The sequence below is a fragment of the Halichoerus grypus genome, chromosome 2 (genome assembly GCF_964656455.1).
Source record: "Halichoerus grypus chromosome 2, mHalGry1.hap1.1, whole genome shotgun sequence".
NCBI lineage: Eukaryota > Metazoa > Chordata > Mammalia > Carnivora > Phocidae > Halichoerus > Halichoerus grypus.
This window is the reverse complement of record NC_135713.1, coordinates 146,091,908-146,163,996: the sequence shown is the minus strand read 5'-3', so window position 1 is coordinate 146,163,996 and position 72,089 is coordinate 146,091,908. Positions and strand designations below refer to the sequence as shown.

General features: G+C 40.4%; 2 protein-coding genes across 2 annotated transcripts; both read left to right on the top strand.

The window, feature by feature from the left end:
• The first annotated feature begins 3,793 nt into the window (after positions 1–3,793).
• LOC118522401 (olfactory receptor 2T1-like) lies at positions 3,794–4,720 on the top strand. Its single transcript, XM_036071423.2, has one exon. It carries the CDS (start codon positions 3,842–3,844, stop codon positions 4,718–4,720), a length of 879 nt encoding a protein of 292 aa, XP_035927316.1. The 5' UTR covers positions 3,794–3,841.
• Positions 4,721–22,908: 18,188 nt separating this feature from the next.
• On the top strand, positions 22,909–53,265 carry LOC144380994 (uncharacterized). The gene is made up of 4 exons (XM_078066424.1): positions 22,909–22,979; positions 23,258–23,346; positions 51,423–51,599; positions 52,931–53,265. The coding sequence occupies exons 2-4, from the start codon at positions 23,280–23,282 to the stop codon at positions 53,119–53,121; spliced, it is 435 nt and encodes a 144-aa protein (XP_077922550.1). The 5' UTR covers positions 22,909–22,979; positions 23,258–23,279; the 3' UTR covers positions 53,122–53,265.
• Positions 53,266–72,089: the final 18,824 nt, after the last annotated feature.

The following is a 72,089-nucleotide window of genomic DNA, read 5'->3' as shown; positions in this document are numbered from 1 at the left end:
TCAATAGTGTCAGGAAAATCAGTAATTTCTAGGAACAGTTGCTTATGCACAGCCCCACAAAAGGGGTATTGAATTCAGTTGGTGATACTGAAAGACAGCCACAGAGGTAATAGTGTTTACATGGGCAAGTTTGTGTTTGTTTCATCTAGTCACCACACACATCCCATAAGCATTGACCAGGATCCATGCGAACTGCTTTCTGTGGAGAAATATAAAACAAGGAATGGACAGAGTCCTTAGTCATAAGTAATACCCAGCCTAGGTGTTCAGTGGAGGAGCCCTCCCCATCACAAAAAACACAACTCCTTCCAAGGTTTTTGAGAACAAAATTTGTAGAAGGGAAATCTCCAAGTAGGAGGGACTAGGAGCTCCTTGCAGGTGGGTATAATTATTGATTGTATGATTTTGCAAAACTAATTTGCTTAATTGAGGAAAAGAAGTATTCTAATATTTACTGAATACTTATTATGCAAAAGGCACAACCTCAACATTTTTCTAATTCAATACTTACAAGAACCCTGAGAAGCAAGTATCATGACCCCATTTTATATAGAGAGATAAGCAGAGGCTGTGTTATAAAAGTGGCAAGAGCTGTGGTGTTAATGGCAGCTGAAAACCAGTATATTCCTCCTGCCTGACTGTACCCCAAGCACTCTACAGGTATTAGCCACTTAATGCTCCCAACAGATCCAACAATTCTGAGACAAGGAGACTGAAGCTGAGTAGCCTAAGTTGCAGAGGTAGTGAAGCCAGGTCTTGAACCCAAGCAACTTAACTCCAGAGACTAGGTCCTTAATTGCAGTGGTTTAAACTTGGTAAAATCTGCAAAGGACATTCAGAAAACTCTGGATCAAATTATTACAGATTCTAAACATGTGAGTTCTTTCTTTCATTTGCCTTTGTGGAAAAGAAAGGAAAGGAAAGAAACGTAACTGATAATAGAGCTCTAGGAAAGAGGTCTCCAATCAGGGGTGATTTTTCCCAGCAGGGAACATTTAGCAATTTCTGCAGACAATTTTGTTTGTTACAGAGAGGGAATGCTATTGGCATCTAATGGGAGAGTCCAAAGATGCTGCTAAATGTACGGCAGTGCACAGGATAGCCTCTTATAGCAAATACTTATCCATAGTAAAATGCCAATTGTTCTAAGAGAAAAGCCTGCTCTAGAACAGTTAGGAGGATTTTTGGATCTGGCCTGGAAATTCAAAAATTGTTGACCAACGCTCATTGTTGCTTATGGATAAAATTGGGATGATGGACTAGGTTTCCTCCAGTTGTAAAATCTAGTCTCATAAGACTTTTGAGACACCAAACAACACAAGCTCTGTCTACAAGATGACAAAACAGGGAAAACATGAAAAAATTCTCTTCAAGGGAATGTTTTCAAATGCACCTGGAGTCTCGTTTTATGTCAGGTTATGGTGAAGTGAACAGATCAGGAGATGATTGTCATTAAAAAGGTAACTTTCTACAGCTCCCAAGAGGAGGGGGCATGCCACACCATGCAAGGCCACATGGGGAAGGAAGCAACAGGGTTGGCCAGAAGGCAGAATGAATGAGAAGAAAGCATAGGCAAAAGCTTTTACTATAATTTTTGTGGGAAAGATTGGGTAAGGCACAGCTGATCAGGTTTAGGACTGGATAGTAAGAATTTTGGTGGGCTTTGAGCTATAGGGGTGGTCTCTAGTTGTCTGAAACCTGTCCCTGGGGTGATTATGGCAGAGGGATATTGTTCCAGACTGATATAGGGAGGAAGATGGGGTTATGGACTCAGGATTGGTTGTTTTTCACACCAAAGACATTATTCCCTGCAAGTTGTTCACCATCTTTATGAATTAGCAAACCTAAGAGGGACAGTCCCTTCCCGGGTCTCCATGGCCTCAAGATGTCAAAACATCATAAAATATAGAAAATAGATGCAATATATCATACCTTCACTAAAAGCTCATCTTGAATGTTTCAGTTTAACAGTGTAAACTTCTTATGCTCAGCTCCAGAGAGAAGCTTTGGGATGGGCACTGCTATACTCTGAACACATTTGATTCACCGCTAAGGAATCTGTAAAACCTGGCGTGAGCATCCTGGAAATGGTGAAGTTTAAGGCCATAGATAAGATGGGTCCCTTGGCATAGCAAGAAATGCCAGCATGAGCAATGAGGAAAATATTTTCTTGGCATAGCTCCCTGACACAGACCTGTAGGACCTAGGACAAGCCTTGAATTCTAAGCTCCTTCATACCTTTACCAAAAACTATGGGCAGTGGATCTCAACTCAGACCACATGTCAGACTAGCCTGGAAGCCTTAAGAAGCACAGGTGCTCAAGGGCCCACTCCCAGGAATTAGATTCAGGGAAACCGGAAACACAGATCACCCATAGATTGCACAACTCTGCTGGTGATTCTGAAGGACATGCAGATTAGGGCCACAGTCTGTCACATCTCTGACATGCCGCACATCCACAACACTTTGATGACCCTCTAGTCCTGTCCCAGTGACCCAACAGTGTCAACCAGCTCCAACATTCTCTCCTATTCTCAACTCATTAGAGAATATTGGGAAATTCATTTTATTTATCTTCATTCTCTCCATCTAAGTCATTTGCTATCTCAAGCACAGAAATATAAGCTGGAATTCAAAATATTCCCTAGGATTTGGGATCCTAGAACCAAGGAAGCCAGCAGGCCACAAATTCTGGAAATTTGCCTGGTGGGCAGATCTCTCTGGCTCTCTTGCAGTTGTGTGTTTGGTCTGAGCTTGTCCCTCATCCATACCTTCTAAAACTGCCTTTGGGTGACTTCTTTCTCATCATAGCTTAACTTGACATTCATTGAAATTGACTTTACCTGAACAAAAGTAATTCGAGAAAGGAGAACTTTAAGGACCCCAGATACTTCCAAGGGAAACTACTGAAACTGGTTTACCTACTCCTATTATGAAGTTCACAGGTTTATACTTATAATGAGGCCTATTCTCCATCAAAAAAGTTCATAAGGGATCTTCTTACTAAGGTAAAAATACTGCTATAGCAAATCCATTGAAATGAGGTAATATTATAAGGATAAGGACAACATACTGCCAGAAATCTGCTTAAGAGCAATTACTGCTTCTGAGCACAAAGGGCATGTTTTAGGACTCCTGGGGGTCAGGATGACCAGGTCAAGATGGTACTGCACAGCTGCACTAGCTGATAAAATGCACCCTGTCAGCCACAGTCATGGGCTCTCAGCTATTTCTAAGAAAAATTCATCACATAGATCCTCGTGTATCTACAATGAGAATTTTGAACCATATAATTCACATATTTGTGGATCTAGTTCTTATATTTGGCATGAAAGTGTTTGTTTTAAAAAATTTGTTTTGTGTGAATATTTACTTATGTGTTTATTATTGGAAACATTGCTAAGTGTGTATATTTCTCAAAACATGGGGTGTTCTAATACATTGTGGTTATTTTCTAGCTTTTTAAGATGGAAACTTTGACCATTAGTTTTCAGTCTTTCCTCTTTTTTTTTTAACACATATATTTTGTGTTATAAGTTCCCCTCTGAGCACTGCTTTGGCTGCATGCCAAGTCTTTTATAGTAGTTTTTCATCAAGAAAAATGCCAACCCTATAAAAATTTGCAAGACCTCCCACAGCCCCTGTGCCAGCTTACTTAATTGTTGACCTTTTGTTTTCATCCATCACCCTCTCCCTAAGTCAGAGTAGATGCTTCTGAGCCGTTGGTGAGTTGGTTTTCTTCCTCCCCACAGTGAGGCTTGGCAGGAGGCAGACAGAGGGCCCTAGAACCACTCCTCCACTGTCGGTTTTATCCTCACAAGCCTTTTTAATGAGAGCCCGATGGACCTGTTTCTCTTCAGCATGGTTGTGATAATCTACACACTAGCCATGGTTGGCAACACTGCCATGGTCTTCCTGATCTGGGCTGATGCCCAGCTCCACACACCCATGTATTTCCTCCTCAGCCAACTGTCCTTCCTAGACATCTTCTTCACCTCAGTCACCGTCCCCAAGATGATAGCAGGCTTCCTCTTTGGCTGGACTAGCATCTCATTTGTGGGCTGTGGGGCACAAATGTTTTTCTTCATGTTCCTTGGGGCTGCCGAGTGCCTCTTGCTGGCCCTCATGGCCTATGACCGCTATGTGGCCATCTGCAACCCTCTGCGCTACCCGTCACTCATGAGCCATCAGACCTGTCTGCTCATGGTGGCTGCCTCCTGGCTGGGAGGGTCCATCAATGCCTCCATCCAGACAGCACTGACCCTGCAGTTCCCCTATTGTGGCTCAAGGAGGATTACACACTTTTTCTGCGAGGTGCCTTCACTGCTGAGGCTAGCCTGTGCTGACACAGCTGCCTATGAGCGATTGCTCTTTGTGACAGGTGTTGTGGTCCTTCTGGTGCCCATTGTCTTCATCACCACCTCCTATGCCCTCGTTCTGGCAGCAGTGCTTGGGATGCACTCCATGGAGGGGCGTCAGAAGGCCCTAGCCACCTGCTCCTCCCACTTAACAGTTGTCAACCTCTTCTATGGGCCCCTCGTGTATACCTATATGTTACCTGCATCTTACCACTCTCCTGGCCAGGATGATGTAGTGTCCATCTTTTATACAGTCCTCACACCCATGCTGAACCCTGTCATCTACAGTCTCAGGAACAAGGAAGTGACAGGAGCAATGAAGAAGGTCATAGGGAAGTGTGGGGTGGGGAGGACTGCTTAAGACTCAGGAGAGGGGGTCCTCCTCCTCCAGGATGTCCCTGTGGCTCCAGGAGCCCATTCTAGGATTTTCTTCTGAGATGAGAAGCCAAGAGTCCCAAATCCACATGAAGGGAAGTAAAAGAGGCTGCCCCTCCTTCCCTTCCAGCTGCTGCCCTCCCCTTCAGAGAGTTGTCCAGATCGTCAGTTTCCACTTCTCACTCCCCTCCTCCACCTCAACAAACTCCAGCCTGGCTTCTGTTCCAGACATCCCTTGCTACTTTTAGCAATCAGTCATCATCTCTGTGTCACTAAGTGTCCAAGGACATCTCTTCTCTCCAAAGGGCCCCCAAAGCCCTTCACCTATGGCTATTTCCCCAAATTTCTCCTTCATCCCTCTCCTCCAGCTGCACTGGCCCTCTTGTTGTTGATCAGAATATCTAAGCACAATTCTAGCCTGTGGTCCTTCAACACAGGGTTCCTGATGCCTGGGTGCTTTCCTCCACATTTTTGCATGGCTTTCTTCTGCACTAGATTTAGGAACTTTCAAATGTGATTATATCAGAGGTGCCTGCACTAGCCACCCTGTCCAAAATGGTATCCTTACCCCAGTCCACCATCTCTTTCTAATTTAATTTGTGTATTCTATTTTTCTTTTTCCCTTTAGAATGTGCAATTCAGGGGATTTGAGGCTTTGACTTTTAGTATTGTACCCTCATCAATAAATATTTGTTGAATGAATGGACAAGCCCGAAGATTTCTTACCTAATTCCAACAGCATTGTCACTGTTGTTAGTTTCCTTGAAAATCTTTCTTCCTTTGGTGGTGACACCACATTTCTGGTTTTTCTCCTACTCTGGCTCACTCCTTCACATTAAGTGATAACCTGGTGCTAGACCCTTCTTTTCTCAGTCTACGGTCTCTCAAGTCACTCTCATTCGTGACCATGGTTTCAAGTTACTACCTAATACCAAAGTCTGTCATACATATTATAGGCCACATGTCTCCTCCAAGCTCTTCACCACCCAGCTCCACCTCAATACCCACACTGGATGTTCCAGAGTCATCTCAAATTCATCATGCCAACAAACAAAGTCATGATATCCCCTTCAGGGCTGGTAACTGAGTGAATGCTTCACCAGGTCAGCAGGTTTCTGTCACCACCCACGTCTAGTCCCTCACTAAATCCTGTCCATTTGACCTTCACTCCTTACCTTTCCATGAGATGCAATCCTTGGGGTTGCAACTACCACCATCGTAGTCCAAAGACACAGTCATTCTTTACTTGGATGATGCAGGAATTTCCAAACAGTGTTCTCTGCCCTCTTCCTCACCCTACCCCACATACACAACCACAGTTTTTTTTCCAGGATGTGTTCCAAACACAAATCTAATCACATGCCACCAACTCCACTCATTAACTTCCCCTTAAATCCCCTTAGCATTTCTTATTGCTCTTACATATATCACCATCTAACATAGAAGGCAGCAGGGAGGCAGGGGGAGAGGAAAGAACAGTCCCTGATTGCAGTCTACTACCTCCAAGTTAGACCATAATTTATCATCTCGAGTCTTTGATTATAGAAGGCAACCATCATAAGAGATGCCAAAATCACTTTCTGTTTTCTTAAGACATCCCTAAAAGTCTTCAAAGGCCAAAAGTCATCCTTAAAGTTCAATCTGCATCTTTTTACTGAAGCTGGATTAATTTTCTCTAAATTGACTTCATAAAAATCAAGAACAGCATAGGGAACTGCATTCTCAACCAAACAGTTCCACCACATTCTCTCTCCAAAGAAAGAATTTACTCAGGGAAGAGTGAATTCTATTCCAAGGGGCTATGTGGTCAAAATCTTATAAGTACATGCCCACCATCTGATTCCAAAACAGGATTCTTTCACCACTACAGTCCCCCACCTCATACTCCATAAGCATGACCCTTACACATCCTTTGACTCCTTAGCACTTACCCGAATAAAGAAGAAAGCCATCATTCACAATTAGTAATGCATCTGACCTCATGCCTATTAAACAGGTGGGCAAGCTTTGAAAAATGACAGGTAGGAGATAATCTGTCTGTTCATCCCTTCCTGTGATACAGGGAGCAAGTTGTCCCCTAATATCCAGTTTTACCTTCTTTAAAAATATACCCAATTTTAACTGAGCAGATACTGCCTAAAAAAATATATTTCCCAATCACCAATGCAGTTAGGTATGGTAACGTACCTAAAGTGTGGCTAGTGGACCATAAGCATAAATGTATGTGCCTTCCAGCAGTGTCCTTAGACGTCAAGGCAGAATCACAGTCTTCACCACTCTTTCTTATTGGCTGACACATAGTCATGACAACCAGAGCTCTTGCAGACAGCTTGTACAAGAGGTAGAAGCCAGCAAATGAGAAGGGCTAATTAACAATAGAGAAGGAGGGGAGGAATAAGATGGTGGAAGAGGAGGAGACCTAAATTTCGTCTGGTCCCAGGAATTCAGCTAGATAGGGATCAAACCATTCTGAACACCTACGAACTCAGCAGGAGATTGAAGAAAAGAATAGCAGCAACTCTCTGAACAGAAAAGTGACCACTTTCTGGAAGGTAGGGTGTGTGGAGAAGTGAATCCGAGGCAATATTCAGGAAGATAGACGGCGGGGAGGGGGCCTCTGTCAACCGCTTCCGGCAAGTGATAGAGCAGCAGAGCACAAAATCAGAACTTTTAGAAGTCAGCTCTGCTGAGGGACATCGCTCCAGTGGCTAAGCGGGGAGTGGAACCCTCGTGGGGACAGTGTGGTCTCAGGACCCTCGGGGTCACAGAAAGACCAGGGGTGACTGAGTAAGGCGGAGCTCCCAGGGATTGGAGCAGGAAAGCCGGCTGTAGAGACAAAGCCGAGGAGTGGTCTCTCAGCTCTGGGTTGCCATAAACCATGATCTGCGGCTCAGTCCAGCCACTGCTCTTCCAGCAGGAACCCAACAAGCAGCAGATCCGGGGAGACTCCCCTTCCTCCCCCAGGAGGAGCAGAGCAGGTGTGCACCACAGGAATCTGCTGGGTTTGAACACTCCAAATGGGGTCGTGTGCCAGAGATAGAAACGCTCGGTCACAGGCCGGGTGAGCATGGAGTGCGGCCAGAGACCAGGGAGACAGGAGTGATTGACTGCTTTTCTTTGAGGGCTCACTGATTAGTGGGGCCCCAAGTTCTTGGCACCTCTGGGGCAAAGATTGGGAGGCCGCCATTTTCACTCTCGTACTCCAAAGCTGTACGGAAAGCTTGCAGGGAACAAAAGCTCCCGAGAGCAAACCCGAGCAGATTACATAGCCTGGACCCAGCAAGGACAGTACAATTCTGCCTCTGGCAAAAACATTTGAGAAACGTGGCAACAGGAGCCTCCCCCAGAAGATCAGCAAGAACAGCCAGCCAAGACCAAGTTCACCGATCAATGAAAATGGCAGAACTCCAGCACTAGAGGAATACTACACATAGAATTCATGGCTATTTTCCCATAATTCTTTAGTCTTTCAAAGTTAATTTTTTTAATTTTCTTTTTCTTTTTTTTTTTTTGAATTTTTTTCTTTTTCCCTTTTTCAACCAACATCTTATCAATCCCCTTTTAAAAAATATTTTATACTTTTCATCCTTACAGTCATATTCCATCCCTTCATCATATTTACCCTTATTTTATACATATATAAGTTTTTCTTTCCTTAAAATTTTGGGAGGTACTTTCTTCTAACAGACCAAAATACACCCAAAATCTAGTGTGTGGCATTGATCTATTCACCACTCTGATCATATTTGATCATATTCTTTTCTTTTTTCTTTCTTTCCCTTTCTTTTCCCTCTGGTTTCAGGTCTCTTCTGATTTGTTTAGTGTATATTTTCTGGGGTCATTTTTACCCTGTTAGCATTTTGTTCTCTCATTCATCTATTCTCCTCTGGACAAAATGACAAGATGGAAAAAATAACCTCAAAAAAAAGAACAAGAGACAATACCAACTGAGAGGGACCTAATCAATACGGACATTAGTAAGATGTCAGAACTAGAGTTCAGAATGACGATTTTAAAGATACTAGCTGAACTTGAAAAAAGCATGGAAGATATTACAGAAACCCTTTCTGGAGAAATAAAAGAACTAAAATCGAACCAAGTCAAAATAAAAAGGCTATTAATGAGGGGCAATAAAAAATGGAGGCTCTAAATGCTAGGATAAATGATGCAGAAGAGAGAATTAGTGATATAGAAGACCAAATGATGGAAAATAAAAGAAGCTGAGAAATTGAGTGATGAACAAGTACTGGAGCACAAGGGAAGAATTCAAGAGATAAGTGACAGCATAAGACGAAACAATATTAGAATAATTGGGATCCCAGAAGAGGAAGAAAGAGAGATGGGGGCAGAAGGTATATTGGAGCAAATTATAGCAGAGAACTTCCTTAATTTGGGGAAGGAAACAGGCATCAAAATCCAGGAGGCACAGAGAACCCCTCTCAAAATCAATAAAATTAGGTCAACACTGACATCTAATAGTAAAACTTATGAGTCTCAGAGACAAAGAAAATCCTGAAAGCTGTTCGGGAGAAGAGATCTGTAACCTACAATGGAAGAAACATTAGATTGGCAACAGACCTATCCACAGAGACCTGGCAGGCCAGAAAGGACTGACATGATATATTCACAGCACTAAATGGGAAAAATATGCAGCCAAAGAATACTATATTGAGACAGGCTGTCACTGAAAATAGAAGGAGAGATAAAAAGCTTCCAGGACAAACAAAAACCAAAGGAATTTGCAAACACAAAATGAACCCTACAAGAAATCTTGAAAGGTGTCCTCTAAGCAAAGAGAGAGCCCAAAAGTAACATAGACCAGAAAGGAACACAGACAATATACAGTAACAGTCACCTTACAGAAAATACAATGGCACTAAATTCATATCTTTCAATAGTTACCTTGAATGTAAATGGGCTACATGCCCCAGTCAAAAGACACAGGCTATCAGGTTGGATTAAAAAACAAGACCCATCAATATGCTGTCTGCAAGAGACTCATTTTAGAGCCAAAGACACCCCCAGATGGAAAGTGAGGGGGTGGAAAACCATTTACCATGCTAATGTACACCAAAAGAAAGCTGGAGTGGGAATCCTTGTATCAGACAAATTAGGTTTTAAACCAAAGACTATAATAAGTGATGAGGAAGGACACTATATCCTACTTAAAGGGTCTATCCAGCAATAAGATCTAACAATTGTAAATATCTATGCCCCTAACGTGGGAGCAGCCAATTATATAAGCCAATTAATAACAAAAGCAAAGAAACACATCGACAACAATACAATAATAGTGAAAGACTTTAACACCCTCCTCACTGAAATGGACAGATCATCTAAGCAAAAGATCAACAAGGAAATAAAGACTTTAAATGACACACTGGACCAAATGGACTTCACAGACATATTCAGAACATTCCATCCCAAAGCAACAGAATACACATTCTTCTCTAGTGCCCATGGAACATTCTCCAGAATAGATGACATCCTACGTCACAAATCAGGTCTCAACTGGTACCAAAAGATTGGGATCATTCCCTGCATATTTTCAGACCACAATGCTTTGAAACTAGAACTCAATCACAAGAGGGAAGTCGGAAAGAACTCAAATACATGGAGGCTAAAGAGCATCCTACTAAAGAATGAAAGGGTCAACCAGGAAATTAAAGAAGAATTTAAAAAATTCATGGAAACCAATGAAAATGAAAACACAAGTGTTCAAAATCTTTGGGATGCAGCAAAGGCAGTCCTAAGAGGAAAGTATATAGCAATACAAGCCTTATTCAAGAAACAAGAAAGGTCTCAAGTACACAACCTAACCCTACACCTAAAGGAGCTGGAGAAAGAACAACAAGTAAAACCTAAACCCCGCAGGAGAAGAGAAATCATAAAGATCAGAGCAGAAATCAATGAAATAGAGGGCGGAGCAAGATGGCGGAGGAGTAGGAGACCTGGATTTCGTCTCCTCTCAGGAATTCAGCTGCATAGGGATCAAACCATTCTGAACACCTACAAACTCAACAGGAGATCGAAGAAAAGAATAGCAACAACTCTCTGAACAGAAAAGCGACCACTTTCTGGAAGGTAGGACGTGCGGAGAAGTGAATCCGAGGGGTTATTGGGGAGGATAGACGGCGGGGGAGGGGCCTCCGTCGGCCGCTTCTGGCAAGTGATAGAGCCGCGGAGCACAAAATCGGAACTTTTAGAAGTCTACTCCGCTGAGGGACGTCACTCTGGTGGCGAAGTGGGGGACGGAACCCACGCAGGACAGTGTGGTCTCAGGACCCTCGGGGTCACAGAAAGACCAGGGGTGCCTGAGTGCGGCAGAGCTCCCAGGTATCGGAGCAGGGAAGCCGGCTGCAGAGACGGAGCCCAGGCGCGGGCTCTCAGCTCGGGGTTGCCATAAACCAGGATCCGCGGCACAGTCGGGCCACTGCTCCTCCAGCAGGGACCCAACAAGCGGCAGATCCGGGGAGACTCACCTTCTTCCCCCCGGAGGAGAGGTGCGGGAGCGCACCGCGGGGATCTGCTGGGTTTGGAGACTCCACCCGGGGTCGGGTGCCAGATAGAAAGGCGCGGTCACAGGCCGGGTGAGCGCGGAGTGTGGCCGGAGACCAGGGAAATGGGAGTGACTGACGGCTTTTCTCTGGGGGCGCACTGAGGAGCGGGACCCCGAGTTCTTGGCTCTTCCAGGGCGGAGACTGGGAGGCCGCCATTTTCACTCTCCGCCTCCAAAGCTGTAGGGAAAGCTTGCAGGGAACAAAAGCTCCCGAGAGCAAACCCGAGCAGATTACTTAGCCCAGACCGGCAAGGGCGGGGCAATTTTGCCTCCGGCAAAGACATTTGGGAACCACGGCAACAGGCCCCTCCCCCAGAAGATCAGCAAAAACAGCCAGCCAAACCAAGTTTACCGATCAATGAGAACGGCAGAACTCCAGGGCTAGAGGAATACTGCACATAGAATTCATGGCTTTTTTACCATGATTCTTTAGTCTTTCAAAGTTAATTTTTTTTAACTGTCTTTTTTTCTTTTTTCTTTTTTTCTTTTTTTTTGAATTTTTCTTTTTCCCTTTTTCAACCAACATCTTATCAATCCCTTTTTAAAAAAAAAAATTTTTTTATTTTTCATTTTTAAAGTCATATTCTATCCCTTCATAGTAGTTACCCGTATTTTTGGCATATATATATAAGTTGTTCTCTCTTTAAAATCTTGAGATAGTTTCTTCTAACAGATCAAAATATACTCTAAATCTCTAGTGTATGGTTTTTTTCTACTGCCCTACCTGATCACATTCTCTCCCTTTTTTCTTTCTTTTTTTTTTTATCCTCTTCTTTCTTTTTTCAAACAACTTATCAAATCCTTTTTTAAAATTTTTTATAATTTCCATCTTTACAGTCATATTCCATCCCTTCATCATATCAACCCTTATTTTTGTACATATATAAGTTTTTCTTTCTTTAAAATTTTGGGAGGGACTTTCTTTTAACACACCAAAATACACCCAAAATCTAGTGTGTAGCACTGATCTATAAACCAGCCTGATCATATTTGATCACATTCTGTTTTTGTTTTGTTTTGTTTTGTTCTGCTTTTGTTTGTTTTTATCTTTATCTTTTTCTCTTTTCTTTTTTTCTTTCTTTTTCTTTTTTCTCTCTTTCCCTTTCTTTTCCCACTGCTTCAGGTCTTTTCTGATTTGTTTAGAGTATATTTTCTGGGGACGTTGTTACCCTGCTAGCATTTTGTTCTCTCATTAATCTATTCTCCTCTGCACAAAATGACAAGATGGAAAAAATCACCTCAACAAAAAGAACAAGAGGTAGTACCGACTGCCAGGGACCTACTCAATACGGACATTAGTACGATGTCAGATCTAGAGTTCAGAATCATCACTTTAAAGAAACTAGCTGGGCTTGAAAAAAGCATGGAAGTTATTAGAGAAACCCTTTCTGGAGAAGTAAAAGAACTAAAATCTAACCAAGTCGAAATCAAAAAGGCTATTAATGAGGTGCAATCAAACATGGGGGTGCTAACTGCTAGGATAAATGAGGCAGAAGAAAGAATCAGTGATATAGAAGACCAAATGATGGAAAATAAAGAAGCTGAGAAAAGAGAGATAAACAACTACTGGATCACGAGGGCAGAATTCGAGAGATAAACGATACCATAAGACAAAACAACATTAGAATAATTGGGATCCCAGAAGAAGAAGAAAGAGAGAGAGGGGCAGAAGGTATAATGGAGCAAATTATAGCAGAGAACTTCCCTAATTTGGGGAAGGAAACAGGCATCAAAATCCAGGAAGCACAGAGAACCCCTCTCAAAATCAATAAAAATAGGTCGACACCCCGACATCTAATAGTAAAACTTACGAGTCTCAGAGACAAAGAGAAAATCCTGAAAGCAGCTCGGGAGAAGAGATCTGTAACCTACAATGGTAGAAACATTAGATTGGCAACAGACTTATCCACAGAGACCTGGCAGGCCAGAAAGGACTGGCAGGACATATTCAGAGCACTAAATGAGAAAAATATGCAGCCAAGAATACTATATCCAGCTAGGCTGTCATTGAAAATTGAAGGAGAGATAAAAAGCTCCCAGGACAAACAAAAACTAAAGGAATTTGCAAACATGAAACCAGCCCTACAAGAAATCTTGAAAGGGGTCCTCTAAGCAAAGAGAGAGCCTAAAAGCAACATAGACCAGAAAGGAACACAAACAATATACAGTAACAGTCACTTTACAGGCAAAACAATGGCACTAAATTCCTATCTTTCAATATTTACCCTGAATGTAAATGGGCTAAATGCCCCAATCAAAAGACAAAGGCTATCAGATTGGATTAAAAAACAAGACCCATCAATATGCTGTCTGCAAGAGACTCATTTTAGACCCAAAGACACCCCCAGATGGAAAGTGAGGGGGTGGAAAACCATTTACCATGCTCATGGACACCAAAAGAAAGCTGGAGTGGGAATCCTTGTATCAGACAAATTAGATTTTAAACCAAAGACTGTAATAAGAGATGAGGAAGGACACTATATCCTACTTAAAGGGTCTATCCAACAAGAAGATCTAACAATTGTAAATATCTATGCCCCTAACAAGGGAGCAGCCAATTATATAAGGCAATTAATAACAAAAGCAAAGAAACACATTGACAACAATACAATAATAGTGGGGGACTTTAACACCCCCCTCACTGAAATGGACAGATCATCTAAGCAAAAGATCAACAAGGAAATAAAGACTTTAAATGATACACTGGACCAAATGGACTTCACAGACATATTCAGAACATTCCATCCCAAAGCAACAGAATACACATTCTTCTCTAGTGCCCATGGAACATTCTCCAGAATAGATCACATCCTAGGTCATAAATCAGGTCTCAACTGGTACCAAAAATTGGGATCACTCCCTGCCTATTTTCAGACCACAATGCTTTGAAACTAGATCTCAATCACAAGAGGAAAGTTGGAAAGAACTCAAATACATGGAGGCTAAAGAGCATCCTACTGAAGAATGAATGGGTCAACCAGGAAATTAAAGAAGAATTTAAAAAATTCATGGAAACCAAAGAAAATGAAAACACAACTATTCAAAATCTTTGGGATACAGCAAAGGCAGTCCTAAGAGGAAGGTATATAGCAATACAAGCCTTTCTCAAGAAACAAGAAAGGTCTCAAGTACACAACCTAACCCTACACCTAAAGGAGCTGGAGAAAGAACAGCAAAGAAAGCCTAAACCCAGCAGGAGAAGAGAAATAATAAAGATCAGAGCAGAAATCAATGAAATAGAAACCAAAAGAACAGTAGAACAGATCAACAAGACTAGGAACTGGTTCTTTGAAAGAATTAACAAGATTGATAAACCCCTGGCCTGACTTATCAAAAATAAAAGAGAAATGACCCAAATCAACAAAATCATGAATGAAAGAGGAGAACTCACAACCAACACCAAAGAAATACAAACAATTCTAAGAACATATTATGAGCAACTCTATGCCAGCAAATTAGATAACCTGGAAGAAATGGATGCATTCCTAGAGATGTATCAACTACCAAAACTGAACCAGGAAGAAATAGAAAACCTGAACAGACCTATAACCACTAAGGAAATTGAAGCAGTCATCACAAATCTCCCAAAACACAAAAGCCCAGGACCAGATGGCTTCCCAGGAGAATTCTACCAAACATTAAAAGAAGAATTAATACCTATTCTTCTGAAACTGTTCCAAAAAATAGAAATGGAAGGAAAACTTACAAACTCGTTTTATGAGGCCACCATTACCTTGATCCCAAAACCAGACAAAGACCCCATCAAAAAGGAAAATTACAGACCAATATCCTTGATGAACATGGATGCAAAAATTCTCACCAGAAATCTAGCCAATAGGATCCAACAGTACATTAAAAGGATTATTCACCACGACCAAGTGGGATTTATCCCTGGGCTGCAAGGTTGGTTCAACATCCGCAAATCAATCCATGTGATACAATACATTAATAAAAGAAAGAACAAGAACCATAAGATCCTCTGAAAGGATGCAGAAAAAGCCTTTGACGAAGTACAGCATCCTTTCTTGATCAAAACTCTTCAGAGTATATGGATAGAGGGTACATACCTCAATATCATAAAAGCCATCTATGAAAAACCCACAGCGAATATCATTCTCAATAGGGAAAAAGTGAGAGCTTTCCCCCTAAGGTCAGGAACGCAGCAGGGATGTCCACTATCACCACTGCTATTCAACATAGTATTGGAAGTCCTAGCCACAGCAGTCAGAGAACAAAAAGAAATAAAAGGCATCCGAATCATCAAAGAAGCAGTCAAACTCTCACTCTTTGCAGATGATATGATACTTTATGTGGAAAACCCTAAAGACTCCACCCCAAAACTGCTAGAACTCAGACAGGAATTCAGTCAAGTGGCAGGATATAAAATCAATGCACAGAAATCAGTGGTATTCCTATACACCAACAACAAGACAGAAGAAAGAGAAATTAAAGAGTCGATCCCATTTACAATTGCACCCAACACCATAAGATACCTAGGAATCAATCTAACCAAAGAGGCAAAGTAACTGTACTCAGAAAACTATAAAATACTCATGAAAGAAATTGAGGAAGACACAAAGAAATGGAAAAATGTTCCATGCTCATGGATTGGAAGAACAAATATTGTGAAGATGTCAATGCTACCTAGAGCAATCTACACATTCAATGCAATCCCTATCAAAAATACCATCCACTTTCTTCAAAGAAATGGAACATATAATCCTAAAATTTGTATGGAACCAGAAAAGACCCCGAATAACCAGAGGAATGTTGAAAAAGAAAAGCAAAGCTGGTGGCATCACAATTCCGGACTTCAAGCTCTATTACAAAGCTGTCATCATCATATTATGCAGCCATCAAAAGGAATAAGATCTTGCCATTTGCAACGACGTGGATGGAACTGGAGGGTATTATGCTGAGCGAAATAAGTCAAACAGAGAAAGACATGTATCATATGACCTCACTGATATGAGGAATTCTTAATCTCAGGAAACAAACTGAGGGTTGCTAGAGTGGGGGGTGGGGTGGGAGGGATGGGGTGACTGGGTGATGGACACTGGGGAGGGTATGTGTTCTGGTAAGCGCTGTGAATTGTGCAAGACTGTTGAATCTCAGATTTGTACCTCTGAAACAAATAATGCAATATATGTTAAGAAAGAAAAAAAAGAAGAAGAAGAATGTAGCAGGAGGGGAAGAATGAAGGGGGGGAATCGGAGGGGGAGAAGAACCACGAGAGACAATGGACTCTGAAAAACAAACTGAGGGTTCTAGAGGGGAGGGGGTTGGGAGGATGGGTTAGCCTGGTGATGGGTATTGAGGAGGGCACATTCTGCATGGAGCACTGGGTGTTATGCACAAACAATGAGTCATGGAACACTATATCTAAAACTAATGATGTAATGTATGGGGATTAACATAACAATAAAAAAATTAAAAAAAAAAAAAAAGCTGTCATCATCAAGACAGTATGGTACTGGCACAAAAACAGACACATAGATCAATGGAACAGAATAGAGAGCCCAGAAATGGACCCTCAACTGTATGGTCAACTCATCTTCTACAAAGCAAGAAAGAATGTTCAGTGGAAAACAGACAGTCTCTTCAACAAAATGGTGTTGGGAAAGTTGGACGCCACATGCAGAAGAATGAACCTGGACCATTTCCTTACACCACACACAAAAATAGACTCAAAATGTTTGAAAGACCTAAATGTGAGACAGGAGTCCATCAAAATCCTAAAGGAGAACACAGGCAGCATCCTCTTCGACTCAACTGCAGCAACTTCTTCCTAGAAACATCACTAAAGGCAAGGGAAGCAGGGGCAAAAAGGAACTATTAGCACCTCATCAAGATTAGAAGCTATTGCACAGCAAAAGAAACAGTCAACAAAACCAAAAGACAACCAACAGAATGGGAGAAGATATTTGCAAATGACATATCAGATAAAGGGCTAGTATCCAAAATCTATAAAGAACTTATCAAACTCAACACCCAAAGAACAAATGATCCAATCAAGAAATGGGCAGAAGACATGAACAGACATTTTTCCAAAGAAGACGTCCAAATGGCCAACAGACACATGAAAAAGTGCTCAACATCACTCGGCATCAGGGAAATCCAAATCAAAACCTCCATGAGCTATCACCTCACAGCAGTCAGAATAGCTAAATTAACAATCAGGAAACGACAGATGTTGGCGAGGATGCGGAGAAAGGGGAACCCTCCTACACTGTTGGTGGGAATGCAAGCTGGTGCAGCCACTCTGGAAAACATTATGGAGGTTCCTCAAAAAGTTGAAAATAGAGCTACCACACGATCCAGCAATTGTACTGCTGGGTATTTACCCCAAAGATATAAATGTAGGGTTCTGAAGGGGTACGTGCACCCCAATGTTTATAAGCAATGTTCACAATAGCCAATCTATGCAAAGAGCCAAGATGTCCATCAACAGATGAATGGATAAAGAAGAGGTGGTATATATATACAATGGAATATTAAGCAGCCATCAAAAGGAATGAATTCTTGCCATTTGCAACGACGTGGATAGAACTCTAGGGTGTTATGCTGAGCGAAAGAAGTCAATCAGAGAAAGATATGTATCATATGACCTCACTGATATGAGGAATCCTTAATCTCAGGAAACAAACTGAGGGTTGCTGGAGTGGTGGGGGGTGGGAGGGATGGGGTGGCTGGGTGATAGACATTGGGAAGGGTATGTGCTATGGTGAGTGCTGTGACTTGTGTAAGACTGTTGAATCACAGACCTTTACCCCTGAAACAAATAATACATTATATGTTTAAAAAAAGGAAAGAAGATAGCAGGAAGGGAAAAATGAAGGGGGGGAAAACGGAGGGGGAGATGAACCATGAGAGACTATGGACTCTGAGAAACAAACTGAGAGCTGTATAGGGCAGGGGCGTGGGGGGATGGGTTAGCCTGGTGATGGGTATTAAAAAGGGCACATACTGAATGGAGCACTGGGTGTATATGCAAACAATGAATCATGGAACACTATATCAAAAACTAATGATGTAATGTATGGTGATTAACATAACATTATAAAATTAAAAAAAGTTTCGAGATAGATGAAGAAGAAAAAAAAGAAGAAGGGTTAGGGATTTGAATTCATGATGGACTTCTATCTATGAAGGAAACAATCTCTTTTCTCTTTATGTGCCATGTTGCCTGACTTAGCAATAGAGATGTTCACTAATCTTTCTTTGTCCTCTTTTAAAAGTATAAACATCCTCGGGTATGCATGTATAATATAATACATATAATATAATAAGAGCCATTAGATGTTGTAGTTCTTGAATTGAATCTAGATAAGGATATTTAAACATCAAATGACTGTTGTGATTAGAAAGGGTCCAGCAGGGACTCCTGAGTGGCTTAGTCAGTTAAGCCTCCGACTCTTGGTTTCGGCTCAAGTCATGATCTCAGGGTCACAAGATCAAGCCCTACATCCAGCTCAGCTCAGTGCTGAGTGTGGAGCCTGCTTGGGATTCTCTCTCTCTCTCTGTCCTTCCCTGCTCTGCTCGCATGCACAGATGTGCATGTGTGCTCTCAAAGAAAGAAAGAGAGAGAGAGAAGGAGAGAAAGAGAGAAAGAAAGAGGAAAGAAGAAAGAAAGAAAGAAAGAAAGAAAGAAAGAAAGAAAGAAAGAAAGAAAGAAAGAAAGAAAGAAAAAGAAAGAAAGAAAGAAAAGAAAAGGAAAGAAAGAAGAAAAGGGTCCAGCAAAAGTGGGCTCAGACGAGCATTTCAAGGAGAACATGACAAATGTTGGAAATCTGCTTTGACGCTTATCAGACAAACATCACCGGGAACACATCTGTAGCCAATAAGGTTTATTTCTTACTTTCTGCAACAAGGAAAACAGTCACCATAAGGGACCATGGGAAGTCTCAAAAAGGATGGATTAAGGATGGAATATTAATAGAGTTATTCATAGGAGTTAGTCATAGGACAGTACTGGCCAACACTGATCAGAGTTTAGAAAACAGAGAATTGCTGCAACAATAAATAGTCATATCTTTAGAAGACCTGTGTACAGTTACTGTTAAATCTGTTTGTGTTATCTTGAAATATATGGATCTGAACTAAGTGGTGTTAAAAGACCTTGAGCTTGGATATGATCTGATAGTCATGTTTTCACACAGTGTATCTGTTTTGCAAGTCAGAGTGCAGTCCATTTTCAAAAGCTGTGTTTTTCTCCTTCAAGTGTTTTCCCCCTAATAACCTGACAGAGGGGCAATTTTCTACTTTATTACCTGTGTATTGGAGAACTGTGCCCAGAGTGCCAGCCATCACCTGGTGGATTATCTGAGTTAAAGCCAGACCTATGGTGAGGTATGGAGATCCTAGACACTAAAATCCAGTTTAGAGTTCATCTCAGATTTGTTGGGGGATTAGGAATAGATGTTAGGATGACAGAGTCAAGAGAAGACACAACCACTGGGACAAGTAGAGCCAGTCATCATACTCTTCAACCATAGTCAATGTAATGCTCAGATACCAAGCTGGAATGAGGCAGTGCCTTGTCTTTTGATATGAAGATGAATCCAGCAGGCTCCTACTGGAGTTGGAGGCTGGACTGGCACTGACCCTCCTGTGCCCCCATTACCTTGTGTGTGACCTGTCAATCTCAATAAATCATTTAATTCCAGTCTTACTAGGTAGGCTCACCTGAAATGTTTGTATTTCCTCTCTTCATTTATTACATAGAGAGTTTCTAGTCACAGAATGTTAATCTAGGGAGGCTCTTTTCAATACAGTAGCTATTAGCCATATGTAACTGTGCTTTTGAGGACCTGATTTTTTATTTTCTTTTAATTACTTTAAATTTAAAAACTAATACTTTACTCAGCAATTGGGAAAATTTTTAGTATGCTTGAAGTATCTTGGGTATCTGAATCTCCTTTCAACCACAAATTTTATGTTATTTATTTTTTTAATATTTATTATTTGAGAGAGAGAGAGCAGGCATGTAAAGGGGGGAAGGGGAGAGGGAGAGAGAGAGAGAGAGAGAGAGAGAGAGAGAATCTCCAGCAGACTCCCACTGAGCATGGAGCACAGTGTGGTACTCGGTCTCACTACCTTAAGATCATGACCTGAACCAAAATCAAGAGTTGGACACTTAACCAATTGAGCCACACAGATGCCCCTCAACTATAAATTTTATAAGATCAAAATACAGATTAAGGATTTCTCCTGAAAATTAAATGTTCCCGTGAAAATTGAAATGTTCTCTGAGTGTAAAATACTCCATTTTGAAGACTTAGCACAAAAAGAAAGAAAATGTAAACTATTTCATTAATATTTTTTATTTGATTACATGTTGAAATAATATTTTGGATATATAGGGTTAAATAAAATATATTACTAATGTTAATTTCACTTGTTTCTTTTTACTTTTCCTAGTGAAGCTACTAGAAAATTTTAAAATACAAATGTGGTTCACATTGCATTTCTATCAGACAGTACTGGTCTAGATTACCAAAAGTCCAATGAGACATTTACCTTAGACATTTTATATTTTCTCCCTTGTAAGGTGGTATGCTACCTCTTCACTTAACACTTTATGTAGGGTCACTCAACATTTTTTGAAAACAAAGTTAAAAGTTCTCCTTCCCTAGAGGAAAGAAACCAAAAGGAGTCCACACGCTCAAACATACTCTGGTGGGAACAGGTGTGAGAATGTTGAAGAGACTTGGAGTAGGAGTTAGAGCATTAGTAATGGCAGGTCCTGTTTAGGGACAGTTGTCTGGGAGTTAGAAATCTTATTGTGTGACTGTGTGAGAGTATAGTGTAGCAAAGGGCACAGTAGAGCAACTCAATATGATAGCTCCAGGGTTTGGACTATTTAAGTTTAAACTGAGCACTGGGTGTTATACACAAACAATGAATCATGGAACACTACATCAAAAACTAATGATGTAATATATGGTGACTAACATAATATAATAAATAAATAAATAAATTTATTACAATTAAATTTTCCATTCCCCAATCTAACCACATTCCAAGTGTGCAATTACTTCAAGAACCAAATGGATTACTTGTATTATTTTCCTAGGGCTGCTGTAACAAACTACCACAGACCGAATTACTTAAAACAACAGAAATGTACTCTCACAGGTCTGGGGCCAGAAGTCTGAAATCAGATGTTGGTAGGGCAACATGCACTCTGAGGCTTAAGTGGAGAATCTGTTCCTTGCCTCTTCCAGCTTCTAGTGGTTTGTGGCTATATTACTACAACTTCTGGCTCCATGGTCTCATAGCCTCCTCTTTTCTGTGTCTTCTCTGTTTGTCTCAAAACTCTCTCTGCTTCTCTCGTAGATACATGTGATTGCATTTAGGTCCCACCCAGATAATCTTGGCTAAATTCCTCTTTGAGATCTCTAACTGAATCACATATTTTGCCATATTAAGTAGTAGTCACAGGTTCTGGGGATTTGGATTTGGACATATCTTTGGGGCCACAATATAACACTTGAGGAATGGTCAGAAATAACCCAGGAGTTGGTGAATCTGTCACAAAGAATGAAGGCCGTAGAGGCAAATGTCAAAGGAGTATGTTGTTTTTGTTTAATTGTAGCAAAACAAACAAAAAAACACATAACAAAATTTTCCATCTTAATCGTTTTTAAATATGTGATATAGTCCTGTTCACTGTATGCACATCATTATGCACCAGATCTCCAGAACTTTTTTTATCTTTCAAAATTGAAACTCTATTTCTATTGAATAACTCCTCTTTCCCCCTCCCTCCTAGCCCCTGGCAGTCACCATTCTACTTTGTTCCTAAAAGTCTGGCCATTTCAGATACCTCATATCAAGCTGTAATTGTCTTTTTGTGACTGGTTTATTTCACTAAGCATACGTCCTCAGGGTCACACATGTTGTCGCTTACAACAGGATTTCTTTCTTTTTTAAGGCTGAATAATATTGTTATGTGTATATACCAAATTTTGCTTATCCTTTCATCCTTCACGGGGCAATTAGGTTGCTTCCCCCAAAGAAGCACGGTTTTTACAGGTATTGCAAAAGCAAGGTCTGAAAACACCTATGGGAGGACAGGAAGAATTCTAACATTTTTGCGCTCAGAGGTAGAGGGATCCTTCATTCGGGGAACACATACTGACAGGGCCTTCATGTCCTAGACACAGCGCTAGGCACTGGCATACACTGGATCACGCTCGCGCACAAGATCCCTGGCTCTCCGAGCGCTCAGTCCAGGCTTTCTCTGTCAAGGAGGTGAAGCGCGTGTTACAACACGCTCTGAGGTGCCCACTCTGAGTGCACCGACCACCCGGAGCGAGGGTGGCGGCCCTGGCCAGAGAGGTAAGCACTTAGGTACCCTTTCCTCAGAGTTTGTGACAGTAGGTAGGAAAGAGGATCAGTCATGGTAAGACCTCTATAATTGGTTGGGGTGCTGTGGGTGAACAGCACAGAACCAGGAAAACGTGTACGCGGGTTTCTGGTGTTTCCCCAATTGTCTGAACGGTGGAAACAGTCCACCAGGCTTTTTCCTGTCACGTGGGACGTGCGGTGCCAGCATCTCATTGGCCAGGACTCTGGGGGGGGCGGGAAGAACAGGAGGGACCAATGGGGATGGGCCTCCCGCGCATGTGCAGTGCCCTTTGGTTCGCCCCAGGAAGAGCTGCGTCCGGGATTGCGGCACCAGGTGCGGCTGTGGGGTCCTCGTCTGCCGGCTTGCCCGGCCCCACCGCCCGCCTGTGTTGTGCGGAACCAGCAGGCCGGCGGCAGTCTGCCTCAGGCTTGCAAGCGTGGGCCGTTCTGAGTCGCAGGTGCCTCGAAAGCCCGATCATGCGGCCGCCCGCCTGGCTCGAAGGGGCTGGGAGGGGCTCGCAAGCGGCAGAAAGGCCCCCGGGTGAAGGCGAGCCTGGGTGGCCCGGGCGTCCCTTTCCACGGGCCTTGGCTGACTGGCTCCTGTTTCCACAGAGAACGGAGCGTGGCCTCAGCCATGAGCCCGGCAGCGCCAAGCAGTCTCCTCCTGGCCTGCAGCCTGGCCCTCACGCCGCTGTTCGCAGGTGAGAGGAAGGGGTGGGGCCCTGCGCGCCTTCCCGCGCCGCGCGTGTTCAGTGCGCAGCCAGCTCGGCCCTGCGCTCCCGCCTTCCGGCCCCCGCCCTGCGCCCTCCGCCGACTCCCCCGCCGGGGGCTTGCTCCGCGGGGCATCCGGGGAGGGCGAGCGGCCTAGTTCCTGTGTCTGCCGGCCCGCGCTGGGCGCAGATCCCGGTCCGCTCCGTGGACCGAGCCCGTCCCGCCTCCGAGCAGGGGAACGTGGGTCCCCGACTCTCCGCGTTTTGAGGGAGACGGGCCGAGCGAGGGGTTGGCGCGTAGTACGTTTTGGTTAGAGCAGAGCTTCTTTGTGTTTCTCCGGAGTCCACTCGTATTGAGGGGAAAGAGGAGAGAAGATGTCACCCCTGAAGTGGGAATCACGGCCCGGGTCTGAGCAGTCGTGTCTCCTCCGGGATTTCCCGGGGGCTTGCGGGACTCCGGGAGCGGCCGTTCCCCGGGCGCCCGCACGGATGTCGCGGCTCTGCGTGGGGCCGAAGCCGTTCAGTTGGGGTCGCGTACTCGGTCTTAAGTTCACCTGTTGTCAGGTGTCCTAAGCGAGCCGCCTCCATCGTCAAGGTTGTCCCGCGGCTCCTGCGCTCGCTCCGCCTTCAGGCCTCGCCGGCTTCCCTCAGCCTCTCAGTTCCAGTCTGTCTTTTCATAGGAAGGGGTAGAGCTGACTGGAAACGGACTCAGCCTCCTCGTTCCTCTCCCGCCCACCGGCCGTCACCGTAGAAACAGTTACCGCTTAGCGAGAAGGAGTGAGTCAGCTTAGAATGTTTTTTTAAGATTTTATTTATTTATTTGACAGAGAGAGACACAGCGACAGAGGGAACACAAGCAGGGGGAGTGGGAGAGGGAGAAGCAGGCTTCCTGCTGAGCAGGGAGCCCGATGCGGGGCTCGATCCCAAGACCCTGGGACCATGACCTGAGCCGAAGGCAGACGCTTAACGACTGAGCCACCCAGGCGCCTCAGGATTTTTGATAAAATAAGAAAGGTCGACGTAATTATAGATAAAATTTCAGGTCTTCTCCATTGCTTTTCCTCCTCTGCTTTCCATACCTAATAAAAGATTACAGAAAATCCCTTGTTTTATTGGTTTTGGGAACAGGTCTTAGGTGGAAGTGTATCATTAGCTTTCAGCCTTTAGTCCTCTTATCACCCCGATTCCTGTCTTCCTTTATCTGTATTTTCTCCTCCAGAGCTCAAAGCCAGTCTCACTGAGTTTTCCCATCAAAGCTCATTTTCAAGAGGAGAAGAGCAAATTCTCATTCCTCTCACTGTGAAGAACTGAGTGCTATTAACCTGACCCAGGTGCTCTGCATTTTAACAGAAACCAAAACCCAAAGCTTTAAAAAAAAAAAAAAAAAGAAGAAGAAGAAGAAAAGGAAAGGAAAAAAAAAGCCTTTTACTGCAAGAGAGGACATGAGTTTGTGACATGTGGTTTAGTTGGGGGGGGGGGGAGATTGGTCTGTTTGCACAAGATACGCTAATAATTTGTTTCCAGCTCAGGTGCCATTGCCCTGGGCACCGGAGGGGGGAGGCTTGAAGGCAACAGCAAGGGAAGGGCGAGAAGTGGTATTCCCACACTTACCCAGGTGACCACGTGTTTCCTCAGAAGTGTACTCCTTTACTCGGCTGATCAGAGCTTGCCTGTGCTTATAACTTGCAGTGAGGTTTACTTGAATATTTTCTATAATAAGCCTTTCCCCCACCTTTATTGAGATATAATTGACATATATTGTCTGCATAAGTTTAAAGTGTACAGCATACTGTGAAATTACTATCACAGTGTAGTTAGCATCCATCTTCTCATGTAGATACAATTTTAAAAAGCAAATTTTTCTCTTGTGATGAGACCTCAGGATTTACTCTTAACAACTTTCATATGTATCACACAGCAGTGTTGGTTTAGTCCTCTTGTTATACATCCCTAAGTACTTATATCTTACAACTGGACGCGTGTACTTCTTAACCACCTTCCTCCAATTCCCCCTCCACCAGCCTCCGGGAACCACAAATCTGATTTCTTTTTTCTGTGATTTTTTTTTTTAAGATTCCATATATAAATAAAAACATACAGTATTTATCTTTTTCTGACGTAGGGGCAAAAAAGTGTTTCTTCTTCCCTTTTAGGTTTTTGGGCTGGCCTAATAATTAAATTGATAAAAAACAGATTAACAGGAGAGAAACAAAAGTTTAGTAACATCTATACATGGGAGAGACCAGGAAAACCGAGAAACTCTGAAATGGCCAAAGCCATCCCCGTAAATACCACTGTCAGGCAAAGAAAATTGTATGTTGGGGGTGGGAAGTCAGTTACCGGGAGGTTATCAGGAAAAGCACAGTAAACAAGGATAAGGTTGTGATGCAGATTTAAGTCATCTAATTCATTGATAAGAATTTCTAGAGATTTGGAATCATCCCCTTCTTTCTGGTAGCTGGGGGACACCCTTACAAATAGAAACTCCCCTTATAAATATGATTTACATATTTTCCCTTGTAAATGTCTCTTACAAAAGAATAACTTCTACTTGGTTTTCAGAGCTTTTCCTATGTTTGCAGTTTCTTAAAAAATAATCAACCTAAAATTGTCCTTATGCAGAAGACACTTTTTTTTTTTAAGTAAACTCTACACCAGTGTGGGTCTTGAACTCATGACCCTGAGATCAAGAGTCGCATCATGCTTTACCAACTGAGCCAGCCAGGCATCCCAAAAGAGACATATTTTGGGGTGGCAAATTTTGTTCCCCTACACTGACTTACCTCATTTAGTGTAATGGTTTCAAGATCAATCCATGTTGTCACAAACGGCAAGTTTTCCTTGTTGTTATAATATCCCGTTTTGTATGTGTGTGTATATGTATATATATGTGTGTATATATATATATATGTATGTATATATATATCATAACTTCTTTATCCCTTTGTGCGTTGATGGATACTTAGATTATTTCCATGTCTTGGCTGTTATAAAAATGCTGTGATGAACATGGGGGTGCAGATATCCTTTCAAGTTAGAGTTTTGGTTTCCTTTGGATATATTCCAGAAGTGAAATCGCCGGATCATATTGATGTGGTTTGGAGTGTTGGGGTTCAGAACCGATGGCCAAGAAAGAATTCTTGAGATGTCTTTGGTGCAAAAAGGTGGTTTTATTAAAGCACAGGGACCCATGGGCAGAAAAAGCTGCACTGGGGCTGTGAAGAATGGCTAATTATATACCTAGGGGTTGGGGGAGGTAAGGACAAAGGGAGGTGTCCAAAAGGACTTTCATTTCTAAAGAAGACTCAGGATACTGAAGGCCTACCATTGCCAAGCTAATGTTGTTTTTCCCTCTAGCAAGGCATTAATATTAAGACAGTTGGGAGTTTCCTGGAGGAAAATTATACTCTGCCTATCTCAAGTATTTTTCAAAGGGCTGCAGGTTATGTTTTATCTACATTCCCTTCTGCCTTTGTTTCCCATCTCACTGTGGAGGGGCTCCAGGAAATTGAGTCTATGGGTCTCTGGAAGTTAGGCTATTGATAAGATTGCTTTTTTTCTTGTAAATCACTAAGACATTTGTAAACTGATGGAGACTCCTGTCCTGCAGGACTGTGATCTTTATCAATTACCATTTGTTTTTCCCTTTCCTTAGTTTTAGGGCAACCAGGAGTGCCTGGGGAATGTTACACATAGCCCACCCTGGAGTCGTTTTTTTGGGGGGGGGAGGGGGTTGTGGAGTGTCAGCTTGTGCTTTGCCTTTAGTTTGCCTTCTGCTCCCTCATCGATATGGTAGTGTTAAAAAGTACATTTCAAGATCAAATTGGCTTTATTAAATGTTTCATGAATTCGGCAGCATTCATTCCAGCAAGCAGTTGGGAGCTCTGCTGAGCTGCAGAAAAAGAAATGTTTTTAAAGGCAGGGGAAATGCACTTTAAAAAGGAAATTCACTAGCAAAGAATGTATTTAGGCAAGGTCACCTTCCTAAGGGTGAAAGAAAGAGTCTCTCAGGGGATTGCCTCCTAGTGTTGACCAGGAAATTCTTGTGGCTAGCTATAGGTTACATTGCTGAAGGGTTGAAACAATAGTTAGGTTAGGTGTTAAATCTTGCTTTATGGACATGGGGCCTTTTTTGGGCCTGTGGTTTGTGATGAGGGAACAGAAGACAAGCTGAGGACAAAGCATTAGGGGACACCCTGCAACCTCCCCCCACCCTCCACTCCTAGGTGGGACATGTGTGACATTCTTCCAGGAAGCTCCCAACTATCTTAATGTTAATGCCTTGCTAGAGGGAAAAACAACCTTAACTAGAAAATGGCAAGGCCCCAGCTATCCTGTGAGTCTTCTTAACATATGAAAATCCTTTTGAAACCTCCCTTTTCCTTACCTCCCCTAACCCCATAGTATGTAATCAGACACCCCTCACAACCCCGGGGCAGCAGCTCTTTCTGCCCACAGGTCCTGTCCCCGTGCTTTAATAAGCCACCATTTTGCACCAAAGACGTCTTAAGAATTCTTTCTTGGTTGTCTGGCTCTGGACCTCACCCCACCGAACCTTACTTATATTCTAAAACCCCACCAGTTTGGGTTTTTTTGTTTAATTTTTACAATTCCTTCCTTTTGATCAGTCTCTTAGCTTAACTGAGAGATGTGATCAAAATTTAAGGCATTAGTGCCACTCTCAGATAGCACTCTAGTTCTCACAGCTTTTATTGATCCTTTGTGTGATATTCACAGGTCATGAGGTCATTTTTAAGTTCTTTGATATTCACAGGTTACTTCAGGTTCACAATTTTTAAGTCATCATCCTCTTTTTTTTAATTTTTCTTTTCCTGACATTTGAGTCTTGGGGAGATAATTTGGTTGGTGGCTAGTGGCTATGATGGGGTTTGGAATATAAGTGAGGTTTGGTGGGGTGAGGTCTGGAGCCGACATTTATGACCAAGAAAGAATTCTTGAGATGTCTTTGGTGCAAAATGGTGGCTTATTAAAGCACGGGAACAGGACCTGTGGGCAGAAAGAGTTGCTGCCCCCGGGGTTGTGAGGGGTGGCTGATTATATACTAAGGGATTAGGGGAGGTAAGGAAAAGGGAGGTTTCAAAAGAATTTTCCTATGTTAAAGAAGACTCACAGGATAGCTGAGGCCTTGCCATTTTCTAGTTAAGGTTGTTTTTCCCTCTAGCAAGGCATTAACATTAAGATAGTTGGGAGCGTCCTGGAGGAATGTTACACTCTGCCCACTTCAAGTATCTGTCAATGGGCTGCAGGTTATAAGGACATTTAACTGTATCTACATTTCCTTCGGGAAGCTAGGTTATTGATAGAAGTGCTTTGTTCTTGTGGATTGCTAAGACGTTTGTAAACTGAGGGAGCTTACGATCTCTATAAATTAGCTATTTTTTTCTTAGCTTTAGGGAAGCCAGGAGTGCATGAGGAATGTCACATATATCCCATGGGGGGGGGGGGTTCTGCTTTGTCCTCAGCTTGCCTTCCGTTCCCTCATCAGTTACAAACATGCATTTAAAGCTTTTGAGAGACTATAATGCACAGGGATATTTTAATGATTATGATAAGCAAGAAAACTCCCAATATTTGTAGTGCACCATGGAGCTATGGTCTCCGAGGCTCAAATAACCAAAACAAAACAAGTCGAAGAAAGACCTGTGGAATATGTCACTTTTTAAAGCCAAGTTGCTTGTTCTGTGATCTTAGGTAATTGACCTTCAGTTTCCCTAGAAAGCGTCATCCAAGTACAACAGACGGTGGTGGCCACAGCACGGACACACACCGCCTTGCTCAGCTAAAGACAGTCGAGAGCTACTCTGTTAATCAAGAACAACTTTGGCCAGAGAGTCTAAGGACCATTGTCGGCGCAGCAGATTCTGCAATGTCTTTAAGAATTAAGGAGGGTTTTTTTTTTGTCTTTTAAAAATTGTATTCTCACATTCATTCCTAACCAGGAAGTTTGGTCCTGCCAAGGGAAGCAAATCTTGAGGCTGCTGGGAGGTCTCTTCTAACTTGATGATGTAAATCCAGGGGAGCTGACCAATGAGATATCTTAGGAGCACAGTTAGATAAGCTGAGAGGTACCGCCGGCTGTCTGACCGCTGTCTGGGCGTTTATAGACCCAAGAATGATGACCGCTGCGAAGACAAATTACTTCCACTAGGTGGCACTGCTAACGGACTGATACGGTGTTTTGTCCTTTTTAGCGAGAGAGGAAACACAAGCGGGGGGAGCGGGAGAGGAAGAAGCAGGCTTCCCGCGGAGCAGGTACCCAGTTGGGGGGCTCGATGCCAGGACCCTGGGATCATGACCTGAGCCGAAGGCTGATGCTTAACGACTGAGCCACCCAGGCGCCCCAAGATTTTATTTATTTATTTGAGAGCAAGAGAGTGACACCACGAGAAAGAGAGCACCAGCAGGGGGAAAGGGAGGCGCAGAGGGAAAAGCCGACTCCCTGCTGAGCCAGGGAGCCTAATGGGGCTCAATCAAGACCTGAGCCTAAGGCAGACCCAAACCCACTGAGCCACCCAGGCGCCCCTGTTTTTTTGTTTTGTTAATAATGACAAATCAAGCAGTCTGAAAGACAAAGTTTCCCCCACCCCCACTTTGAATGGCCTGGGAGATACAGATAATGACATTATCTTTCCAGGCCAGTGTCAGAGTAAAACAAAGAAAGAAGAGAAAGGATTTTGCGTTAATTTGATCCAGGATCTTGGGCAGAAGCAGTTCACCTCAATGTCTGTTCCTAGTCAGTTTGATTTGAAGGGCTCCACTTCTTGTATAGGACCAGATGTCATGTGGACTATTTTCCAGCTATGAGATGCATATCCAAGGTTTAAGTCCCTGACGTTTGGCTGCCATCTGGGTAGTGAAGAAGCCCTGGTATAGTCCCTTCCAAGGAGATTCAAGGGATGTCTTGTTTGTAGCAGTTCCAAATGAGAAGGGTGGGAGAAAATTGGAAACATTAGTTTGGAGAGTTGTAGCCAGATTTTTTAGAAAACTAGAATTCAGGATCAAGTCCAATTTAGAGTTATATAACAAAACCTCAAAGACAATTAACAGGATTAGAATCTAATATAAATAAAGATGTGGGGATAATTTATTTTCTTTAAAATGACCCTCATTTTTAATAATAAAACTAATTTGTTTGTATTAAGTTTGGCCTGATTAATTATATAAATACAATAAGAATAGTGATTGACTATATGAATTTTTGGTTTTGTTTTGTTTTTAACTGATTTACTGGAACCTTTTAAGCCAGGGTACTAGGTCGATTTTTTTTTCAAGGGGCTTTATTAGCTCAGTAAACTCATCTTTAGTTCCTAAAACTGACTGATTGTAACCAAACCAACATGAGTTCACTCCATGGTGAGTCAGAAAGTTCACCAAGGGGCGCCTGGGTGGCTCAGTCGTTAAGCGTCTGCCTTCGGCTCAGGTCATGATCCCAGGGTCCTGGGATCGAGCCCCCCATCGGGCGTCCTGCTCCGCGGGAGGTCTGCTTCTCCCTCTCTAGCTCTCTCTCTCTGTCAAATAAATAAATAAAATCTTAAAAAAAAAAAAAAAAGAAAGTGCACCAAGTTGAGTTGTCACACAAAGAAAATTTTTATTTGCAGCAAATAATGAGATCACGAGAATGGCTTCCAAAGCCATGACTTCCAGAGAGAGGGTGAATGGGTTCCTTTTGTTTAGGATGAATATTTAGATAGGGAAGCCTTGCCATCCTATGTAGAGGCAAGACATAAGGTTACACGTGCACCTTAAGGAAACACTCCTATATATACATTGTATGTTGTGTAAATGAGGCTCCTCTTCGGCAGAGCTTTTAGTAGTATAATGAAGTAAAGGTAATTGTAGATCATTCCAGATGTCCCTCCGTGGTCCATCTGCACAGGCATGAGTCAGGTTTAGCTCAAAGGTTCTGGATGGTCTGGGGCAGGAGGACTTGTCAGGGCAGTCGCCATCACCTGGGGGGTAGTTTCCAGTTTCTTTTACCTGAGTCAAGAGGAAAGCTGGAAAGAAGAGCTTAGGTGAAAATGTAAGACAAAGGTTAGTGAGTCTAAGCAGGTGGGCAGTAAAGGCCAGGTCCTGGGGTCTATCTGTGACATGATCATGTTCGAGTTTATGCACATCTCTTTTGAATATGATATTCCAGTCAGAGTTGTGGTGATATAATCACTGTCCTATTATGAGGAGAACAGATTCTCATTGAATTTATGTAAAACAACTAATTACCTTACCAAAAAGGATACTCAAGAGGTTTTGAATTTTGGAGAAATCAGGTAGGGAGAAAAAGTAAATGTTTCACCTGTGTTCACACAGGTATATCTTACCAAATTGTTGATAAGCTTAAGAGAAAAGAGAAAACATTTTCCAGAGTCTGGAAAAACAAAACGGTAGAGAATCATCAATGTTTTAAACAAGTCATAAAAATTAAAATTATCTTCTTCAATTCGTTTAGTTCCCTATTCCTAATTTTTATTCTTTTTGAATCCAGTTTTTCCAGTAGTTTTGGAAATTTTTACCCAATTCAGTTTTATGAGCTGAAGTTGTCAGAAATCTGTATATTAGAGTATTTATTAGATTCCTTTTTATGAATTTCTTTGAAGATAAAACATTTTTATTCCCATGTAAAAACTTCTGTGTAAAACAATAACTGTCTGTAAATGATAAAAGACTTAAATATGGCAGAAAGGTCTGATTAGACCTCATTACAATGCAGGTGACAAAGAAATTTGGTCATTCTTGTGACATATATCACTGTAAGATAATAAATAGAATTATGACTGATAATATTAAATCAGGACACACCACAATTTTAGATATTTTACACACACAATTTCCAGTACACATATTAGTAATATTTACCAATACAATATAAGATTTAGCATCACCGAATTGGCAGTGCTTCCCATGTAATATAACATGCCAAATGAGCCTAATGAATTTAGCCTCTCCCTTTTTATAATGAGAAAGAACAATCCCTTGAAATGTTCCAGTGGCCCTCTGGAAATTTCAAAGTTAATTTGTGGTCAAAAGACTTCATTTTAAAATTTGATTTGGGGAAGTTTATCAAAACTTTCGAAACGTTTTGGACACTTGACTAATAGGATAATAGGTGGCTGTGAAATGATACTTAGTTCTCTGTTTAACCAAAGTGACAAAGACTTCACACGCAAATACAAAAGGTTACATAATTGTCATAATTGTGAGTAAAATTTAGCTTTTTTTTTTAAAGTTTGTACTTATTTGTCAGAGAGAGAGATAGGGAGAGAGAAAGAGAGAGAGCACAAGCAGGGGGAGCTGCAGGCAGAGGGGAGCAGGCTCCCCACCAAGCAAGGAGCCCAATGCGGGACTCAATCCTAGGACCCCAGGATCATGACCTGAGTCTAAGGCAGACGATTAACTGACTGAGCCACCCAGGCATCCCAAAATCAGCTTTTTTAATATTAAAAAGACATAGTTTTCTTAATTAAGGACCTGATGATAATGATATGAAGCACAGAATATTATTTTTTTTATTATTATGTTAGTCACTATACAATACATCATTAGTTTTTGATGTGATCAACGATCCATTGTTTTCGTATAACACCCAGTGCTCCATGCAGTACGTGCCCTCTTTAATACCCATCACCGGGCTCACCCATCCCCCCACTACGCTCCCCCCTAAAACCCTGTTTGTTTCTCAGAGTCCATAATCTCTCATGGTTCATCTCTCCCTCAGATTTCCCCCCGTTCATTTTTCCCTTCCTTCTCCTAATATCCTCCATGTTATTCCTTATGTTCTACAAATAAGTGAAACCATATGATAATTGACTTTCTCTCCTTGACTTATTTCACTTAGCATAATCTCCTCCAGTCCTATCCATGTTGATGTAAAAGTTGGGTATTCATCCTTTCTGATGGCTGAGTAATATTCCATTGTATATATGGACCACATCTTCTTTATCCATTCATCTGTTGAAGGGCATCTCAGCTCTTTCCATAAGTTTGGCTATTGCGGACATTGTTGATATGAACATTGGGGTGCATATGGCCCTTCTTTTCACTACATCTGTGTCTTTGGGGTAAATACCCAGGAGTGCAATTGTCAGGTCATAGGGTAGCTCTATTTTTAATTTTTTGAGGCACCTCCACACTGTTTTCCAAAGTGGCTGTACCAACTTGTATTCCCACCAACAGTGTAAGAGGGTTCCCTTTTCTCCACAACATACCCAAAATTTGTTGTTTCTTTCCCAGTCCATTTTTGCCATTCTGACTGGTGTAAGGTGGTATCTCAATGTGGTTTTGATTTGAATTTCCCTGATGGCTAATGATGACGAGCACTTTTTCATGTGTCTGTTAGCCATTTGTATGTCTTCTTCAGAGAAGTCTTTTCATGTCTTCTGCCCATTTTTTGGCTTGATTATTTGTTTTTTGGGTGTTGAGTTTGAGAAGTTCTTTTTTTTTTAAGATTTTATTTATTTATTTGACAGAGAGAGACAGCGAGAGAGGGAACACAAGCAGGGGGAGTGAGAGAGGGAGAAGCAGGCTTCCCTGCTGAGCAGGGAGCCTGATGTGGGGCTCAATCCCAGGACCCTGGGATCATGACCTGAGCCGAAGGCAGACACTTAATGACTGAGCCACCCAGGCGCCCCGAGTTTGAGAAGTTCTTTATAGGTCTTGGATACCAGCCCTTTATCTGTAGTGTCATGTGCAAATATTTTCTCCCATTCTGTGGGTTGCCTCTTTGTTTTGTTGACTGTTTCCTTTGCTGTGCACAAGTTTTTACCTTGATGAAGTCTGAATAGTTCATTTTTGCTTTTGTTTCCTTTGCCTTTAGGGACGTATCTTGCAAAAGTTGCCTTGTCCAAGGTTGAAGAGGTTACTGCCTATGTTCTCTTCTAGGATTTTGGTGGATTCCTGCCTCACATTTACATCTTTCATCTATTTTGAGTTTATCTTTGTGTCTGGTGTAAGAGAATGGTCCAGTTTCATTCTTCTGCATGTGGATGTCCAATTTTCCTAGCACCATTTATTGAAGAGATGGTCTTTTTTCCATTGCATGTTTTTTCCTGCTTTGTCAAAGATTATTTGACCATACAGTTGAGGGTCCATATCTGGGCTCTCTATTCTGTTCCATTGGTCTAGATGTCTGTTTTTGTGCCAGTACCATGCTGTCTTGGTTTGTAATATAGCTTGAAATCGGGCAACGTGATGCCCCCAGCTTTATTTTTCTTTTTCAACATTTCCTTGGTGATTCGGGGTCTTTTCTGATTCCATACAAATTTTAGGATTGTTTGTTCCAGCACTTTGAAAAATGTCATTGGAATTTTGATTGGCATGGCATTGAAGGTATAGATTGCTCTGGGTAGCATAGACATTTTAACAATATTTATTCTTTAGATCCATGAGCATGGAATATTTTTCCATCTTTTTGTGTCTACTTCAATTTCTTTCATGAGTGTTCTGTAGTTCCTAGAGTATAGATCCTTTACCTCTTCGGTTAGGTTTATTCCGAGATATCTTATGATTTTTGATGCTATTGTAAATGGAATCGTTTCTCTAATTTCTCTTTCTATAGTTGCACTGTTAGTGTATAAGAAAGCAGCTGATTTCTGTGCATTGAATTTGTATCCTGCCACATTACTGAATTGCTGTATGAGTTCTAGTAATTTGGGGGTGGAGTCTTTTGGGTTTTCCACATAAAGTATCATGTCATCTGCGAAAAGGGAGAGTTTGACTTCTTCTTTGTCAATTTGAATACGTTTTATTTCTTTTTGTTGTCTGATTGCTGTTGCTAGGACTTCTAGTACTATATTGAACAATAGTGGTGAGAGTGGGCATCCTTGACGTGTTCCTGATCTTAAGGGAAAGGCTCTCATCTTTTCCCCATTGAGGATGATATTCGCTGTGGGTTTTTCATAGATGGATTTTATGAACTTGAGGAAAGTTCCCTCTATCCCTATACTCTGAAGAGTTTTAATCAGGAAAGGATGCTGTATTTTGTCAAATGCTGTTTCTGCATCAATTGAGAGGACCATATGGTTCTTCTCCCTCCTCTTATTAATGTGTTCTATCACATTGATTGATTTGCGAATGTTGAACCACCCTTGTATCCCGGGGATAAATCCCACTTGGTCGTGGTGGATGATTCTTTTAATGTATTGTTGGATCCTATTAGCTAGGATTTTGTTGAGGATTTTGGAATCCATATTCATCAGGGATATTGGTTTGGGGATTAAGGTAATGCTGGCCTCATAGAATGAGTTTGGAAGTTTTCCTTCTGTTTCTATTTTTTGAAACAGCTTCAGTAGAATAGCTATTATTTCTTCTTTGAATGTTTGGTAGAATTCCCTAGGGAATCTATCAGGCCCTGGACTCTTGTTTTTTGGGAGGTTTTTAATCACTGCTTCAATCTCATTACTGGTTATTGGCCTATTCAGGTTGTCAGTTTCTTTTTGTTTCAGTCTCGGCAGCTTATAGGTTTCCAAGAAGGCCTCCATTTCATCCAGATTGCTCAGTTTCTTGGCATATAGTTGTTGATAATAATTTCTAAGAATTGTTTCTATTTCCTTGGTGTTAGTCGTGATCTCTCCACTTTCATTCATAATTTTATTAATTTGGGTCCTTTCTCTTTTCTTTTGGATAAGTCTGACCAGTGGTTTATCGATCTTATTAATTCTTTCAAAGAACCAGCTTCTCGTTTTGTTGATCTGATCTACTGTGTTTCTGGTTTCTAATTCATTGATTTCTGCTCTAATTTTAATTATTTCTCTTCTATGGCATGGCTAAGGCGTCATTTGTTGCTTTTTCTCTAGTTCTTTAGGGGGTAGAGTTAGTGAATTTGGGATTTTTCTATTTTTTAGAGTGAGGCTTGGATGGCTATGTATTTCTCCCTTAGGACTGCCTTTGCAGTATCCCCTAGGTTTTGGACCGATGTGTTTTCATTCTCCATGAATTGTTTAAGTTCTTTGATTTCCTGGTTGAGCCAAACATTCTTGAGCAGAGTGGTCTTTAGCTTCCAAGTGTTTGAATTTCTGCCAAATTTTGTCTTGTGATTGAGTTCCAGTTTTAAAGCACTGTGGTCTGAGAATATGCAGGGAATAATCTCAATCTTTTGGTATTGGTTCAGACCTGATTTATGACCCATTATGTGGTCTATTCTGGGGAAAGTTCCATGTGTGCTCGAGAAGAATGAGTATTCTGTTGTTTTAGGGTGGAATGTTCTGTATATATCTATGAGGTCCATCTGGTCCAGTGTGTCATTCAAAGCTCTTGTTTCTTCGTTGATTTTCTGCTTAGATGATCTGTCCATTGCTGAGAGTGGAGTATTGAGGTCTTCTACAATTAACGTATTGTTATCAATGTGACTCTTTATTTTGGTTAACAGTTGGCTTATGTAGATGGCTGCTCCCATGTTGGGGGCATAGATATTTACAATTGTTAGATTTTCTTGTGGGATAGACCCTTTAAGAATGTTATAGTGTCCTTCTGTGTCTCTAACTATAGTCTTTAGTTTAAAATCTAATTTGTCTAATATAAGAATTGCTACCCCAGCTTTCTTTTGAGGTCTGCTGCCATGGAAGATGGATCTCCATCCCTTCACTTTCAGACTGAATGTATCTTAAGGTTCAAAATGAGTCTGTTGTAGGCAGCATATGGATGGGTACTGTCTTTTTATCCGATCTGCAACCCCGTGCCGTTTTATGGGAGCATTTAGGCCTTTCACGTTGAAAGTGATTATTGAGAGATATGAATTAATTGTCATCATGTTGCCTGTGAAGACGTTGTTTTTATAGATTGTCCCTGTAAATTTCTGTTGTATATCATTCTTGGGGTCTTTCTCCTTTTATTGAACCCCCCTTAATATTTCTTGCAGGGCTGGCTTAGTGGTCACATATTCTTTCAGTTTCTGCCAGTCGTGGAAGCTCCTTGTCTCTCCATCCATTGTAAATGACAGCCTTGCCGGATAAAGTATTCTTGGCTGCATGTTCTTCTCATTTAGTACCCTGAATATGTCTTGCCAGGCCTTTCTGGCTTGCCAGGTCTCTGTGGATAGGTCTGAAGTTATTCTGATGTTCCTCCCTCTGTACGTAAGGAATCTCTTCCCCCTAACTGCCCTGAAGATGGTTTCCTTGGTTCTAAGATTTGCAAGTTTTACTATTACATGCCGGGGTGTTGGCCTGTTTTCCTTGATCTTGGGAGGGGTCCTCTCTGCCTCTAGGACACGAATGTTTGTTTAATTCCCCAGATTAGGGAAGTTCTCAGCTACGATTTGCTCAAATATATCTTCTAGTCCTCTCTCTCTCTCTCTCCACCCCCTCCGGGATTCCAATAATTCTGACATTGGAACGTTTCATGGTGTCACTTATTTCTCTGATTCTATTTTCATGGATTCTGAGTTGTTTTTCCCTGGCCTCCTCTTTTCCCTTATCATCTATTAAATTGTCTTCCAGGTCACTGATTTGTTCTTCTGCCTCACTTACCCTAGCTGTTAGATTATCTAGATTAGATTGGATCTCATTGATAGCATTTTTAAATTCTGCCAATTCAGCTTTCATTTCTGCCCTTAGAGCCTCTATGTTTTCATTAATTGGTTTTTCCATTCTAGCTATTGTCTTCACAATTGCTAGCCTGAATTCCATCTCCGACATCTTGGTTATATCTGCATCCATTTGTAAATCTGCTGCATAAGTCATAATCTCTGAGTCTTTCCTATTTTGGGGCTTCCTCGTAGTCATTCTGTTGATGGGTGGTTGAGGGAATGTATAGAGTCCAAATTATTGACCAGAACCTAAGCAAGGTGTACCTGTTTTCTAGGGACCTTATGGTTGCTGGCCTCCTGTTCTCCCAGCCTGTCTTCTGGGGGAGGGGCCTGTTCCACTGTTACTCAGGCAACCTATTTGGGCAGAGTTGCCCTGCCTCCCTGTTGTGGGGGATGGGCTCAGTGGGAACCGTTTTTTGGGGGCTTTTGTTCTCTGGCGGCTTTCCCTTGCAGCTTTCCGCGTCTTTTCAGAGAGTCAGAGCAGAAGAGACCATTTCCAACCCTCTGCCTCAGAGCAGAGAGATCGCAGTCTGTTCTTCAGTGAGCTCTCCAGGCCACACTATCTCCGTTTCTGTCTGTGCTGCTATAAACTGTAGCATCCTGGGTTGTTTGCCCCTCGGCAGATCTCCCAGTCCTTGCCTCCAGGTCGGGGCTCGTCTCTGCCCTTTGTGCTTCTAAAACCGCCAGCCGCTCCCAGTTCACAGCTGCAACCCTGCCACTCTGGGTTTCTGTCAGGGGGGCTGCCCTAAAGTCCTTTCCCGCCACTACCAGTCTGTGAGTTTGTACCCTGTCCGCAGCATGGGAGGCTATCTCTCACTGTCGGTGTAGGATCCCCATGGCCAGGCTCCCTCCCACTGCCGTTTATCCTCCAATATCTGCCCGTGGAATCATGCTCCCCTACTTCGTACCTCGAAACCAACCGCCTGCGTTATTCTATTTGTAGAGATCCAGATCTTCTTACATCTCAGGCTGATTTCATGGGTGCTCAGAGTGGTCTGGTAGATATCCAGCTCAATTCCAGGGACCAGTTGGAATAGGGTCCCCTACTCCTCCACCATCTTTTCCCCCTCCACTCCACAGTCACACAGAATATTATTTTGATAAAATAGAAAATGCTTGTTTTCCAGGCAGATAATTTGGAAAGGTCAAAGAAATAAATAAATAAAAATTTTGTGATGTCTTATCAAGAGCAGACCAACAGTTCAAAAACTTGTCCTTTTAGAAAGAGAAAACCAAATTTTAATTTTGTACCAGCATACTTTTTATATTAAAACTTTTTCTTCAATAAATTCATTTTAATCTTAGCCACCTTGACCACATATCAAAATTCCTTTTCAAAGATTCCTTTTCCACAAATCTTCTATAGCATTCTCTTTTTTAACATTCAAATTTTGTCCTAAATTTTCACTCTTTAAATAATCAGCCTCATTTTAGGACAAAATTATTTTTTCATCACCACCAACAAAATGCATTTCCATTCCTCATACCTTCTTTTACTGTAAGCATATATCCTACTTTACTTGTGTGTGGAGGTGTTTTCCTTACTATTTCTAGTAGTTTTTTTTTTTTAAGATTTTATTTATTTATTTGAGAAAGAGAAAGAGAGAGCACAAGCAGGGGAAGCAGCAGAGGGAGAGTGAGACTCCCTTCTGAGCAGGGAGCCCCATTTGGGGCTCAGTCCCAGGACCCTGGGATCATGACCTGAGCAGAAGACAGATGCTTAACCACCTGAGCCACCCAGGCGCCCCACTATTTCTAGTAGCTTTAACCACATACATTAAGTAGAATTTTTAACACCTAGGAAGTTTGATTTCTAGCAAAAACTAAGTAGTAAGAAATTGTGAACTGTTATACCACGAATATTTAAATTGGCAAATTTATGAATACATTTCATAATTTCTGGAGATATGCTTTCTTAGAGTACACTCTTTAAATAAAGCACAAAAAAAGTCTGCTAAGAGATCCATATTTAATTTCCATGTAAAAAGGAAGCCAAAAGTAAATAAACCTATGTTCAGTAATTAATGCTTCATTATCTTACTTGGAAATGTTCTAGATTTTCAGTAAAGTTAACTTAAATCATCACTTAGCGAAACTTTAAAAGTTTCAAGTTGCCAAAAAGATTTTGGAAACTATTTTTAAATAAGAGTTTTATTATACCAAGTTATTATTGACAAATTTTATAACAGATACCATGAGCTTATTTTAGTAAACCAAGGTAAACATTTTATATTTGATGTTGATGACTCTAAAGACATGCCTGTTTTAAGTAATCTGACACACTTAAATTAGCTTTATTACCAAATATTTTCTCAGATCACATGAACCTGAAATTCAATGTGGTTGTTTTTATTTTATTTTTGAGAATTTTTTTAAAAGTTTTATTTACGTAAGTAATCTCTGCACCCAACATGGGGCTCAAACTCATGACCCCAAGATCAGTAGTCACATACTCTTCCAACTGAGCCAGCCAGGTGCCCCTGTTTTTGAGAATTTTTATGAATACTAAAATTATGTAAGTGCTTCATTTTCTTTAAGCTGATTAAATAGAGCTGTTTTACAAGTTAATTTTAGCAATATGTTAGAGATAGAAAATGTCGTATATTCACAATAGACATACAGATATAGAGATCTTGTAGTTATTAATATTTGTGAAAAAGATTTTTGAGATTTGTATTCATCCCTGGAAGAAATCTTGAGGCTGAGGTCTAGAATTTAGGCAGGCAAGTCCTTTTGGCAGTTCATATTTTAAAAAGGTCTCTGTTCTTTCTTTCTTTCTTTCTTTTTCTTTCTTTCTTTCTTTCTTCTTTCTTTCTTTTTCTTTCTTTCTTTCTTTTTCTCTTTCTTTGTTTTTCTTTTTCTTTCTCTTCTTTCTTGCTTTCTTTTTCTTTCTTTCTTTCTTTGTTTTTCTTTAGTCTCAGGTGACCTGGGTTTATATTTTAAAGACATGATAAGATTTATAACTTCAAGGGATAGATAAAGAATGCAGGTTCCCCCATGAAGGACTTTGTTTTCTAAGGCCAATAATTTAAAAGCCTTTTGAGATAAACAGTGGAGGTTTTGGGTTTGGTAAAGGAAGAGGTGAACTCTGGCTTCTAGAGTTGCATTTCTAGTTTTGTAAAGGTTTGTAAGACAAGAACTGTTGCTTTTAATTACTCAAAGAATTGAGTTCTAGCCTGGATGTGATGTTGAAGGACTAACATATACATCCACCTATGTTAATTTTTTTTTTTTAGTTTTAGTTTTTCCTTGACTGTTTAAAGGAATAATGTAGAAGTTTATCAGAATATCCTTCAGTATCTCATCAACTCTAGGAGGGACTCCTAAGGAGCCCTCCTTCAAAGGTAGATAGGGGTGTCTGGTGAACTTTTGTTTGTGGTCATGCAAAGACAATTCAGAGGATAACTAGAATGAGGATTGAAATAAAGGAGGGTAGAGGGAAGCAGTAAGATTGTGTCAGTCTTATAGCCTTCTGTATTAGGTACATCTTACAACTTTTAAATTTTTTATTACTCTTTTTTTGCTGTGAAACTTCCAGTGAAGTTATTTTTGGAATTTTGAAGCCTTTGATTTTAAGTACACATCTTAAATGATCTTATCTAATTGAAACATTCTTCATAATGGCCATTATAATTCTGGGTTGTAATTCCCCTGAAGGCTGGTAGCAGTTTGGTAGGATCCTAACTACAAATGAAGTTTAGCCCACATTTCTGTCCAGCCATATCTAGTCACGAATACGGCATAGCTAACATTTCTGTCCGGCCTTATTTTGGTGTACCCCAACCTGACAGCTACCAAGCCAAGTTCTTCAGGACCCAAAACAAGGTTGTAGATTTTTATAGTATCCAGGACCATAGTTCTTAGATATAAAATAAGCTGGTGTGTGAGAAGATGGAGCACTTAACTCTTTGGATTTGAAGGATCCCATTCTCTTATTATTTATTTATTATTTTAATTTTAGCCAAGCCTTTACCTCATCTGCACATTAACAGAAACCAACAGTTCTGAGGAAACAGCAGTATGGACACCAACAGTAGCTAAAGAACTAGGGGCTGGGGCACAGACTGAACCAGCACACCTCCAAGAATAGGGAGTGTGGACAGATTCCAAACAAATGACAAACTGCGGCTGCCACCACTGTTCCCAACGTGGACTCTGAGAACAGAACCAAAGGCTGAGCTTGAGAAGTTACAGCAAATTGGCCAACAGAGGATCCTGTGTGCACCACCAGCAATTCTGTGTGGACTGAAGCTGCGGACCCTAGCAGATGGGGACTACAAACTGGAACTGGGGAAGGAATTAAACCTGCAAACATCAGTGAATGACTGAACTAAGGGCTTTATAAAGACTGACTCTTCGTTGGTGCCTCTTCTCAATCTAGACTGACCCATTAACCCTGGACTGGAAAACCAATAAGATCACTAGCCTGGTGCAAAGAAAGCAGAGCTCAAACAGAGAGGTAGTTAACAATGGCCCCCAGAAACTGTGATAAAGACCATGAACTCAGAAGGGTTTTCAGGGAGCCATGCCTGTGTTTCTCATGTTCTGAGTGCTGTCAGAACTTGTCTTTGGAGACCAGTGCTGCCCCTGAATCTGTTAGACACACACACAAATTCAACTGAGTAAATTTGAAGGTCTAGTTGGCTTCTCTAAACAATTTATAGATCAGGCAGCTTCCCATCTAATAAGTAGAGGGGAGCTCTACTGAGCTGCAGATAAGGAAAGGAAATGTTTTGTTTTGTTTTGTTTTTATTATGTTATGTTAATCACCATACATCATTAGTTTTTGATGGAGTGTTCCATGATTCATTGTTTGCGTATAATACCCAGTGCGCCATGCAGTACGTGCCCTCTTTAATACCCATCACCAGGCTAACCCATCTCCCCACCCCCCTCCCCTCTAGAACTCTCAGTTTGTTTTTCAGAGTCCATAGTCTCTCATGGTTCATCTTCATTTTTCCCTTCCTGCTATCTTCTTCTTTTTTTTTTTTTAACATATAATGTATTATTTGTTTCAGAGGTACAGATCTGTGATTCAACAGTCTTACACAATTCACAGTGCTCACCATAGCACATACCCTCCCCAGTGTCTATCACCCGGCCACCCCATCCCTCACACCCCCACCACTCCAGCAACCCTCAGTTTGTTTCCTGAGATTAAGAATTCCTCCTATCAGTGAGATCATATGATACATGTCTTTTTCTGATTGACTTCTTATGCTGAGCGAAATAAGTCAATCAGAAAGGAAATGTTTTTAAAGGTAGAGGGAGGGCATTACAAAAAGGGATTTTATATTAGCCAGAAATGCATTGTTTCAACAATGTCACCCTCCTAAAAGGGAAGGAGTCTCTTAGGGGCTGGCCTCCTAGTGCTGACCAGAAAATTCTAGTTTGGCTGGTTAAAGGTTAGTGTGGAAGGGTTGAAACTGCAGTTAGGTTAGGTATAAAACTGATGTGGGACCTTAATGTAAGTGACTCCATTTCTCCATTTTAGACCTGTGCTTTTCTTTTTAACAGTAGTCCTATTTTTAATTTTTTGAGGATTCTTTATACTACTTCACATAGTGGCTGTGCCAGTTTACAAACCCAACACAATAGTTTCCTTTTCTCCACATCTTCATCAGCAATTGTTATTTCTTGTCTTTTTGGTGGAATTCTAAAAGGGGTGAGGTCACGTTGGTTTTGATTTGAATTTTGTATTGACTAGTGAGTGATGTTGGATATTTTTTCATACACCTGGTGGCCATTCTTATATCATCTTTAGAAAAATGTCTACTTAGGTTTTTTGCTTTTTTTTTAAGATTTTATTTATTTATTTTGGGGAGAATGAGAGAGAGCACAAGAGGGGGGAGGATCAAAGGGAGAAGCAGAATCCCTGCTGAGCAGGGAGCCTGATGTGGGACTCAGTCCCAGGACCCTGGAATCATGACCTGAGCCAAAGGCAGACGCTTAACCCACTGAGCCACTTAGGCGCATGCTTTTTTTTTAATGTTTTACTTTTTTCTTTTCTTTTTTTTTTAATTCAATTAGCCAACATATAGTACATCATTAATTTTTGATAAAATGTTCAGTGATTCATTAGTTGCCTATAGCACACAATGCTCATCATATCACATGCTCTCCTTATTGCCCATCACCGAGTTACCCACATCCCTTTCCGCAACCCTCATTTTGTTTCCCGAAGTCAGAGTCTCATATGGTTTGTCTCCCTCTCTGATATCTTCCCATTCAGTTTTCCCCTCCTTTGCCTATGATCCTCTGCACTATTCCTTATGTTCCACATGTGAGTGAAACCAGTGATACTGTCTTTCTTTGACTGACTTATTTCACTTAGCATAATAACCTCCAGTTCCATCCATGTCGATGCAAATGGTAGATATTCATCCTTTCTGATGGCTGAAAAATATTCCATTGTATATATTAACCACATCTTCTTTATCCATTCATCTACTGAAGGACATCATATCTCCTTCCAGTTTGGCTATTGTGGACATTGCTGCTATGAACATTGGGATGCAAGTGCCCCTTCTTTTCACTACATCTGTATCTTTGGGGTAAATATCCAGTAGTGCAATTGCTGGGTCGTAAGGTAGCTCTATTATTAACATCCCGAGGAACCTCCATACTGTTTTACAGAATGGCTGTACCAGCTTGCATTCTCACCAACAGTGTAAGAGGGTTCCTCTTTCTCTACATCCTCACCAACATTTGTTGTTCCCTGTCTTGTTAATTTTAGCCATTCTAACTGGTGGAAGGTGGTATCTCATTGTGGTTGTGATTTGTAATTCCCTGATGGCAGTGATGTGGAGCATTTTTTCTTGTGTCTGTTGGCCATTTGTATCTCTTCTTTGGAGAAGTGTCTATTCATGTCTTCTGACCATTTCTTGCCTGGATTATTTGTTTTTTGGGTGTTGAGTTTTAGAAGTTCTTTATAGATCTTAAGATCCCAGCCCTTTATCTGATACATCATTTGCAAATATCTTCTCCCATTCCTTAGGTTGCCTTTTAGTTCTCATGATTGTTTCCTTTGCTCTGCACTTTTTATCTTGATGAAGTCCCAAAAGTTCATTTTGGCTTTTGTTTCCCTTGCCTTTAAAGATGTGTCTTGCAAGAGGTTGCTGTGGCCAAGGTCAAAGAGATTACTGCCCATGTTTTCCTCTAGGATTTTGATGGATTCCTGTCACACATTGAGGTCTTTCATCCATTTTGAGTTTATCTTTGTGTATGGGGTAAGAGAATGGTCCAGTTTCATCCTTCTGCATGTGGCTGTCCAATTTTCCCACACCATTTATTGAAGAGACTGTCTTTTCCCATTCAATATTCTTTCCTGCTTTGTCGAAATTAGTTGACCATAATGTTGAGGGTCCATTTCTGGGGTCTCTATTCTGTTCCATTGACCTATGTGTCTGTTCTTGTGCCAGTACCATGCTGTCTTCAAGATCACAGCTTTGTAATATACCTTCAAAGTCAGGCATTGTGATGCCCCCAGCTTTGGTTTTCTTTTTCAACATCCCCTGGCTATTTGAGGTATTTTCTGGTTCCATACAAATTTTAGGATTGTTTGTTCCAGCTCTGTGAAAAATGTCAGTGGTATTTTGATAGGGATTGCTTTGAATGTGTAGATTGCTCCAAGTAGCATAGACATTTTAACAATGTTTATTTTTCCAATCCATGAGCATGGAATGTTTTTTCCATCTCTTTGTGTCTTCCTCAATTTCTTTCGTAAGTGTTCTGTAGTTTTTAGAGTATAGATCCTTTACCTCTTTGGTTAGGTTTATGCCTAGGTATCTTATGATTTTTGGTGCAATTATAAATGGAATCAGTTCCTTAATTTCTCTTTCTTCAGTCATATTGTGAGTGTATAGAAATGCAACTGATTTCTGTGCATTGATTTTGTATCCTGCCACATTGCTGAATTGCTGTATGAGTTCTAGCAATTTTGGGGTGGAGTCTTTTGGTTTTCCACATAAAGTATTATATCATCTGCAAAGAGAGAGAGTTTGATTTCTTCTTTGCCAATTTGATTGCCTTTTATTTCTTTTTGTTATCTGATTGCTGAGGCTAGGGCTTCTAGTACCATGTTGAACAATAGTGGTGAGAGTGGGCATCCCTGTCATCTTCCTGACCTTAGGGGAAAAGCTCTCAGTTTTTCCCCATTGAGAATGACATTCACTGTGTGCTTTTCATAGATGGCTTTTATGATATTGAGGTGTGTTCCCTCTATCCCTATACTCTGAAGAGTTTTAATCAAGAAAGGAAGCTGTATTTTGTCAGATGCTTTTTCTGCATTAATTGAGAGGATCTTATGGTTCTTGTCTTGTCTTTTATTAATGTGCTTTAACACATTGATTTGCAAATGTTGAACCACCCTTGCATTCAAGCAATAAATCCCACCTGGTCATGGTGAATAATTCTTTTAATGTAATGTTGGATCCCATTGGCTAGGATCTTCGTGAGCATTTTGGCATCCATGTTCATCAGGGATATTGGTCTGTAATTCTCCTTCTTGATGAGGTCATTGCCTGGTCTTGGGATCAAGGTAATGCTGGCCTCATAGAGGAGTTTGGAAGTTTTTCTTCTGTTTCCATTTTTTGATACAGCTTCAGTACAATAGGTGTGATTTCTTCTTTAAATGTTTGGTAGAATTCCCCTGGGAAGCCATCTGGCCCTGGACTCTTGTTTGTTGGGAGGTTTTTGATGACTGCTTCAATTTCCTTACTGGTTATTGGTCTGTTCAAATTGTCTATTTCTTCCTCTTTCAGTCTTGTTAGTTTATAAGTTTCCCGGAATGCATCCATTTTTTCCAGATTGCTTAATTTCTTGGCATATAGTTGCTGATAAAAATTTCTAACAATTTTTTTTTATTTTCTTGGTATTAGTCATGATCTCTCCCCTTTCATTCATAATTTTATTAATTTGGGTCCTTTCTCTTTTCTTTTGGATAAGTCTGGCCAGAGGATTATGGATCTTATTAATTATTTCAGAGAACCAGCTTCTAATTTCATTGATCTGTTCTACTGTTCTTCTGGCTTCCATTTCATTGATTTGTGCTCTACTCTTTATTCTCTTCTCCTGCTTGGTTTGGGCTTTATTTGCTGTTCTTTCTCCAGGTCATTTAGGTGAAAGTTTAGTTTTTGCATTTTGGATTTTTCTAATTTTTTGAGAGAGGCTTGGATGGCTATAGATTTCCCTCTTAGGACTGCCTTTGCAGTATCCCATAGGTTTTGAACTGAAGCGTTTTCATTTTCATTAGCTTCAATGAATTGTTTAAGTTCTTCGTTAATTTCCTGGTTGATCCATTCATTCTTTAGCAGGATGCTCTTTAACCTCCAAGTGTTTGAGTTCCTTCCAAATTTCTTCTTGTGATTGAGTTCCAGTTTCAAAGCACTGTGTTTTGAAAACATGCAGGGAATAATCTCGATCTTTTGGTATCAGTTGTGACCCAATATGTGATGTATTCTGGAGAAAGTTCCATGTGCCCTGTAGAAGAATGAGTATTCTGTTGTTTTAGGATGTAATGTTCTATATATTTCTATGAAGTCCATCTGGTCCAATGTGTCATTCATAGGTCTTGTTTCTTTGTTGATCCTCTGCTTAGATGATCTTTGCATTGCTGTGAGTGGGGTGTTGAAGTCTCCTGCTATTAATGTATTATTATCAATATGTTTCTTTACTTTGGTTATTAATTGTTTTATGTAATTGGCTGTTCCCACATTGGGGGCATAGATAGTTACAATTGTTAGATCTTCTTGTTGGATAGACCCTTTAAGTATGATAATTTGTCCCTCTACATCTCTTACTACAGTCTTTGTTTTAAAATCTAATTTGTTTGATATGAAGATTGCTACCCCAGCTTTCTTTTGAGGTCTATTAGTGTGGTAAATGGTTCTCCATTCCTTCACTTTCAATCTGGAGGTGTCTTTAGGTTCAAAATTCATCTCCTGTAGACAGCATATGGATGGGTCCTGCTTTTTTGTCCAATTTGCAACCCTGTGTCTCTTGATGGGAACATTCAGCCCATTTACATTTAGAGTAACTATTGAAAGATATGAATTTAGTGCATTGTATTGCCTGTCAAGTCCCTGTTTCTGTAGATTGACAGTATTACTTTTTGGTCTATGTTACTCTTGTGCTTTCTCTTCACTTACAGGATCCCCCTTAATATTTCTTGCAGGACTGGCTTGGAGGTCACATATTCTTTCAGTTTCTGTCTGTCCTGGAAACGCTTTATTTCCCCTTCCATTCTGAATGACAGCCTTGCTGAATAAAGTATTCTTGGCTGCATGTTCTTTTCATTTAGTACCCTGAATATATCTTGCCAGTCTTTTCTGGCCTGCCAGATTTCTATTGATAGATCTGATGTTATTCTGATGTTCCTCCCTCTGTACGTAAGAAATCTCTTCCCCCAGCTGCTCTCAGGATAGCTTTCTTGGCTCTAAGATTTGCAGGCTTCACTATTATATGTTGGGGTGTTGATCTATTTTTATTGATTTTGGGAGGAGTCCTCTTTGCCTCTTGGACGTGAATGTTTGTTTCCTTCCCCAGATTAGGGAAGTTCTCAGCCTTGATTTGCTCAAATATACCTTCTAGACCTCTCTCTCTCCACCCCTTCTTGGATCCCGATGATCCTGATATTGGTTCTTTTCAATGTATCATTAATTTCTCTCTCTTTTCATGTCCTATGAGTTGTTTTTCTCTCTTTTCTTCATTTTCCTTCCTTTCCATCAATCTCTCTTCTAGATCACTTATTCTCTCTTCTGCCTCCTTTACCCTGGCTGTTAGAGTATCCAGTTTAGACTGCATCTCATTCATAGCATATTTATGTTCAGCTTGATTAGATCTCATTTCTGTCCTTAGAGATTCTGTATTGTCATGTATGCTTTTTTCAAGCCTAGCTATTAGCTTTATCATTGCTATCCTGAATTCTATCTCTGACATCTTGCTTATATCCATATCCATTAGTTCCATGGCAGAGGACATTGTCTCTGGTTCTTTTCTTTGTTGTGAGTTCCTCCTCCTAGTCATTCTGCCAAAGGATGTTTGAGAGAATGAACAGAATCCAAAATATCAACCATGACCCAAGCAAAATGCACCCTAGAAAAAAGTTGAAGTGTCAGAAGCTACCACAGATATGCAACCAAAGCTAAGATGATCCAAAATAATTTAAAAAAAAAAAAAAAAGGAGGGGAAAGAGAGACAATAATCTCTCAGGGTGGACAAAGCAGGGTGACCTGCTTGTTCTTGATTGATTTTTGGTCTCTGTGTTAGAAGACATTATATCCCCAAATTTCAAAGCAATGAGAACTTATATATATATATATATATAGAGATAGATAAAGTTGAATAGTGAAAAATGGAGTAGTATGAGTTAGAAATCTATAAAACATAGATGTGAAAAAAATAGAAGTTAAAAAGCAACTTAAAAACATAAGTTGGGAAAATAATCTATTTGAAATGGTAACAGGGTTAAAAAAAAAAAAGAATAAAGAAATGTAAAATTTTAGTCTGAAGTATAAACAAGTTGTGAGGGGACACCTGGAGCTCAATATACTATTTTCCCCTGGTGCTGGAGTTTTACAGTCCTGTGGGAAATAAGCTTGCCATTCACCTGTTCTTCCAGTCTGTCTTCTGGGGGAGGGGCCTGCTGCTTGGCTTCTCAGGTGTCTTTGCCTGGGTGGAATTGACACCCCCTCTGTGAGGGGGATGGGCTTAATGTGAGCTGGCGGTCTGTGTGGCTTTTGTTCCCTGTGGCTTTGCGTGCCTCTTTAGAGGGTTAGAACAAATACGGCTGTGCAGGGATCTCTGACCCAGAGCCGCAAGGCCATTGTCCCCTTTCTTCAATAAAACCTCAGGTCAAACGGTCTCTAATTCTGTGTGTACCAAACTCCACAGACTCGTGCTATTCACACCCTCTGCAGTTCTCCCAGGGAGAGTGTGAGGGACCCTCGAGCTTCTCTGTGTTTTGTGTCTTTACAGTTGCGAGTGGCCATGGGCTCATCCATGCACTCTCTTCCGCCACTCCCAGGTCATGGCTTGGTGCCACCCCAGTGTCTTTTAGGCCACACCACCCTGAGAGCTGTTGCCTAGGCGTGGGTGCAGTCTTTTTGTGTGGCAAACCACCAAATCCCATGGCTCGCGCCCACTGCCACTCTCTCAGAAGGAGTTCCAGTGACCCTCGAGTGTCTCTGCACTTTGTGTCTTTCAAACCTCAAACGGTTGTGGGCTTGTGCATTCACCCAGTTCCACTGCTCCTAGGTCACGGCTGGGTGCCACCCTAGTGTCCTTCCCGGGGTTGCTGCCACCCTGAGAGCTGTTGCTCTGTTTCGTACCTCCCTGGGGATGTTAAACAGCTCACACCTTCCAGTCCTTTTCAGGGTGCTCAGGCAAAGAGCAGTCTCCCTACTGGTCTGTCTCATGGTTTATGGTGACCAGAGCTGGGAGTTCCTTCTGGGCTCACTGACCATAACCAGCCTCCCCACTCCACTGCTTTGGCACTCTATCTGTTCAGGCTCCCCCTTCTTTCTGAGAGTCCTGGGATCCTGAGACCACAATCATCCCCTAGACTTCTGCCCTATTCATCCGCTGTGCCCTTTTCAGAAAGGGATGTCTCTCATTGGAGCTGATTTCTAAGGGTCCCAATTTTGCACTCTGGTGTTATATCATTTTCCAGTGGCCAACTTATGTGGGCTCCCTCCCCCCTCCGTTTATCTTCTGATATTTCCCTGGAAGAGTCAAGATTTTGAACCTCCTACCTTGCAAAAAGTAGTTGTTTTTCTGCTTGTAGAGATCCAGATATATTTTCTTACATCTCAGGTTGAATTCATATGTGTTCAGAATGGTTTGATAGATACCCAGCTAAATTCGAGGAACCAGATGAAATGAGGTCCCCTACTCTGCCACCATCTTGCCCCTTCCCCCTAATGTGTCTAGGCCTCCATCTTAAAAGTTACCCCTTTAGGGTGCCTGGTGGCTCAGTCAGTTGAGCGTCTGACTCTTGATTTCGGGTCAGGTCATGGTCTCCAGCTCATGAAATTGAACCCCACATTGGGCTCCACGCTTGTTGGGGAGTCTGCTTAGAATTCTCTCTCTCCCTCTGCCTTTCCCTCTGCCCTTCCTCCCACTCGTGCTCTCTCTCTCGCACTCTCTCTCTTTCTCTAAAATGAATGAATAAATCTTTTTAAAAAAATTAATAAAAGTTACCTCTTCAATGAGGCCTTTCCTGACCACCCTATAAATTTCAACCACACCCTGTATTTCCTGTTTTTTCTGTTTCTGTTTCTAGTATCTGTCATTGTCTTATATACCATGTATTTTTCTTCTTTCTTTTTGTCTGCCTCCCCCACCAGAAAGCTCTATGAGGGCAGGGATTTTTATGGTAACTCCTCTGTTGAGTGTCACCTCCAGAACGCTGGGGAGCGTTGCAGGGGAGGGTGAACTGGGCAGACCAAGTTCTAAGTGCTTTGTGAGCATGGGTACATTTGCCTGCCACTGGCAAATAGCCAGCCAGTTTTGTTTTTTGTGTTTTTTTAAACAGCTTCCTGGGAGATTAAGATGAATGACCTCGAGGAGAAGGATGTTGATGAATTCAACTCTAATGGCTTTAAGTGCCCAACATGCTTTGCAGTGATGGGAAGAAAGTGTGACAATGAGCTCAAGTGGTGCACAGCTGATAAAATCAAATGTGTTGAATTTTCTGGCATCATAAACACAGGTACTTTTCTAGTATGCAATATCGTATAGACACACTACAAGTGGTGCTCTCTCACATGCTTAAGGGTGTATGTCCCAATGGTAATGTTGAGGAGAAACCAGCTTTTGTCCAGATTTCTTAGAAATGAAGATACTGTAGTAGCCTCACTCTGAAAATATATCTAACTGGCTTTTTCACACTCTTTGATTTATTTATAAATTTTTACATGCTTTTATCAACAAACTCTGCTAGCTTTGAGGATGCTGGTTCAGCATATTTGATGAACCTTCATCCTCCTCAAACTTCCATTATTTTTTTTAAACATGGGTAATTTGTGTCCTCCACTACCTCTGGGGTTTTTAATTTTCAAAGTAAAAGCTTTGGAGAAAGGCAATGACTAAAACGTAAACTTTCTTCAAAGAGAATGTAAAGCATAATTTACTAAACTTGCTTTGAGGAAATCCAACACAAAATTCTAAATTGAAGACACAAATTAGAAATGAATTAGAAGCAGTAGTGTAGTATAGCATGAAGTGCAGTGGGCAGAGTTCCATGAGGGCTGGGTTCTTTGCATGGGTATTCTTTACTTTCTCACTTTCTCCTGCTGACTCTGGGAGTTCAGCCTTCTTGGAGTTCATCCTCTGTGAGATACTTAAAGGAGCTAGTCATGTCAGTTGGTCTCTTGGATTCTTACGTTTTTACTTTTTGTAATTTGCATAACAGTGATTCTTTGCTTTAAAATACCAATCACTGGATATGGTGCCCAGAGGAGGCAAGGTGAAATTACCAAGAACATAGAGCAACAGCCATTTGGTAGAATGTATCTAAAGGCACTTTGAAAGACAGGGAACACAATCAGAATGATAGCTTTTTTATGGCTATTGTTATTTCTTAAAAGATGACTCAAGCCAAGAATAAGAGGAGATTAGATTTATGTCTCATCATGGAGGGTATACATAACTGGAACATAGATACATGCAGCTTCTCACAAAGTCATTTGAATACTAATAAGAACTAAGGACTGAGAACAAGTTCTTACTACCATCTGCATAAAATGTCTATAAAAACATGCTAGATCCATAATATGGATTAGAAAAATTTTTACTTTAAGGTTTGGAAAATATAACAATATTTGAGATGGGTTGTGAGGGGATTTAGGCACCTGGAGGCTCTGTGTTTGGAGGACACCATTCCAGCCCATTGTCTCTGCCAGAGAGAGTTGTATTGGATGATTCACACACAAGTATCGCCTGGCTTATATTTTACTCTAGTCCAGCCTGGGTGGGTAAAAGGGGGTGTATAACAAAGGAGTAGAATGGCAGTCTTTTTTATGTTGTTTCTTTTTTTTGCAGGTATTAAAGACATTGCTGTTGAAATGAAGAAATGCATACAAGCAGACCTATGCGAAGAGATGATAACTTATATGGGTTTTCCAATTGCTAACGAGAGTAAAAATTGCAGAGCAGCCATCAGAAATGGGGCCAGAGTCAGACCCCCCACTCCTGTCTTCTTTGTTCTCTTCTTGGAGAAGATGCTTCATTGAGCTCCTGCAAGAGCCCAGCCATCTCCATTTATGAATTAAGTGTGGTGTTGTGTGGGGTGGGTTTTTTTTTTTTTTTTTGGTTTATGTTTTCTTTCATGTTTATTAATTTGATAGGTATATAAAGTCCATTTCTTTACTCATTCAGCAAGGTTTACTTACTGTGTGTGCAGTCTCATACAAAGTGGGTGAGGATGAGAGTCCATCAGTGTTGGCTCCCTGCCTTTGAGAAGATCCCAGGGCATTTAGAGAATGAGGACATGCATAGGTGAAATGCTTCAAAAGCAATACAAGAAGCAAGAATAAGAGTGATGCCTCAGCTCAAGTAACCCAGAGAGATTGTTTTAGATGCAAGGTAGAAGTGGAAGAGTATGGATTCTACTAGGGAAATCTTAAGATTTTAGATGAATTTTGAGGAGGTCTGTAGTATTTGGCAGCAGAGATAATGTGCATTGGAGCATGGGGTGGGGGGAGTTGGCAGATGCTGAAGTGCATCAGCTGAGGTTAACAGTAGGGGGCGTTGCAGGGGCGAGAAAGATATCAGTAAATATATGGTTCTGGCTGGAAGCCTCTTTCTGTGAGTGACAGAAGGTGCCACAAATGGGAGAACACAGTGAACTCATTGAACTAAGCACAGTCTTGCTCCCACCATGCTGGGAAGCTGTTCCTCTCAGTCCACTGAAGACATGGTGTGAAGGATGATTTCTCTCTGTGGTTCTCACCCATGACTGCTCATTACAATCACTTACTGGCTTTATTTTTTTATTAAAGTTTTTATTTTTATACCACTAAGTTAACATACAATGTTACATTAGCTTCAGGTGTGCAATATAATGATTCAACACTTCCATACATCACCCTGTGCACTGCTTAATCCCCATCACTTATTTCACCCATCCCCACCCCTCTCCCCTCTGGTAACCATCAGTTTGTTCTCTATAGTTAAGAGTCTGTTTCTTTCTCTCTCTCTCATTTTTTTCCATTTGCTTGGTTTGTTTCTTAAATTTCACACGTGAGTGAAATCATATATTTGTCTTTCTCTGACTGACTTATTTCACTTACCTTTATACTCTCTACCTCCATCCATGTCATTACAAATGGCAAGATTTCATTCTTTTTTATGGCTGAGTAATATTCCATTGTCTATGTATATACCACCTCTTCTTTACCCATTCATCAATCAGCGGACCCTTGGGCAGCTTCCATATCTTAGCTATTGTAAATAAGGCTGCTATAAATATAAGGTGTATGTATCCCTTTGAATTAGTATTCTTATATTCTTTTGGGTAAGTACCCAGTAGTATGATTACTGAATCATAGGTTGGTTCTATTTTGAACTTCACAGGGAACCTCCATATTGTTTTCCAGTTTGCATTCCCATCAACAGTGTAAGAGGGTTACCCTTTCTCCATATTCTGTTATTTCTTGTGCTGTTGATTTTAGCCATTCTGACAGGTATGAGGTGATATCTCATTAGTTTTGCTTTGCATTTTCTTGATGGTAAGTGATGATGAGCATCTTTTCTTGTGTCTGTTGGCCATCTGGGTTTCTTCTTTGGAGAAATGTCTATTCATGTCTCCTGCCAATTTTTTAATTGGATTTTATGTTCTATTCTTTGGTTTGGTTTGGTTTTATGTTTATTTTATGTTGAGTGTTATAAGTTCTTTTTTTTTTAAAAAAGATGTTTGTAATTTATGTGACAGAGAACACAAGCAGAGGTAGTAGCAGGCCAAGGGAGAGGGAGAAGCAGAGCAGGGAGCCTGACGCAGGGTTTGATCCCAGGACCCTGGGATCATGACCTGGGCTGAAGGCAGACGCTTAACTGACTGAGCCACCCAGGCTCCCCAAGTGTTAAAAGTTCTTTATATATTTTGGATACTAGACCTTTTATCAGATATATGATTTGCAAATATCTTCTCCCATTCCAAAGGTTGCCTTTTAGTTTTCTTTGTTGTTTCCTTTGCTGTGCACAAACTTTTTATTTTGATGTAGTCCCAACGGTTCATTTTCGCTTTTTTCCCCTTGCCTAAAGAGACATATCTAGAAAGAAGCTGCTATGACCAATGTCAAAGAAGTTACTGCCTGTATTCTCCTCTAGGATTTTCATGATTTCAGGTCTTTAATCCATTTTGAATTTGTTTTTTTGTATGCTGTAAGAAAGTGGTCTTTGCATGTTGCTGTCCAGTTTTCCCAATAACATTGGTTGAAGAGACTGTCTTTTTCCCACTAGATATTCTTGCTTTGTCAAAGATTAATTGATTTTATAATTGTAGGTTCATTTCTGAGTTTTCTGTTCTTTTCCACTGATCTATGTGTCTATTTTTATGCCAGTACCATGCTGTTTTGATTACGACATCTTTGAAATATAGCTTGAACTCCAGAATTGTTATGCTTCCAGCTTTGCTTTGCTTTTTGAAGGTTGCTTTGGCTATTCAAGGTCTTTTGTCGTTCCATACAAATTTTAAGATTGTTTGTTCTAGCTCTGTGAAAAATGCTGTTAGTATGTTTTATAGGGATTGCATTAAATGTAAGATTGCTTTGGGTAGTATGGACATTTTAACAATATTTGTTCTTCCATTCCATGAGCATGGAATGTCTTTCCATTTCTTTGTGTTATCTTAAATGTCTTTTATCAGTGGTTTATAGTTTTCAAAATACAGGTTTTTCAGCCCTTTTTTAATTAGGTTTATTCCTAGGTATCTTATTTTGAGTGCAATTTTAAATGGGATTGCTTTCTTAATTTCTTTTTCTGCTGATTAATTATTGATGTATAGAAGTGCAACTGGTTCCTGTATGCCAATTTTGTATACTGCAACTTCACGGAATTCCTTCATAAGTTCTAGCAGTTTTTTTGGTGGAGTCTTTTGGGTTTTCTACATAGAGTATCATGTCATCTGAAAAGAGTGAAAGTTTTACTTCTTCCTTGCCAATTTGCATGCCTTTTATTTCTTTTTGTACTCTGGTTGCTGAGGCTGGGCATTTCAGTACTATATTAAATATAGTTAAACGGTGAGAGTGGACATCCCAATCTTGTTCCTGACCTAATGGGAAAAGCTCTCAGTTTTTCCCCATTAAGCGTGATGTTAGCTGTAGCTTTTTCACAGATGACCTTTATAATGTTGAAGTAAGTTCCCTCTAAACCTATTTTGTTGAGGGTTTTTCTCATGAATGGATGTACTTTGTCAAATGCTTTTTCTACATCTATTGAAATGATCATATGGTTCTTATTCTTTCTCTAATTGATAAAATGTACCACATTGGTTGATTTGCAAATATTGAACCACCTTTGCAACATACAAATACATCCCACTTGATTATGGTGGATTATTTTTTTCTTAATGTATTGTTAGATTTGGTTTGCTCGTAATTTGTTGAGAATTTTTCATCTGTGTTCATCAGGGATATTATCCTGTAGTTCTCTTTTTTAGTGGTGTCTTTATCTGATTTTGGTATCAGGGTTATGCTGCCCTCATAGAATGAATTGGAAAGTTTTCTTTCCTTTTCTACTTTTTGGAATAGTTTAAGAATAGGTATTGACTCTTTAAATGTTTGGTAGAATGTTTGGTAGAATTCCCCTGGGAAGCCATCTGGTCCTGGACTTTTCTTTGTTGGGAGTTTTTTGATTACTGACTCAATTTCTTTGCTGGTTATCAGTCTGTTCAAGTTTTCAATTTCCTTTTGTCCAGTTTTGGTAGTTTATATGTTTGGAGGAATTTATCCATTTCTTCCAGGTTGCCCAATTTGTTGGCATATAGTTTTTCATAATATTCCCTTGTGATTTTTTCCTGTTTCTGTGGTGTTGGTTGTTATTTCTCCTCTCTCATTTGTGATTTTACTTATTTCGGTCCTTTCTCTTTTCTTGTTGGTAAGTCTGGTTAGGGGTTTATCAATTTTATTAATTTTTTCAAAGAACCAGCTCCTGGTTTCACTGAGCTGTTCTATTATTTTTTGTTTTTACATCCTTTATTGCTGCTCTAATCTTTATTATTTCCTTTCTTCTGCTGGTTTTAGGGTTTTGTTGTTGTTGTTCTTTTTCTAACTCCTTTAGGTGTAAGTTTAGGTTGTTGATTTGAGATTTTTCTTGCTGTCTGGGGTAGGTCTGTACTGCTATAAACTTCCCTCTTGGAACCAGTTTTCCTGCAACCCAGAGTTTTTGGACTGCTGTGTTTTCATTTTCATTTGTTTTTATGTACACTTTTATTTCTTCTTTGATTTCCTGGTTGACCCATTAATTGTTTGGTAGCATATTGTTTAACCTCCATGTATTTGTGGTCTTTCCAGATTTTTTCTTGTGTATGACTTTTAGTTTCATAGAGTTGTGGTCAGAAAATATGCATGATATGATTTTGATCTTGAATTTGTTGAGGTTTGTTCTGTGTGCTGATATGTGATCTATTCTGGAGGATGTTCCGTAAGCACTTGAAAAGAATGTGTATTTTGTGGTTTTAGGATGGAATGTTCTGAATATATCTGTTAAGTCCATCTGCTCCAGTATGTCATTCAAAGCCATTGTTCCCTTGTTGATTTTCTGCTTAATCTGTCCATTGCTGTGAGTGGGATGTTGAAGTCCCCTACTATTATTGTATTATTATTCATGAATTTTTTTATGGTTTTTTATTAATTGATTTATATATTTGGGTGTTCCCAAGTTGGGCACATATTTACAATTGTTAGATCTTCTTGATGGATAGACCCCTTAATTATGATATAGTGTAGTGCCCTTCTTCATTCTTGTTACAGTCTTTGGTTTAAAATCTAGTTTGTCTGATATAAGTATGGCTACTTGGGCTTTTGACGTCCGTTAGCATGATAGATGGTTCTCCTTCCCCTTGCTTTCAATCTGCAGGTATCTTTAGGTCTGAAATGAGTCTCTTGTAGGCAGCGTATGGATGTTTTGTTTTGTTTTGTTTTTAATTCATTCTGATACCCTGTGTCTTTTGATTGGAGCATTTAGTCCATTTACATTCTGAGTGATTATTGATAGACAGAAATTTAGTTCCATTGTGTTACCTGTAAAGTTGGTGTTTCTGGTGATGTTCTCTGCTCCTTTGTAGTATTTGTTGCTTTCTTTCCCACTGAAAGACATCCCCTTAATATTTCTTGCAAGGCTGGTTTAGTGGCCATGAACTCCTTTAGTTTTTTTTTTTTTGTCTGGGAAGTTCCTTATCTCTCCTTCTATTCTAAATGACAGCTTTGCTGGATAAAGTGTTCCTGGCTGCATATTCTTCCCATTCAGCATGTTGAACATATCCTGCCACTTTCTTCTGTCCTGCTATGTTTCTGTGGATAGATCTGCTGTGAAACTTAACCTATCTTCCCTTGTCAGTTAAAGACTTTATTTTTTTCCCTGCTGCTTTCAGTATTCTTTCTTTCTTTGTGTATTTTGTGAATTTGACTATGATATGCCTTGGCAGTGGTTGGCTTTTGTTGAATTTAATGGGAGTTCTCTGTGTTTCTTGGATATTGATGCCTGTATCCTTCCCTAGATTACCTAAGTTTTCAGCTATAATTTGCTCAAATAAACCTTCTGACCCTTTTTCTCTCTCTTCATCCTCTGGAACTCCTATGATATGAATGTTATTCCATTTTAATAAGTCACTGAGTTCCCTAAGTCTACCTTCATGACCCATTACCTTTGTTTCCCTCTTCTTTTCAGCTTCATTATTTTCCATAATTTTAGCTTCTTTATCACTGATTCATTCCTCTGCTTTGTCCATCCAGGTCTGCATTTCAGTCATAGCATTTTTAATTTCAGCCTGACTAGATTTTAGTTCTTTTATCTGTGCAGTAAGGGATTCTCTAGTGTCTTCTATGCTTTTTTCAAGCCCAGCTAGTTCTGTTACAATTGCTGTTTTAAATTCTGATTTGGACATCTTACTCATTAAATTTTTGGCCATCATTTCTTCCTGTTCTTTTTCTTTTGGGGTGAATTCCTCCATTTTGTCATTGTTGAGGGGAAAAAAAATAAAACAAAATAAAAATTTTAAAATTTAAAAAATAAGATAAAATATAATAAAATACATAAAGGAAGCTAGATCCTAGGTGCATTTTGGCTTTCTTGTTACAAGAAGCTTGATGGAAAAAAGGTAGAAAGAAAGAAAAGGAAGAGCTGACACTGATCCTCTGGGGGAGGGTCTCCCTGTGCTGTGGCCAGTGCCAGCTTATCCCTGAAGACAGTGGCAGGACTGTGCAGCAGTTCACCGTTTATGGTAAATCACAACACACAGCCTGCACCAGGGATTGCTGCCCTCAGCCAGCAGCTTTGTTCCTATACTGGTGAGCTGGGCAGCTGCATGAGCCCGCGGGGTCTTTTGCCCACAGAGAGGCCGTACCACTTCTACCAAATGCACTCCAAGCAGGGAAACTACTTACCATGTGACCCTGGAGAACCTCAGACTGCCCAGTGCTAGGGCTCTACCCTGGTCTTCCACCAGCGCACCACTCAGTTCCCCAGGTTCAAATCTGGCAATGCTCAGACCTCTGAAACTTCAGACTCTGCACTCAAATGTATATAGAAACCTGCCGGGATTGTAAACCTCACCTTTTTCCCCATCAGTGGTTTTGGGGAATCATTTTCTTGTGCAGTCCCCTGCACAAGTTTTCACTTTTTTTTCCCCCCGTGATTTCTCGCTCTCTCTGGCTACTCCCTCCCCTGGACAATACCCATGACTCTCTCTCCCACAAATCTACTCTGCAGTTCCTACCTTTTACATGTCATTTTTCCAGATTGTAGACATCCACCTATGTTCTTTAAGGCTTCTGATCAATTTCTTGGGAGTTCAGAATGATTTGGTATTTCTCTACCTGTGTTTAAGGGAGGAGAAAAGCTTAGGGTCAACCTACTCCTCTACCATCTTATCTCTTCAAGTTTCATAACTTCTTTTTTTATTTTATTTATTTTTTCTTGCTTGCAAAGATTATTTATTTTATTATTATGTTAATCACCATACATTACATCATTAGTTTTTGATAGTGTTCGATGATTGTTTGCGTATAACACCCACTGCTCCATACAGAACGTGCCCTCTTTAATACCCATCACCAGGCTGACCCATCCCCCCACCCCCTCCCCTCTAGAACCCTCAGTTTCTTTTTCAGAGTCCATAGTCTCTCTTGGTTCATCGCCCCCTCCGATTCCCCCCTTCCTTCTTCCCCTCCTGCTATCTTCATTTTTGTTTGTTTTTTTTAACATATAATGTATTATTTGTTTCAGAGGTACAGGTCTCTGATTCACCAGTTTTACACAATTCACAGCGCTCACCATAGTACATACCCTCCCCAATGTCTATCACCCAGGCACCTCAACCCTCCAACCCCCCACCACTACAGCAACCCTCAGTTTGTTTCCTGAGATTAAGAATTCCTCATATCAGTGAGGTCATATGATACATGTCTTTCTCTGATTGACTCAGCATAATACCCTCCAGTTCCATCCACATCGTTGCAAATGCCAAGATTTCATTCCTTTTGATGGCTGCATAACATTCCATTGTATATATATACCACATTTTCTTTATCCATTATCTGTCGATAGACATCTTGGCTCTTTCCACAGTTTGGCTATTGTGGACATTGCTGCTATAAACATCGAGGTGCACATACCCATTTGGATCCCTACATTTGTATCTTTGGGGTAAATACCCAGCAGTGCAATTGCTGGGTCATAGGGTAGCTCTATTTTCAACTTTTTGAGGAACCTCCATACTGTTTTCCAGAGTGGCTGCACCAGCTTGTATTCCCACCAACAGTGTAGGAGGGTCCCCCTTTCTCCGCATCCCCGCCAACATCTGTCGTTTCCTGACTTGTTAATTTTAGCCATTCTGACTGGTGTGAGGTGATAGCTCATGGAGGTTTTGATTTGGATTTCCCTGATGCTGAGTGATGTGGAGCAGTTTTTCATGTGTCTGTTGGCCATTTGGATGTCTTTGTTGGAAAAATGTCTGTTCATGTCTTCTGCCCATTTCTTGATTGGATCATTTGTTCTTTGGGTGTTGAGTTTAAGAAGTTCTTTATATATTTTGGATACTAGCCACTTATGTGATATGTCATTTGCAAATATCTTCTCCCATTCTGTCGGTTGTCTTTTGGTTTTGTTGACTGTTTCTTTTGCTGTGCAAAAGCTTTTTATCTTGATGAAGTCCCAATAGTTCATTTTTGCCCTTGCTTCCCTTGCCTTTGGTGATGTTTCTAAGAAGTTGCTGCGACTGGGGTCGAAGAGGTTGCTCCCTGTGTTCTCCTTTAGAATTTTGATGGACTCCTGTCTCACACTGGGGTCTTTCAACCATTTTGTGTCTGTTTTTCTGTGTGGTGTGAGGAAATGGTCCAGTTTCATTCTTCTGCATGTGGCTATCCAATTTTCCCAACACCATTTGTTGAAGACACTGTCTTTTTTTCCATTGGACATTCTTTCCTGCTTTGTCGAAGATGAGTTGACCATAGACTTGAGGGTCAATTTCTGGGCTCTCTATTCTGTTGCATTGATCTATGTGTCTATCTTGATGATTACAGCTTTGTAATAGAGCTTGAAGTCCGGAATTGTGATGCCACCAGCTTTGCTTTTCTTTTTCAACATTCCTCTGGCTATTTTGGGGTCTTTTCTGGTTCCATACAAATTTTAGGATTATTTGTTCCATTTATTTGAAAAAAGTGGATGGTATTTTGATGGGGATTGCACTGAATGTGTAGATTGCTCTAGGTAGCATTGACATCTTCACAATATTTGTTCTTCCAATCCATGAGCATGGAACATTTTTCCATTTCTTTGTGTCTTCCTCAATTTCTTTCATGAGTATTTTAGAGTTTTCTTAGTACAGATCCTTTGCTGCTTTGGTTAGATTTATTCCTAGGTATGTTATGGTGTTGGGTGCAATTGTAAATGGGATCGAACCCTTAATTTCTCTTTTTTCTGTCTTGTTTTTGGTGTATAGGAATGCCACTGATTTCTGTGCATTGATTTTATATCCTGCCACTTGACTGAATTCCTGTATGAGTTCTAACATTTTGGGGTGGAGTCTTCAGGGTTTTCCACATAAAGTATCATATCATCTGCAAAGAGTGAGAGTTTGATTTCTTCTTTGCTGATTCGGATGCCTTTTATTTCTTTTTGTTGTCTGATTGTTGTGGCTAGGACTTCTAATACTATGTTGAATAGCAGTGGTGATAGTGGACATCCCTGTCGTGTTCCTGACCTTAGGGGGAAAGCTCTCAGTGTTTCCCCATTGAGAATGATATTTGCTGTGGGTTTTTCATAGATGGCTTTTATGATATTGAGGTATGTACCCTCTATGCCTATACTCTGAATAGCTTAGATCAAGAAAGGATGCTGTACTTTGTCAAAGGCTTTTTCTGCATCTACTGAGAGGATCATATGGTTCTTGTTCTTTCTTTTATTAATGTATTATATCACATGGATTGATTTGCGGATGTTGAACCAACCTTGCAGCCCAGGGATAAATCCCACTTGGTTGTGGTGAATAATCCTTTTGGCTGTTGCATCCTATTGGCTAGTATTTTGGTGAGAATTTTTGCATCCATGTTCATCAAGGATATTGGTCTGTAATTCTCCTTTTTGATGGGGTCTTTGTCTGGTTTTGGGATCAAGGTAATGGTGGCCTCATAAAACGAGTTTGGAAGTTTTCCTTCCATTTCTATTTTTTGGAACAGTTTCAGAAGAATAGGTATTAATTCTTCTTTAAATGTTTGGTAGAATTCCCTGGGAAGCCATCTGGCCCTGGGCTTTTGTTTTTTGGGAGATTTTTGATGACTGCTTCAATTTCCTTAGTGGTTATAGGTCTGTTCAGGTTTTCTATTTCTTCCTGGTTCAGTTTTGGTAGTTGATACATCTCTAAGAATGCATCCATTTCTTCCAGGTTATCTAATTTGCTGGCACAGAGTGGCTCATAATATGTTCTTAGAATTGTTTGTATTTCTTTGGTGTTGGTTGTGATCTCTTCTCTTTCATTCATGATTTTATTTATTTGGGTTATTTCTCTCTTCTTTTTGATAAGTCTGGCCAAGGGTTTATCAGTCTTATTAATTCTTTCAAAGAACCAGCTCCTAGTTTTGTTGATCTGTTCTCCTGTTCTTTTGGTTTCTATTTCATTGATTTCTGCTCTGATCTTTATTATTTCTCTTCTTCTGCTGGGTTTAGGTTTTATTTGCTGTTCATTCTCCAGCTCCTTTAGGTGTAGGGTGAGGTTGTGTATTTGAGACCTTTCTTGTTTCTTGAGAAAGGCTTGTATTGCTATATACTTTCCTCTTAATTCTGTCTTTGCTGTATCCCAAAGATTTTGAACAGTCGTGTTTTCATTTTCATTTGTTTTCATGAATGTTTTTAATTCTTCATTAATTCCCTGGTTGACCCATTCATTCTTTAGTAGGATGCTCTTTAGCCTCCATGTACTTGAGTTCTTTCCAACTTTTCTCTGGTGATTGAGTTCTAATTTCAAAGCATTGTGGTCTGAAAATAGGCAGGGAATGATCCCAGTCTTTTGGTACTGGTTGAGACGTGATTTGTGACCTAGGATGTGATATATTCTGGAGACTGTTCCATGGGCACTAGAGAAGAATGTGTATTCTGTTGCTTTGGGATGGAATGTTCTGAATAGATCTGTGAAGTCCATTTGGTCCAGTGTGTCATTTAAAGTCTTTATTTCCTTGTTGATCTTTTGTTTAGATGATCTGTCCATTTCAGTGAGAGGGGGTGTTAAAGTTCCCCACTATTGTTGTCGATGTGTTTCTTTGCTTTTGTTATTAATTGGCTTATATAAGTGGCTGCTCCCATGTTAGGGGCATAGATCTTGTTGGATAGACCCTTTAAGTAGGATATAGTGTCCTTCCTCATCTCTTATTACAGTCTTTGGTTTAAAATCTAATTTGTCTGATATAAGGATTGCCACCCCAGCTTTCTTTTGGTGTCCATTAGCATGGTAAATGGTTTTCCATGCCCTCACTTTCAATCTGGAGTTGTCTTTAGGTCTAAAATGAGTCTCTTGCAGACAGCATATCAATGGGTCTTGTTTTTTTTTATCCATCTGATAGCCTGTGTCTTTTACACTTGATCTTAGCCAAAAGGCCGAGAAGCGATTAGCCTGTGTCTTTTGATTGGGGCATTTAGCCCATTTACATTCAGGGTAACTATTGAAAGATAGGAATTTAGTGTCATTGTATTGCCTGTAAGGTGACTGTTACTCTATATTGTCTCTGTTCCTTTCTGGTCTATGTTGCTTCTAGGCTCTCTCTCTGCTTAGAGGACACCTTTCAATATTTCTTTAGGGTTGGTTTCGTGTTTGCAAATTCCTTTAGTTTTGGTTTGTCCTGGAAGCTTTTTATCTCTCCTTCTATTTTCAATGACAGCCTAGCTGGATATAGTAATTTTGGCTGCATATTTTTTCTCATTTAGTGCTCTGAATATATCACGCCAGTCCTTTCTGGCCTGCCAGGTCTCTGTGGATAGGTCTGTTGCCAATCTAATGTTTCTACCATTGTAGGTTACAGATCTCTTCTCCCAAGCTGCTTTCAGGATTTTCTCTTTGTCTCTGAGACTTGTAAGTTTTACTATTAGATGTCAGGTTGTTGACCTATTTTTATTGATTTTGAGGGGAGTTCTCTGTGCCTCCTGGATTTTGGTGTCTGTTTCCTTCCCCAAATTAGGGAAGTTCTCTGCTATAATTTCCTCCAATATACCTTCTGCCCCTCTCTCTCTTTCTTCTTCTCCTGGGATCCTAGTTATTCTAATGTTGTTTTGTCTTGTGGTATCACTTATCTCTCGAATTCTGCCCTCGTAATACAGTAGTAGTTTATCTCTCTTTTTCTCAGCTTATTTTTCATCATTTGGTCTTCTATATCACTAATTGTCTCTTCTGTCTCATTTTTCCTAGCAGTTAGATCCTCCATTTTTTATTGCACCTCATTAATAGCCTTTTTGTTTTCGACTTTGTTAGATTTTAGTTCTTTTATTTCTCCAGAAAGGGTTTCTCTAATAACTTGCATGCTTTTTTCAAGCCCAGTTAGTATCTTTAAAATCATTCTGAACTCTAGTTCCGACATCTTACTAATGTCCGTATTGATTAGGTCCCTCTCAGTTGGTACTGTCTCTTGTTCTTTTTTTTGAGGTTATTTTTTCCATCTTGTCATTTTGTCCAGAAGAGAATAGATGAATGAGAGAACAAATGCTAACAGGGTAACAACATCCCCAGAAAATATACTCTAAACAAATCGGAAAAGACCTGAAACTGGGGGGAAAGAAAAGGGGAAGAAAGAAAAAAGAAAAGAAAAAGAAAAAGATAAAAACAAACAAAAACAAACAAACAAAAAAAAACAGAATATGATCAAATATGATCAAGCTAGTGCATAAATCAGTGCCATACACTAGATTTTGGGCATATTTTGGTCTGTTAGAACAAAGTGCCTCCCAAAATTTTAAAGAAAGAAAAACTTATATATGTACAAAAATAAGGGTTAATAACGATGAAGGGATGGACTATGACTGTAAAGATGAAAATTATAAAAGATTTTATAAAAGGAATTGATGATAAGTGGGTTGAAAAAAGAAAAAAGAGGATTTAAAAAAAAAAAGGAGAGAATGTGATCAGGCAGGAGATTAGAACAAAGCCATACACTAGAGATTTAGGGTATATTTTGATCTGTTAGAAGAAAGTGTGTCCCAAAATTTTAAAGAGAGAACAACTTAAATATATATATACCAAAAATAAGGTTAACTACAATGAAGGGATAGAATATGACTCTAAAAATGAAAAATAAAAAAGATTTTTTTAAAAAAAAAAGGACTGATAAGATGTTGGTTGAAAAGGGAAAAAGAAAAGTTAAAAAAAATTAACTTTGAAAGACTAAAGAGTCATGGGAAAAAAGCCATGAATTCTATGTGCAGTATTCCCCTAGCGCTGGAGTTCGGCCGTCTCATTGAGTGGTAAACTTCTTCTTGGTTGGCTGTTTTTGCTGATCTTCTGGGGGACGGGCCTGTTGCTGTGGTTCCCAAGTGTCTTTGCCGGAGGCAGAATTGCCCCGCCGTTGCTGGTCCAGGCTAAGTAATCTGCTCGGGTTTGCTCTCAGGAGCTTTGGTTCCCTGCAAGCTTTCCGTACAGCTTTGGAGGCCAAGAGTGAAAATGGTGGCCTCCCAATTTCCACCTGGAGGAGCTGAGAACTCGGGGCCCCACTCCTTAGTGCGCCCCCAGAGAAAAGCAGTCAATCACTCCTGTCTCCCCGGGCTCCTGCTGCACTCCGTGCTCACCCGGCCTGTGACCGAGCATTTCTCTCTCTGGCACATGACCCTATGTGGAGTCTCCAAACCCAGCAGATCCCTGCAGTGTGCTCCCACGCTGCTCCTCCAGGGGGAAGAAGGGGCATCTCCCCGGATCTGCCGCTTGTTGGGTCCCTGCTGGAAGAGCAGTGGTCCAACTGTGCCACGGATCATGGTTTGTGGCAACCCCAAGCTGAGAGCCCACTCCTCGGCTCCGTCTCTGCAGCTGGCTTCCCCACTCTGATACCTGGGAGCTCTGCTGCACTTAGGCACCCCCGGTCTTTCTGTGACCCCGAGGTTCCTGAGACCACACTGTCCCAGCGAGGGTTCCACTCCCCGCTTAGCCACTGGAGCGACGTCCCTCAGCGGAGCAGACTTCTAAAAGTTCTGATTTTGCGTTCCGCTGCTCTATCACTTGGCAGAAGCGGCCTACGGAGGCCCCCTCCCCCGCAGTCTATCTTCCTCGGATTCACTTCTCCACATGTCCTACCTTCCAGAAAGTGGTCGCTTTTCTGTTCAGAGTTGTTGCTATTCTTTTCTTGGATCTCCTGTTGAGTTTGTAGGTGTTCAATATGGTTTGATCCCTATCTAGCTGAATTCCTGGGACCAGAGGAAATCCAGGTCTCCTACTCCTCCGCCATCTTGCCTCATAACTTTGTTATATATTTTGGTTACTAACCCTTTACCAGATATGTCATGCAAATATCTTCTCCCATTCTGTAGTTGCTTTTTCGTTTTGTTGATTGATTCCTTCACTGTGCAGAAGCTTTTTATTTTAATGAAGTTCCAATAGTTTACTTTTGCTTTTGTTTCCCTTGCATCAGGAGACTTCTCTATAAAGAAGTTGCTATGGGCAATGTCAAAGAGGTTGCTGCCTTTGTTCTCCTCTAGGATTTTAATGGTTTCCTGCCTCACATTTAGGTTTTTCAATCCATTTTGTGTTTATTTTTGTGTATGGTATAAGAAAGTGGTCTGGTTTCATTCTTTTGCATGTTGCTGTCCAATTTTCCCAGCACTATTTGTTGGGGGAAAGATGTCTTTTTCCCATTGAATATTCTTTCCTGCTTTGTCAAAGAGTAATTGACCATTTAGTTTTGCATTTATTTGTGAGTTTTCTATTCTGTTCCATTGATCTATGTGTCTATTTGTGTACCAGCACCAATCTGTTTTGATCACTACAGCTTTGTAATATACCTTGAAGTCTGGAATTGTGATGCTTCTAGCTTTACTTTTCTTTTTCAAGATTGCTTTAGCTGTTGAGGCTCTTTTCTGTTTCCACACAAATTTTAGGATTGTTTATTCTAGTTCTGTGAAAAATGCTGGTGGTATTAGATAGGGCTTGCTTTAAATGTGTACATTGCTTTAGGTAGTATAGACATTTAAAAAATATTTGTTCTTCCAACTCCTAAGCTGGAATGTCTTTCCATTTGTTTGTGTCATCTTCAACTTCTTTCAACAGTGTTTATAGTTTTCAGAGTACAGGTCTTTTACCTCTTTGGTTAGTTTTATTCCTAGGTATTTTATTGCTTTTGGTGTAATTATAAATGGGATTGAATCTTTAATTTCTTTTTCTGCTGCTACATTATTGATGTATAGAAATGCAATAGATTTCTCTATGTTAATTTTCTATCCTTTGAATTTACTGAATTTGTTTATTAGTTCTAGTAATTTTTTGGTGGAATCTTCCCAGTTTTCTGTATATAGTATCATATCATCTGCAAATATTGAAAGTTTGACATCTTCCTTGCTGATTTGGATGCCTTTTATTTCTTTTTGTTGTCTGATTGCTCTGGTGAGGACTTCTATTACTGTGTTAAATAACAGTGCTGAGAGCGGCAGACATCCTTGTCTGTTACTGACCATAGAGAAAAAGCTTCCAGTTTTTCTCCATTGAGGATGATATTACCTGTGGAATTTTCATATATTATGTAGAGATATGTTCCCTCTAAACCTACTTTGTTAAGAGTTTTTATCTTGAGTGGATATATTGTACTTTGTCAAATGCTTTTTCTGCATCTGTTGAAATGATCATATGGTTCTTTTTTTCCTTCAAATTTTTATTTAAATTCTAGTTAGTTAACATACGGTGTAGTATTGTTTCAGGAGTAGAATTCAGTGATTCATCACTTACATACAACACCCAGCGCTCAACACGTTAAGTGTCCTCCTTAATACCTATCACCCATCTAGCCCATCCCCCGCCCACCTTCCTCCATCAATCCTCAGTTTGTTCTCTATCTTTAGGAGTCTCTTATGGTTTGTTTCCCTCTCTCTCTTCCCCCCACTTCCCATATGTTCGTCTGTATTATTTCTTAAATTCCACATATGAGTGACATCATATGGTATTTGTCTTTCTCTGACTGACTTATTTCACTTAGCATAATACCCTCTAGTTCCATCTGCATCACTGCAAATGGAAATATTTCATTCTTTTTGATGGCTAAGTAATAGTCCACTACGTATATATACCACATCTTTATCCATTCATCAGTTGTTGGACATTTCAGCTCTTTCCATAGTTTGGCTATTGTAGATAATACTGGGATGAACATCAGGGTGAATGTACTCCTTCAAATCTATATTTTTGTATCCTTTGGGTAAATACTTAGTTGTGCAATTGCTGGGTCATAGGTAGTTCTATTTTTAACTTTTGAGGAACCTCCATCCCGTTTTCCAGAGTGGCTGCAGCATTCTGCATTCCTACCAACAGTGCAAGAGAGTTCCCTTTCTCTGCGTCCTCACCAATATCTGTTGTTTCCTGTGTTGTTAATTTTAGCCTTTCTGACTGGTGTGAGGTGATACCTCTTTGTGATCATATGGTTCTTGTCCTTTCTTTTATGAATGTGGTGTATCATGTTGATTGATTTGTGAATATTGAACCACCCTTGCAGCCCAGGAATAAATTTTATTTGATCATGGTGAACAATTTTTTTAACGTATTATTGGATTTGGTTTGCTAGCATTTTATTGAGAATTTTTGTATCCATATTCATCAGGGTTATTGGCCTGTAGTTCTCTTTTTTTGTGGAGTCTTTATCTGATTTTGGTATCAGGATAATGCTGGCTTCATAGAATGAATTTGGAAGTTTTCCTTCCTTTTCTTTCTTTCTTTCTTTTTATTTATTTATTTTTTTTAATAGTTTGACAAGAACAGGTTTTAACTCATCTTAAATATTTTGTAGAATTCGTCTGTGAAGCCGTCTGGCCCTGGACTTTTGCTTTTGGGAGTCTTTTTTAAGTATTGATTCAGTTTCTTTTCTGGTTATCAGTCTGTTCAAGTTTTCTATTTCTTTCTGTTTCAGTTTTGATAGTTTATATGTTTCTAGGAATTTATCCATTTCTTGGAGGTGGTCCAATTTGTTAACATATGGTTTTTATAATATTCTCATAATTTTATTTCTGTGGTGTTGTTTTTTATTTCTCTTCTCTCATATGATTTTATTTATTTGGGTACTTTCTCTTTTCTGTACATCTGCCTAAAAGTTTATCAATTATTAATTTTTTCAAAGAAGCAGCTGCTGGTCTCATTGATCTCTTCTATTGTTTCTGTAGTTTCTTTATCACTTATTTCTGCTCTAATCTTTATTATTTCCTTACTTCTCTTGGCTTTAGGTTTCATTTGTTATTCTTTTTCTAGCTCCTTTAGGTTCAAGGTTAGGTTGTTTATTTGAGATTTTCTTCTTCAGTAGGGCTGTATTGCTCTGAGGATTGCTTTTGCTGGACCCCAAAGGTTTTGGACCCTTGTGTTTTCATGTTCATATGTTTCTGTGTATTTTTTTATTTGCTGTTTGATTTCCTGGTTGACCCAATTTAGTAACATGTGGTTTAACCTCCATGTATTTGTGGTCTTTCCAAATTTTTCTTATGATTGACTTCTTGTTTCATAGTGTTGTGGTCAGAAAAGATGCATGGTATGATTTCAATCTTTTTGTACTTCTTGAGGCCTAATATGTGATCTATTCTGGAGATTATCTGACATAACCTTGAAAAGAATATGTATTGTGCTGTTTTAGGATGGAATATTCTGAATATATCTGTCAAGTCCAGCATGTCATTTAAAGCTATTACAGATTACAGATTGATGTAATCTGTAATACAATCTGTTGATGTTCTGTTTAGGTGACCTGTCCATTGATGTAAGTGAGGTGTTAAAGTCCCCTACTATTATTGTATTATTGTCAGTTAGTTCCTTTATATTTGTTATTAAGTGTTTTATATATTTGGTTGCTCCCATGTTGGGGGCATAAGTATCTACAGTTGTTAGATCTTGTTGGATTGTCCCCTTTATTATGATATAGGGTCCTTCTTTGTCTCTTGTTAGTCTTTGTTTTAAAGTTTAGTTTGTCTGATATAAGTATTGCTACCCCAGCTTTCTTTTGACATCCATTTGTGTGATATTTCTGCATCTCCCCACTTTCAATGTGCAGGTATCTTCACATCTCAAATAAGTATTTTGTAGGTGCTATATAGTTGGGTCTTGTTTTTGTTTGTTTGTTTTTTGTTTTTTATCCATTCTGACACCCTGTGTATTTTGAGTGTTTAGTCCATTTACTTTCAAAGTAATTATTGATAGATACGTATTAATTGCCATTTGTTTCTGGAGATTTCTCTGATCCTTTCTTGTCTGTCACTTTTGGTCTTTCCTTTCCACTCAAGGAGTACCCTTTAATGTTTCTTGAAGGGCTGTTTAGTAGTCATGAACTCCTTTAGGTTTTGTTTGTCCAGAAATTCCTTATCTCTCCTTCTATTCTGAATGATGTCCTTCCTGGATAGAGTGGTTTTGGCTGCAGATTTTATCCATTCAGCACTTTGAGTATATCATGCCAGTCCCTTCTGACTTGCCAAGTATCTGTTGAATAATCCCCAGCTAGCCTTATGGGTCTTCCCTAGTAAGTTAAGGACTTCTTTTGTTTTGCTGTTTTAAAGATTTTTTTTTATCAGTATATTTTGCAAATTTAATTGCAAAATGTCTTGTTGTTGGCCTGCTTTTGTTGATTTTGATGGGTGTTTTCTGGGCTTCCTGGATCTGGATATCTGTTTCCTTCACCAGTTTAGGAAAATTTTCAGCTATTATTTCTTCAAATAAATTTTCTGCCCTCTTTTCTCTCTATTCTACTTCTTTGACTCCTATCATTTGAATGTTACTACATTTGATGGAGTCACTGAGTTCCCTAAGTCTATTCTTGTGTTGCATATTTCTTTTTCCTCTTTTTTGTTCAGCTGCATTATTTTCCATTACTTTGTCTTCTATATCACTAATTCATTCCTCTACTTCTAGCCTGCTGTTCATTGCATCAAGCCTGTTTCCAGTCTCATTTATTGCACAATTTATCTCTAATTGATACTTTTTTTAACTCTTTTATCTATGTGGTAATGATCTCACTAATGCCTTATACTCTTTTCTCAAGCCCAGTGAGTATCCTGATGATTGTTGCTTTAAAGTCTCCATCAGACATGTTACTTATATCTATTTTGGCTAGATCTCTGGCCATGGCCTTATCTTGTTCTTTCATCTGGGATAAATTCCTTGGTCTTGGCATTTTTCTAAGTCTCTGTGTTCTTCTGTGTGTTAGAAAACTCAGTTATGTGTCCTGCTTCTATAAGTAATGACCTTATGAAGAAGAGTTCACATAGTGTCCAGGGCCTGGCACTACAGCTAGTGTCTCTGGTGTGAGCTGCATGTGGTCTGCTGTTGTGTTTTGGCTGCTCTGTC

Bases quoted from the DNA above. Each gene is read 5' to 3' on its own strand.
- LOC118522401 (XM_036071423.2), top strand. From the start codon at position 3,842: ATGGACCTGTTTCTCTTCAGCATGGTTGTGATAATCTACACACTAGCC.
- LOC144380994 (XM_078066424.1), top strand. From the start codon at position 23,280: ATGAGCCCGGCAGCGCCAAGCAGTCTCCTCCTGGCCTGCAGCCTGGCC. The intron at 23,347-51,422 runs GTGAGAGGAAGG...TTTTTTAAACAG, and splicing joins CCTCACGCCGCTGTTCGCAG to CTTCCTGGGAGATTAAGATG. The intron at 51,600-52,930 runs GTACTTTTCTAG...TTTTTTTTGCAG, and splicing joins TTCTGGCATCATAAACACAG to GTATTAAAGACATTGCTGTT.